The 72,089-nt window shown below is 27.8% G+C and overlaps 3 protein-coding genes and 1 pseudogene across 3 annotated transcripts in view; 1 reads left to right on the top strand and 3 right to left on the bottom strand.

Annotated features, from left to right (window-relative positions):
- LOC136085827 (solute carrier family 15 member 4-like) overlaps window positions 1-8,425 on the bottom strand; it is a 20,969-nt gene extending 12,544 nt beyond the window's left edge. Inside the window, exons 1-3 of the mRNA XM_065807395.1 lie at window positions 7,204-8,425; window positions 6,928-7,093; window positions 152-332 (exon numbers count right to left, since the gene is read on the bottom strand). Coding sequence (XP_065663467.1) covers window positions 152-332; window positions 6,928-7,093; window positions 7,204-8,081 — 1,225 coding nt within the window. The 5' untranslated portion in view covers window positions 8,082-8,425. The remainder of the gene's footprint in view (window positions 1-151; window positions 333-6,927; window positions 7,094-7,203) is intronic.
- A 21,028-nt stretch (window positions 8,426-29,453) lies between these two features.
- LOC136086185 (solute carrier family 15 member 4-like) lies at window positions 29,454-37,498 on the top strand. Its single transcript, XM_065808466.1, has 4 exons — window positions 29,454-30,455; window positions 30,564-30,729; window positions 37,180-37,360; window positions 37,458-37,498. The coding sequence occupies exons 1-4, from the start codon at window positions 29,578-29,580 to the stop codon at window positions 37,496-37,498; spliced, it is 1,266 nt and encodes a 421-aa protein (XP_065664538.1). The 5' UTR covers window positions 29,454-29,577.
- A 676-nt stretch (window positions 37,499-38,174) lies between these two features.
- Window positions 38,175-42,317, bottom strand: LOC136086184 (solute carrier family 15 member 4-like; annotated as a pseudogene).
- A 7,895-nt stretch (window positions 42,318-50,212) lies between these two features.
- Window positions 50,213-70,821, bottom strand: LOC105846087 (solute carrier family 15 member 4). The gene is made up of 5 exons (XM_065807394.1): window positions 69,802-70,821; window positions 69,526-69,691; window positions 62,812-62,992; window positions 52,413-52,604; window positions 50,213-50,376 (listed from the first exon to the last, which is right to left on the bottom strand). The coding sequence occupies exons 1-5, from the start codon at window positions 70,677-70,679 to the stop codon at window positions 50,228-50,230; spliced, it is 1,566 nt and encodes a 521-aa protein (XP_065663466.1). The 5' UTR covers window positions 70,680-70,821; the 3' UTR covers window positions 50,213-50,227.
- Between the last annotated feature and the right edge of the window lie 1,268 nt (window positions 70,822-72,089).

Here is a 72,089-nt window from a genome sequence, read left to right as displayed (position 1 = left end):
AACATACCCAGGATTAATTTAACAATGCATTAACATTAACAATGTAGAAATAAACTATGATTTAAGTATATAAAAAAATATTAATATAAATGAAAAAAATATAGCAATATAAATTATATAGTATAAAATAATTAAAAACAATAAAATTTACCTATAGATACCATCAAATAATACGATTTAGCATTCTTTATATATTTAGAAAATATAGGTACAAAAATAACTACTGTGAAGATGTTTATAATTCCTAACCAACATGCTGGGACAGTTATTTTGGAAGAAAGCTGCAAAGTAACTTTCATATGGATGCCTTGAAGAAGATAAAAAGTGGAAACCTATAAAATTATTTTTATCTATTTTTATTATTTATATTACTATTTTTTTTAACAAAAAATTCTTATCATTATTATTATTTATAACTGCATTTTTAGGTCTGCATGGTACCAATATATTTTGCACAACTTTTTAATTTGTAATAAAGGATGTATCAATAGTTAGAACTGCAGGACGACAATTCAGTATTAGCAAAACATTGCAAGGACAATATCATACTGAGATTGAAAAAAGTATACAGTTTTTATTTTATTTGTTGTTGTGTCAAAGTTTATCCATAAATTGTTTGTTCATTGCTTTTATTTTTTTGAAATGACGGAGAATTTTTTATTTTTCTGAAAAGATGAAGAAATTAGATTAATTTATTTAAGTTATTAAATGCTAATGAATTTTTATGAATGAAATGAATCTTTTAAAATGAAATGATAACTAGATATGTTAACATTTCTTTTTAAGTCCAAATAAAAAACGTAGTATTAATTGCTTCGATATAATTTGCTTCGAGATCATTAAACATGAAAACGGTGCAACAGTTTTGCTTTAGGTGTTAAAAATGATTAAATGGAAAGTATAAAATAAATTATAATCATAAAATAGAGGTAAACAAAATACAAGAGATAACTATTTCATTTAATACGAAATTAGTATCTGAATCACCGCAAAGAAAAAGATAATACTTTTTACTTTTCTCTAAGAAGGATTATTGTTATTTTATATTATTTTGAATCTTCCAAACAATTGATTGTTTTTTAACAAAATTGATATTTTTATCTATAAGCTCTTTTTAATTGTAATTTTCTTTCGTAAAATCAGTATCTACAGTGGTCAGCCATTACATTGGGACCAGCTGTAATTTTTTGTAAATATTGTGTAAAAATTAATTTTTAGGCAAAAAGAAAAATAATGGTGCAATTTAAATCTTGTTCTTTTATTGATAAAGTTATACTTGATAAAAAATGAACAAATGAGATTAAACATTTTGATTATTTATTGGTCATAACAGTAAATTTTATAAAATATATATAAATTATTATTATTTTGTAAAACCGCCTTTATTTGCAATTACTGCTTTGATGCGTCGTGGCATGCTTGCAATCGATTTTTTTATAGTTTTTGTCAACTCTGGGTTATTTTGCCATATTTATACTGGTCGTCCCTCATTGTCCCAACCACTTTGTAGAGACGCCCTGCTCCTTGCCCACAAATGACAGACCAGATCATTACTGAAGCTGGATGCATGACTGTTTTCAGAATGCAGTTAGGATGAAACTTTTCGTTTGTTCTATGACAAACAAAAGATGTATTGCCCATCAAAGGACAATACATCTTTTGTTTGTCAAAAACTCATTTGAGAAGTAAATCTAAAATAATACTTATTTTAAGTTAAAATACTTATAAAATCCTCCTTGGACTCCTTGGACCAAACTCTTCCCCTGTATCAATTTTTTTCTCATTCGCATTTTGGTGAGAATCTTTACAATTTGTGCAAATTTTCGCTAAGAATATATTGTATTTTGCAAAAGACATCTGATTTGGCTAATTTTTGTTGGTGTCGTATCACATTTTTCCCCATAGCTGAAAATTTAAATAAAGAACCTTAAAAAATGACTAGACTTTAGTGTATTTACATAAACAGAAAAAAAAACTTGACTTAATGATTATTATTAAGTTTAAAAAAATAATTAAATAAAGCACAGATGCTTTAAATTAAAATAAATCACATTAAAACTTCAATCAAACTAACAAATAAAAATAACCTTAAATTGTCCAATATGCAACAATTTGACTATTACAGGTGATTGCTGACAGCCAGAATTGGCAATTGATAAAATTTTTATTAAATATTACTAAGAATAGAAATAACTTGACATGTAACCAGGGATGCAGAGTTCCAAAAAAGACTCTGGATTTCAAAGTCACAAAAAGATTACTTTATCCTAGTTTTTGGTATCCAGGAGCTCTAAAAATACAAATAAGTTTATAGACTACTAATAGGAAAAAAAGTAAGACTTTTAGGTTAAAAGAACAATCATTTTTTGAACCCGGGTATAATGGCGGCAAGGACTCTGTGACTCCAGGACTCCGGGGTCAAAAACAATAAGTTTCAAGTCATTAAATCTCATGAACTTTTTTCTTATAGCAGATCATAAGTCAACAATTATGTTTAGAGCTTCTGGACATTACGGACTTGAAAAAAGTAGATATATAAATCCGGAGTCCTTTTGGGACTCTGCATCCCTGCATGTAACAAAAAATAATATCATATTTATTTTATCATATGTGGGTTTAAGCAATCTATAATAAATAAATTGTAAAAAAAACATGTGGTCCTAATGTGATGGCCGATCACTGTATATCACGAGCTGTGAAAAAAAAAAAAAATCTTACTTTTTTCTTAGTGGGTGTTTTAGCTAAAAATCAAAATTTTATTTTTTTCTAAGTGAGTTGTTAAAAAACTATTGCTTGTTTTGGGCGATTCAAAAACTGCTGAACGGAGAAGTGAAAAGATTTATAGAGATAAATTGAAAAGCATTAAAATTTATATTGTATTTCATTAAAAGATTAGGCAAAAAAATATATATTTAAATTAACTTTTTAAATCAGAATATTTTTGTGGATTATAATAATTTCTCTTTTCAATCGCTTAGAACAGGCAGCCAATTTTAAATCTAGCTGGTCTTATTAATGATGCTCTTTCTCTTCTAGACAAGGTCCAAAAACGTATTGTAATTGTAGTTGGACCTGCCTTATCTGCCAAACTTTAACCTCTCTCATTTTCGTAAACCTGCATTTCTTTATTTTTTTTTACAAATGCTATCATGGTCACTGCTCAAAAGAGCAATCATCTTTAGTTCCATTAACTAAAACTCATTCTTGCTTGATTGACACACTTGACTTGTATGATATTTTTCATTACATCGTCAAACTCATTCTCGCTTGATTTATCATTTAGCAAAGATGCATTCTTTTACTGTACTAGTCCTTTTGTACTCAAAAAACTTTTATTAGTCAAGTTTTTTTTCCCGAACTTCAATGCTTTGAAACTTATGTCTTTTTTTTCCTGACTCATAACTTCAACTTTCCAAGCCTTCTTTCAACTGTTTTCTTATTCTTTAACACAATTTTTTATTTTATAGTCATTTCTAACTTAATAGTGGTTGTCAGTAGCCTTGTTAGGGTTAGTTAAAAAACCTTGAGTTAAAAAAAAAACAAACACTCAGGCCAAGAATGTGAGTATTGGCAAATCATATGATAATAACAATAAATATTGAGATTCAAAGATAAAACAGACAAATCTAAATTAGTTTTACAAAAAGCATGCATGTCTGGTAAACTTTACAAGAGGGGTTTTACAAAAAAAAAAAATGTTGACACCCTTATGTCTCAGAATTTGCTCATTTTTACCTCACTCTCTAATTATTGATCAAAATTTGCGTTTAAAAATTGTGTCTTTTTAGAAAAGTTTAAATTTAGTAACGAAAGCAATTTAACTGTTTTTTAAAACATTTATTTGAATAAAACATCAAATAGTGTTATCTATTGACTAGTTTAGGACATTTATAGTCATGGGTTAAGGGAGGGCCAGGGGGTCTCAGACCAACTCTGCCCCCCTTTATCTCCCTGGATTTTTTATTTTATTTATTTTTTATACTTAAAATGAATTAAAAACATAATTTTTTTTTAGTTTAAGTTTGAGATACAATTTATTTTCATTATTTCAAATTGATAATTACATGTCTCTTATTTCAAAGTAAGCACTTAAAACTGAGATCTTTTCATGATTTAAAAAATCATAAATTTTAAAACCAAAGATATTGAAATGTTTTTTGAAACATTTTAACAATCAATATCTTTATGGTAGTTTAAGATTAATATAGTCATTGACATTATAAGGTGGACAGTGTGATTTTTAGTTAAACCCCCCTTCCATCCAAGGATTTGAAAAAAATAAAAAAAGAAAGACAAATTCTAAATGCAAAATAGATTAAAAAAATTACAACAAAATTATTTTAAATGTATTTAATAATGCTTATTATTTGTTTCCTGTCATAAAAATAAAATAAAATTCTCAATCATTCCTTATGAAAATACAAACAAGTAAAGAACAACCTTTAAAACATCTGACTGGCGATGGTCAGAGGCCCCCTGGCCCTCCCTTAGCCCATGACTATAAATGTCCTAAACTAGCTAAAAAATAACACTTGTTTTATTCAAACAAATGTTTTAAAAAAGATTTCAATTGCTTTTGTTACAAAATTTTAACTTTTCTAAAAATACACTTTTTAGAAAAGTTTAAATTTTGTAACTAAATTTAAACTTTTCTAAACGCAATTTTTAAACTTTTTAAACTTTTCTAAACGCAACTTTTAAACGCAAATTTTGATCAAGAATTAGAGAGACAATTGATGAATCTAATTTTTTTCATTAGACTTAAGATAAGATAATGATATACAATTAAACTTTTTACTGGGGATTTTGGGCCACATCTTGATTTTACCTTCAAAACTCATGAACTTACAAGTCAATAATTTTGAACAAAATTGAATAAACAAGTCAATTCCTGAGACAATCAAGTCTTGAGAGTGCTATTTTGGATTGCTCAAGTAGAAATCTATTGGGGTACCAAATTTTAGGAAATTTCCCCAACACATTATAACGATATTAAATGTCAAAGTTGCTTTGTAGTCGCTTCAGATAATCACTAAAATGATGAGTCAGCATTATTTCAATTGACGAAATCTCTGGAAACCATGTGTTCTTTAACTAAAATTTTTGCAGTTATTATTTTAATATGGACTGCAAGTGAGGTAAAAATGAGCAAATTCTGAGACGTAAGGGTGTCATGGTTTGGATGATTTCATATGGAATGACCCAGAGCTAAGATTCTAAAAATGAAAAGTTAGTTTAAAGGACAATAAATATTGGTAAAAGATAGATAGAAACAATTTGGTGATACTGATAGTTTTTATTCCTAACATTTTTTATTAGTACTTTAGCCGTGACTTATTTAAAATTTAATTGAGAGAACTTGACTCGAAACATAAATAGTGAATGGCACCCTAAGCAGCTTATTGTTTAGACAGTTGCCTCTAACCTAAAGTTGTAACTCACAAATGCAATTAATTAATAAACTCACAAACGGAGTCAATAAGCTTGATCTTTTTGACTCTACTTGAGAGTTTGTTTTTTTTATTTGAAAAAAAAAAACAATACAGATTTATATCTACAGAAGCTCTGCTAAGAAATTCTGCTACCTTCTAATTTTTCTATAACCAATAACCAGCAGTTTTTATCTCCTCAGTATGAAAATTTCCAAGGGGTAACATGTTACTAGTAGGAGGGTAATCACAATGATCCTAATCCTGACCTAATTTAAAAAAATTAGGGTTGGTCAATATTAAATGTTTTCTAAAATTTGCTTAAGCAAAACAAGAATTAATTTTGTTTATGATTAAGTGGTATTTAATCACCACTAATATAATAAATAAGGCCAGGTACTAGAAATAAATATATATGCAGGGGTTTAAGTACATCAATCTACTAAGGGTTTGAGATTGGGAAGGAATGTATGCATGTGTGTGAGAAATACTTTCAAGTAGAATAATAATTTTAATTAAAATAATTTTTTTTAAATAAGTTTTTTTAATATTAATGCAACCCTGACCTTATTTTATCTAACAAAGTTTCATTTAACTATAACCTTTGGTTACTATTATTTAATTTTCCTTTAGGAGTCTTTCTATAAGTAAGTTTCTTTCTATAAGTAAGTTTCTTTCAATAAGTAAGTTTCTTTCAATAAGTAAGTTTCTTTCAATAAGTAAGTTTTTTTCAATAAGTAAGTTTCTTTCAATAAGTAAGTTTCTTTCAATAAGTAAGTTTCTTTCAATAAGTAAGTTTCTTTCAATATGTAAGTTTCTTTCAATAAGTAAGTTTCTTTCAATAAGTAAGTTTCTTTCAATAAGTAAGTTTCTTTCAATAAGTAAGTTTCTTTCAATAAGTAAGTTTCTTTCAATAAGTAAGTTTCTTTCAATAAGTAAGTTTCTTTCAATAAGTAAGTTTCTTTCAATAAGTAAGTTTCTTTCAATAAGTAAGTTTCTTTCAATAAGTAAGTTTCTTTCAATAAGTAAGTTTCTTTCAATAAGTAAGTTTCTTTCAATAAGTAAGTTTCTTTCAATAAGTAAGTTTCTTTCAATAAGTAAGTTTCTTTTTATAAGTAAGTTTCTTTCTATAAATATGTTTCTTTCTATAAGTTTTGATGATTACTTTTCAAAATTATCTTTATTCTCTAATTATAAACTTTTGAAATAATTTTTTTTTTTACAAACTGTTTTTTTTTTTGTTATATATATTTTGTCTTTTTAACTACATAAGGAACTTAATTTTACAATTTTATAATTGAACCTTTGAACTTCAAAATTAAATAAATAACAAAAATTTAAACTTAATAAACATAAAAAAAAATTATTGCACCAATTTTTTGTGCTTGTGATACAAATTATCACTTTGAATATACACAAAAGAAATGCAAATTATGAGACAGGATAAGTTTAAGAATAAATTTAATACACATTTAATTTTCAGTTCAAACAAAAATACCTGATTATATGCAGCAAAATATAATATGTAGAAAAAAAACATGGGAAGCACAGAAAACAACTTTTTTACATCTTCAACATCAGCCTCTGAGTATTTGCCACCATAAACATCTTTAGCTCTATCTAGCCAGTGTTGAATTGGAACATAGCTCTCATAATTTGAATACCTGAATAATTTTACAGTTGCTAATAAAGTCATAGCAAAAAAAAAACTCCTCAATAAACTAAATTTTATATTAAAAGATAAAATTATTAAAAAAAAAATAAATATGCATACTTATTATCAGCTTTTCTTGTTGAATTACAACATATTTTAAATATTTTCACCAAAAATTTTTTACGTGCTGGCAAGACTACATTATAATTCTTCACTTGAGGAATGCAAAAAACTATTAGTGCAATTATCAACAAAGCAACAGAAATAGGGTAGCCTGTTATAAAACCATATTCTTGTTGAATTAAAGTTAATGCAGAATAACCTATGAATGCACCAATATTTAATGCCCAATAGTAGTATTGAAAATATTTTTTTAATTCAACATCATCAGTATCATTAATTTGATCAGCTCCAAATGGTGACATATTTGATTTAAAACAACCTTCACCAATAGATACAAGAAACAGCGAAAAAAAGACCCATACATGATATTCAGCTTTGCTGTTTGATGTACTATTATAGTTGGCTGTTAATTGATCTTTTGTGACTTGTGTTGATTGATTGGTATTAGGTATATTATTTGGATTTACAACAAAATTAATAGCAGGTAACATCCCAAAACCGATAATATAAACAAAAAATCCAAATATAATAGTACGAAACCTTCCAAGTATAAAATCTCCAAGAACACCACCAACAATGCATGATATCCATGTTGTGTATATAAAAAACTGGGTTGTAACTATACTTAATGTACTAGAATAATTAAGATATTCTAATAAAAAAAAAGTCAAATTCGCAGACAAACTATAATAAGCTGTTCTTTCTAATACAACAACAAATACAAAGCATACTTTAACAAAAATTGAATTTCTTTCATTTCGTGGGTTTAAATACACTCTACGATTATAATAGAATCTTGAGTCGTCAGAATCGCTTTCATTGCTAACTTCATCTTGGTCGGAACTGGTTGTAATGCTCTCATTCGGACATTGCATTTTAACATTTATTCTAATATTTAAAATATTACAAAAAATACGTATGTTTAGAGTCAAATAATTATAATATATATCGATAAACAGTCATTAAAAACGGAAAATATACCACCGATTAAAATGCTGATAATTTTTTACTATTTTAAAGTAGTTAAACCTAATCATTTAATGCATATAAGTTACACGCGCTCCAAGTTCTTCATTTAAATAATATTATTAAATTACTGTTAATAAAAGAAAATACCTAAGAAGTAAAAAAATACATTTCAAATACCACTTCATTGTTGTTACTTCATTATGAAGTAACAATAATGAAGTGGTTTAAGTAAAGGTGACTGCTGTAATACGCGAACATTAGTTTATAATAAGGTCTATATTATTTTACTAATCATTTTGTGCTTACACAAGTTACACGCGCAGCAACTCTATATTTATACAATGAAGTTTATTGTGTAAATATTAGTTAAAAACATTAGATTTTGGATTAGTTTCGCTTTAATTCCTTGAAATTTATTAAGTAAAATAATTAATATAAAAGATTTAGGCCTTTATCGAGACGATGCGTAAATGAATAAAAATTCTGGTCCACAGCTCGATAAAATTAGAAAAGATATAAAAATTTTTAAAAATATTGGCTTTCAAATCGAAATAAACATAAATTTAAAAATTGTGAACTTTCTTGATGTCACGTTTAACCTCTCTGAAAATTCATATAAGCCTTGTAATAGGTTAGATACAAAAATTAAAATGCTTTTAATTTTTGTATCTAACCTATTACAGTTAAGGGTTGAAAAGAAAATTATGGAAAAACAAAATAAGAATAATAAGACCAAGGAAAAGAAAGTTTAATGGCAATCAGCATAATAATTCCAATAACACCTATAAGCATTTTGATACAAACACAGGAACTACAAGTAGTAAAAAGCTGAAAAATAATCTTGAAAAAACATTATTTGATAATGATGAATTTGTATTTTTTATGCATTTTAAATAAATGAAAAGTTGTTTTGAAAAGTATGCTACTTGTAATATATGTGGTACAAAGCTTTCCATGTTGCATGATCATTCAAGACGTTTGGGGTTTTCTTTGTTTTTTCAAATTTCTTGTAGTGGTTGTGCATTTAAAGATACATTTCTTACTTTTCCTGTTATCAAAAACAATAAACCTGGTATAAATACTTGTGAAATTAATATACGCAGCGGTATGGCATTCAGGGAGATCGGCGGAGGGAGAGATACAATGTTAACTTTTACCTCAATAATGAACATGCAACCACCTCTATCAAAGCCTAGTTTTGACTGTATTAGTAGCAAGCTTTATGATGCTTATAAGTCAGTTGCTGGGCAAAGTATGAAAAATTCTGCTATGGAAGTTAAGAGAATACTGAAACCTGACTCTAATATGAATGATGTTATTGATTGTGATGTTTCTATCGATGGTACCTGGCAGCGGAGAGGATGTTCTTGTTAGAAGTGTGTTGTGGTTGTTAGACGTTGCCCCCACTCCACCGTTCCACGAACGGTGTTGTGGTGGCAACGTCTCACAATAACAACAAGGTATTGGATACTGTTATATTATCTAAGTTTTGTAAAAGTTGTCAAATTTGGGAAGGAAAAAAGAGACACTTAAATATGAGCAGTGGAAAGTTAATCATTCATGCCAAGTAAGTCACACTAAATCAGCTGGTGCTATGGAGTCAACTGATGCAACAGAAATATTTTGCTCTTCAGTAAATAAATATAACATTCACTATTCTAAATATCTTGGGGACGGAGACACTACCTCATTTAGCACAGTTATTGCACAAAAACCTTATGGTGATGACCTTGTTTCAATAAAACTAGAATGTATTGGGTATTACCAGAAGCATATGGTATATCTGGTAAAGGTCGGCTCACGGATAATGTAATCAACATCATGCAAAATTATGTTGGAATGGCTATTTGGCAAAATTCAAATAGTATTTGTACCACGCTCTTTGCTAATTGTTTATGACAAGGTATCCAATACTGGGATCTTAAAGCATTAATTGTTTTAATCACACCATTGTGCTTGACAAGCTTTGAAAATGTAAAATTTATAAATGTAGGAAATTTTGTGTTGTATTCTAAATCAGTATTTTCAACTGCGCCACGACATCGAGATATTCTGTTGTCAACAAATAAACGTAGATCTTTTCGTAATTGTTTGAAATTGTTTTCATCGATCAGATTTATCTGTGAAATTTAATCTACAATCGCTTTGAGTTATCTATTTCTTCGGCTGTAATTGGACCGGTCTTAAAGGTGTTTTTCTTTTTATCTTTTGCATTATCGATAAATCGAAGAATGCACGACGTGAATTTTCAATTTACCGATAATGCAAAATCACTAAATTTAGCAATATTAATTAATTCAAGATTAACATTAAACTTAACATGTGCCACATTACATAAAACTTCAAGTGTTTCATTTGAATGATTAACATGTTCATAATATGGCCATTTAATATTAACATCGTTTAAAAGATTGGGTCCACAAAACCAAAGTTCATTATCTTATACCTTCTTAAGAGATGATCCTCGAGATATCATATCTGCAGGATTTCTATATGATTCAGTATAGTTCCAATTACAAATTAAAGACAGTTCTCTTATTTTAGTTAATCGATTTTGTACAAACTGTTTATAGGTATTAAAAATCGAAGGCGAGCAAATTGTTGAATCAATATACTATATCTGAAATGTTATAAGTAGGAATCAATTGTTCGTAAATAGATGCTAATAATTTTACTATAAGTAAAGTTGCAGAAAGTTCTAATCGAGGCATTATGCTCTTGCTTAATGGGGCAATCCTAGATTTTGAGGCAATTAAATAGGCACGACTAAAATAGCATTAAAAAATCTGACATAAACATAACATCTAAATGACTTTACACTTGCATCAGAAAAACCATGTAATTCAAATTTTACATCATTCATAGTACCCAGCCCAGGGCTCATATACCATTGAGGTACTGCTATTTGGAAAACAGATTTGAAATCACTTAAAATAAGGTAACAAGCAGACAATAAATCACCAAAAAAATTTTAGTCCAACCTAATTTAGTAATACAAATCCTTTGAAATAAACTCTTACATATTAAAATAATAAGACCTGTTAGATTATAAATGCTATAATATAAGACCTGTTAGATCATAAATGCTAGCAATGAAACTTATCACTCTTTTTGTAGGAATTATTGAGGCTACATTTAACTATCCTCAAATGAATAAATTATATAATCCTTTGTCTTATTCCATTCTATTTTCTTTCAGCATCGTCACCATTAATCTTCTTTTTTAAATAATGAAGAGTTAGACTCGAATTTTCTTAAGTTGAAACCTCCTTCTTTTATTATGTCCTTACATTTATTTAAAAAAATAAAACATCTTCAATGGTACCACAGCTAGAATTCAAATCGTCTGTATGCAAAAAATGTAAAAATTTTGAGAAAAAATTACCATTAGAGAAGTAATGTCTCAACGTAGCATTAAAGAGAAATGGAGACAAAGTAACACCAAAAGGAACTCGACATAAACGATAAGTAGCAGATGAAAAGAAATTACTATTATTAACATTATAGATATCATCAAACCATACTAGACGTAAATAATTTCAGTCATTTTTATCAAGGGCAATCTGCAAGACGGTCTTCTCATTCTATTGCTGATTTGTTAATGGTAAATCGTTCATTAGACATATGTGGAGAGGTTAAGGTTATCGCTCTCAACATTTCTAAAGCCTTTGATAAAGTTTGACATGCTGATTTTCTCTATAAGCTTTCTTCTTTCGATGTATCAGTTAACATCTTAAAGATTATTGAATCCTTCTTTACCAATCATAGTATAAAAGTTGTTCTTGATGGACAGCACTCTTCTTCATATCCTGTAACTTCAGGAGTTCCACAAGACTATACTTTTTTTAATTTACATTAGCGATCTCCCAGAAGTTCTCAAATCTTACTCCAGATTCTATTCTTTATCTTGCTCTTTGTTTTGCCATATCTGGGGCTGATCAATAATTCCCTTTCTCTTTTAGACAAGGTGCAAAAGCGCATTGTAAACATAGTTGGATCTGCTCTTGCAGTCAACCTCCAACCATTATCACATTGTTGTAATGTTGCTTCTCTTTTTCTTTTCTATAAATACTATAATGGGCACTGCCCATTATAGTATTTATAGAAAAAAAAAAGAGACACAACACATTCTTGTGTTACTCGTCACTCAATTAAGTCTCATCTTTATAATCTGACTAATCCTTAGTGTTTCAAAATTCTTATTTGTCTAGTTTTTTTCCTCAAACATCAGTTCTTTGGAGTTCGCTCCCTTTACCTTATTTCCTGGTTCATATATTTTGTAATCTTTTAAGTTGTCTGTTAATTGTTATCTTGCGTTTTAAGTTTCATCTTTCTTTTCCAATGACTTTCTACTCTAACAGTGGTTGCTTGTAGCCTTGATGGAAGTGAAGGTGTTTAAAAAAAAAAAAGTTATATATATAAATTTTTTTTTTAGAAAAAATTTGTGATAAAAAAAAATTATGATAAAGTTTTTTTTTGCGCATGATAAAATTATAATAAAATTTTTGATAAAAATTATAATAAAATTTTTTTTGTGCAAAATAATCTTAAAATGCATTTTTTTTATTTTTAGTTAAAAAGTGTCTTTCTAGGCAGTGAAATCTAAATTAATAATTTTTTTATAAAATTATTATTTTTTAAAATTTTTTACAAAATTTCACTTCTTTCAAGACCCAACATGATATACATTTAAAGAACTTGTTTTTTGATAATATTAGTGACCAGTCTGATGTATTATGGTCTTTAGCTACCTCTGATTTGACTTATGATTTTTATGAACTTTTAAAAATTTCTATTTTTCTATTTAAACAATAGCAGCAGTTTTTATGTCATACTCTGAAGGAAATGATCAGTTTTATATATGTAAAAATTGCAAAACCACTTTATGTTTACAAAACTCTGGCACAAAATAATCTCTATAATCAACTGGAAAGAAAACACAAGGCACAAACTGAAGCTAAAGAAACAAAAAAACGTTAATTGTCAAAACCAGATCGTAAAGCAATTGTTCTAAAAAACTGAAACAAAGCATCATGGCAAATTTTCTTGACCTTTTTTAATTGAGTTAAAGAAAAAATTATACTAAGCTGTATTGGAATTTATCATTGCTGATGGATGTTCTTTTGAGACTTCGGGCTAGTAAGGGTTTTATAAAATTTTGCTCAACTTTTACTAATAAAAATTATCTTCTTTATCCATCTACGCTTTCATCTAAGATAAATTAAAAACAGTGTTAGAATATAAATTTAAAACAGTGGTACTTGTGGAAATATCAAGATATAAATGTTCGTTATATAACTCTAATAGAATAGAAACTAAAAACAGATTGTTTATCTGGGGTTTTGATCTGATTGTTTATCTATCTTAAATATATCAATGTGGATCATACATCTCAGTATAATCCACATCAATAGATACAATAGACACAACAGACACAATGCATTCACTTTCTACTAGCAATGCTGATAAAATGATTTGAGCACAAAAAAATAAAGATATCTTATTCTAACTTTTTTTTTTAATTCTGTCAAGTTACAATGTTTTAATTTGTTAGTACTTTTTACTAAAAGTTTTTTTAGTGGTATACAATGTAAATAGAGATTGAGTGTCTTAAAATAGCTGGTCCAAGTTAATTGTCAAGGAGAAAGAGAAAATTAAAGATTAAATGCAATGTGAAGTCTGCAAACCATTAACATAACATAAATTTTATGTGATTATATGTTATAAAAAACTTTAAGAATTTTTATCATCATCTTATAAAAGCATGCAACATTTACTGTAATATTAATTGTATTAAACTAAATGCCAAAAAAACTGAGTTCCTAATTTCAGGTAAAGCACAAATACAAACCGATACGATAGCAATTTCTGGTAATAACATAAATCTTCAGAATAAACTTGGGCATTTGGGATTCACATGGGATACTGAACATTCAATTTTTGCTTCACTCAGTCATACAAATGTTGATGAAAAAATCTCAATCTTTAGAGCTGTTATTCAAACTCTTATTCAATCTGGAATTCGGTTTGCCCACCCAAATTCTATTTCCTATATATATAAATCATTGGAAGTCCCTACTTTAACTTATGGTATGGAGCTATGTGGAAATAATTCTACTTTGATAAATAGCTAGACATAATTGAAAGGAGTGCGCTAAAGTCGTTTTTGAATATTTCAAAACACAGTTGGAACTATGCAAGTTCTCTATTTGGAATCCAGGAATATTCGGAAAATATTAGACAAAATAAATTAAAATTGTTCCTTCTTCTAAATAATAGATCAACTGCAGACATTATCTGTTCACAGCTGGAACGCCCTTTGTTTCAACATTCGTTTGTTGATGATGTCCAGGAGCAATGTCGTTTTCAGTTGTTAGATTTAAAAAGTTTGTTTCAAAATAAAAAGAAGGTAAAAATTGCACCTTCCAAAAGTGAAATTCCCTCCAATGTTGAACAAACATTAAAATATGCGATAGAGTGCTGCAATGCATGCTGGAATGCAAAAGAGCAAAAAGGAATTTTCAAAGATATTCTTGAAGAAAAAATTCTGAAGTATAAATCACGGGAAATAACTTTCTTATTTTTCTTTTTACCTTGTAAATTACATTGGGTGTTAAATAAAATTAAATAATAATAATAAAAAATCAACATCAAAATCAACAGAGTGATTACTTGATATATAGTTATATATAAAATCATCATTATGGTAATTAGTGTCCTTGTTTCCACGCTTACATTACGGTTGAACATTGCTCATAATGTTAATTTCTCCAATATACATTAGCTTTTTTTCTTAACTGAAGCTTCTTTATGTCATCTGTACTTACTCTAAGTTTTTCTACTTCTACATTTACCTTTTTCTCCTGAAACTGCTAACTCTTTACATTTTGATACCAAATTATCTGGATCTTTATGCTCTAACTGCCTGAACTACCTTAATCTTCCTTGACCACCCTATTAGATACGCTAAATTTTCATGTCTAAGAATGTTGATCATGGATGATATCATGGACAGGCAGGGTTGGGGTCATTAAATTAAAAAAAATACTCAACTGAAAAACTAAAGTACTAACTCTAAAAAAAAAAAGTGAAAAAAAAAAGTCCTAAACCAAAATGTTAAAATAAAAATATACAGAATGCTAAAAGTATTTTTTAGTTACAAGTTAAAAGTATTTTTGCATGTCATAAAAGTGAATAGGTCCAACATTAACATACAAGCAATGTTCTCTTGGATCAAGACTGTTCAATCTATTAATGTAAATGTTTATTTAAATTTTATTTTATTACAACAGTTTTACTTTGATGCACAATAGCAGTTGCTGTTCAAAATGTTCTCCTGTCATTCTTGTGTGGTTTGCATTTGCCAACAAATGCAACTTTGGCCTATTGTTGAATTATTGGGCATAAATATATGTTTTTCACCAAGTTGGAAAACCCTGTAATACTAGACTCTTTTGGAACTTGTTTAGATTCATTGAGAGATGATAGTAAAGAATCCAGTTTAGGTTGTCAAAGAATAGTTCTTAGTTTGTTCCATACTCTGGAAACAACGTTTCAGTACAGTGTTTAGTTCAAAAAATATATTCTTAGACAGTAAAAAGCCATGAAGGTCATCAAGTGATGAGTTGGTGCTGATATATGTGCTGTATGTTGAAATGATTTTATCAGCACAGTACTAGTGTCATGTGACAATCTAAATTAAAAAGAATTAACTTCATTTCAACACGGCTGCTTCATTTGCTGAATTTGCACTTGCACTGTCACTGCTCTTAGCCAGCTGCTGTTGGCCTTTAAATTTGTTCTCTAGGAATTCCAGTCCAGTTCTTTTGTGTTTGTTGTCTTTGATCCAACTTGTTCTAATTTTTGAATTGACTATTGCTGCTGTTGATTCTTTATTTGTAATGTGCTATTTGAATCTGCTATTTATGGTAGCGTCACCATTACTTGTAGCACTGGATTGAGATGTTGTGAAGAAGGAACTAAACTTTTTCTTTCAAAGTCATTATATTTAGTAGCATTCTGGGTAATCTAATGCTTGAGTGAGAGAAATACTCTGCAAATCAAACTTGTCATAAACTCCATTTATCACATTGATTTCTTTATTCAGGACAGCCATCGGTCCTTGAAAACCTGGAGAATTTCCTGAGAAAGTTCTGGAATTTGATAGGTCCTGGAAAAGTCCTGGAAAAACACCCATTTTAGCAATAATTCCAAGAAATCCTAGAATATTTTTCTAAAATAGTTCCATATTTCGTTATCATGTTTTTATCTTATATATAGAGTTATTATTAATTTTGCATAGGTTTATACTGAATTTGATAATTATGTATTTTCTGTTATGAAATTGTTTTATGTTACTGTCAGTATTATTAACATTTGATAATTATTTAATTATTTTTCATTTTCATATTTTTTTTTAAATCAACATATTTTGATTTTTTCTGGTTAAGAAAAGATCAATATATCCTTGAAAAACCTAAAAACTTTCCTTGAAAAGTCTTGCAAATAACCTGGAATTTTGAAGTAGCTATTGGCTGGCTACCCAGTTATTACTTATTGGTCTGTTCATATATTCTACACATAAATTGAATTCCACCTCATATAATTAGGAACAACAAACTGCCTTAAAAATTATTCATACATCTGCAAATATATTACTACATGACTGCTTGTTTGTTGACTAATCTTTCGAGCTGCATCATAGTAAGCAGTTACAACATGAGTTGTTATTATATTCATGACATTGCTGATTTTTTTCCTTTTTCTTGTAAGTTCTACAAATGTCAATAAACAATAAACATTAAAAACTTACCAATGAATTTACTTGATGCTGTGTTTAATCTAGTTAAGGAAAAAGAATCTGAAAGACTATCCTAACAAAAATTTTTTCTGTCCTTTTGCAGGCAGCTCAATATGTATGAAAATTATTTGAGAGCTAAGGCATCAAGATATCATCTGTCAAAACATTTACTTTGTTCAATATTTCATTATTTTTTGCAGTACTTCTCCGTGTAATGAGTTACATCTACAATAAAGACTATTTTTTTATATTTAAAGATGCCAGCTTTAAGGAGGTTGTATAAAAATCTTTAGATCTGCTGCAACACCTTGCTACAAAATTGTAAATTTAATAGGGATTGGCTGGTTGAGCAGTTTTACAAGGATTGAGGTGGTTGTTTTTGGTAACCTTAACAAAAGAAGAAATATATATATTCTTTTATTTATATTCATTTTGAAAAATTAAAATTTTTTTTTTTTTAATTTTTCTGCAAAAAATTTCCACAAAATTGAAATCTCATGAAAAGTTACAAATTTCTGAAATTTTTGGTTGGGTATAGCAAGGTAAAAAAATATTCTGAAATCTCATAATTACACATCTTTTAAGCTTGCATATATATTCCGAAAAAAAAAGTAAAAAAAAATGTAAAGCACACATAACATATATATATATATATATATATATATATATATATATATATATATATATATATATATATATATATATATATATATATATATATATATATATATATATATATATATATATATATATATAGTAGAAAGTAGCAAAGAGAGCGATGGAAATATGGCCCAAGATTATTGTGATTATTAACTTTTGTAAAAATTTACCAAAAAGCAAGCAGCCTGGTCAATGTAAGCCTGGGCAAAATACTCATTATGAATGCCTTTCTTCATGCTATAAAGATGTGTTAGTCCCAATAAAGTTACAATTTTTTAAGGAAACTGCAAAATTGTTAAATTCTTTTATTCTTAGTTTTCCAAACCAACAATCCTATGACACCTTTTCTTGTGGAAACACTTAAGAATTTACTGAGGCTAATTTTATCAAAATTTATCAAAAAAGTAGTTTTGTCTGAAGCATCTACAACTTTTAAATTATTAAAAGTTGATATCAGTGATGTCAAAAATCAAGTGTTGGTTGCAAATATTGATCTTTTTTTCTAGATTATTGTTGCTGCAAAAAAGTTACTGATGCACAAATATTATAATTTTAAAACAGAAGTTCAACAGTTTTTAGTTACAATGTGCAAACATGGTTTGAAAAAGTGTGCTAAACTTATGTTTCGCCAGATACTTATTATGTTTATCACCTTTGTACATGGTGGAATGTGTGAACTTTATTTTGACAAGTTGACTAAAATTTTTATCCTTTTTTTTTTCAAATTTCCTGATAAATCTCCTTAAAAACCTTTAAAAATCTCCTAAATTATCCTAATTTTTTCAGACAAAAAAAAGTGTGGCCACCCTGTGTATATATATATATATATATATATATATATATATATATATATATATATATATATATATATATATATATATATATATATATATAATAGTGTTAAAGCAGTTATTTTATATATCCACACACCTATATATACACATACACATAAATTTATAACTGATATATAATGTAGGGTTCGTCCATTAATTCGGTCAACAGTTTTTGGCGATTTTTATCTTCCCCCTCCTTCCCTCCGGTCAACAACATTCGGTACCCTCCTCCTCCAACCCACCCCCCCACCACCCTCTCTCAAATAAATCTAAAATTGTGTTAATTGTAACTTTTAAATAATATTATTTTTAAAAATAACATCCCCTTCCCCTTGATTTTGACAATTGTCAAAAAATTTGTTTTCCCCTCCCCCTACTATAGACATAATTAATGGACAGCCCAAAAGTACAATATTATCTCAGCAATTTAGTTAATTTTAAAATGTACAACTTTTTCAATTGTTAATAAATCATTAAAATCATTATAAATCCAAGTTGTTTTATAGCCAATTGTTTTATTGTTTAAAGGTATGGTGTTTTCAATTTTATCATTGTACTGCGGTGGGGTTGTTGAACACTTTCGTATAATTAAAGGTAACAGTCTTGTTACAAATAATTTTGGCAATATTATGACTGTGAGTGCATCAAATATGTCAATATTCTACCAAGTACCCCAGTATATGTTTATAGGGTTGTCTGAAATATTTATTGTAATTCCAGGTATTTATTTTTTTACATTTATTTTTAATTTCTAAGTGAATTGTAATTTTGTAAGTTAACAATACTAGTATAAATAATTATATTCCTGATGCACATGAATGTGTTAATCAATATTAATCAAATTCGCTTCTTCCCAAAATAAAATAACTTGAAACCCTAGATTTTTTTTTTTTTAATGTAACGATCACCTCAAACTCATCATTCAAAAAAAATTTTTTTTCAATGTCAAAAAAACAACAAAACATTTAATTTAGATTATTTTTGTGAAAAACAAACTTTAAAACATTAAAGTATAAGTGTTATTAAAACATTAAAGTATAAGTGTTATTAAAACATTAAAGTATAAGTGTTATCAAAACATTAAAGTATAAGTGTTATTAAAACATTAAAGTATAAGTGTTATTAAAACATTAAAGTATAAGTGTTATTAAAACATTAAAGTATAAGTGTTATTAAAACATTAAAGTATAAGTGTTTTCAAAACATTAAAGTATAAGTGTTATTAAAACATTAAAGTATAAGTGTTATTAAAACATTAAAGTATAAGTGTTATTAAAACATTAAAGTATAAGTGTTATTAAAACATTAAAGTATAAGTGTTATTAAAACATTAAAGTATAAGTGTTATTAAAACATTAAAGTATAAGTGTTATTAAAACATTAAAGTATAAGTGTTATTAAAACATTAAAGTATAAGTGTTATTAAAACATTAAAGTATAAGTGTTATTAAAACATTAAAGTATAAGTGTTATTAAAACATTAAAGTATAAGTGTTATTAAAACATTAAAGTATAAGTGTTATCAAAACATTAAAGTATAAGTGTTATTAAAACATTAAAGTATAAGTGTTATTAAAACATTAAAGTATAAGTGTTATTAAAACATTAAAGTATAAGTGTTATTAAAACATTGAAGTATAAGTGTTATTAAAACATTAAAGTATAAGTGTTATTAAAACATTGAAGTATAAGTGTTATCAAAACATTAAAGTATAAGTGTTATTAAAACATTAAAGTATAAGTGTTATTAAAACATTAAAGTATAAGTGTTATTAAAACATTAAAGTATAAGTGTTATTAAAACATTAAAGTATAAGTGTTATTAAAACATTAAAGTATAAGTGTTATTAAAACATTAAAGTATAAGTGTTATTAAAACATTAAAGTATAAGTGTTATTAAAACATTAAAGTATAAGTGTTATTAAAACATTAAAGTATAAGTGTTATTAAAACATTAAAGTATAAGTGTTATTAAAACATTAAAGTATAAGTGTTATTAAAACATTAAAGTATAAGTGTTATTAAAACATTAAAGTATAAGTGTTATTAAAACATTAAAGTATAAGTGTTATCAAAACATTAAAGTATAAGTGTTATTAAAACATTAAAGTATAAGTGTTATTAAAACATTAAAGTATAAGTGTTATTAAAACATTAAAGTATAAGTGTTAATAAAACATTGAAGTATAAGTGTTATCAAAACATTAAAGTATAAGTGTTATTAAAACATTAAAGTATAAGTGTTATTAAAACATTAAAGTATAAGTGTTATTAAAACATTAAAGTATAAGTGTTATTAAAACATTAAAGTATAAGTGTTATTACCCGTTTTAAATGTTATTTGAAGTGTTATTAAAATAATAAAAAAAAAGTGTTTAGATTATTAAATCTTAACATAAATTGTTTTGTTTTTGTTGTTTATTGTTTTATTTGATCTACATAACAATGAAAGGAAATACTCATGTGACCAAATTAAATTAAAAATATAAGTTTTGCACTAAAAGTTTTAGACTTCAATGTGTGTAAGTTTTAGACTTTAATGTGTGTAAATTTTAGACTTCAGTGTGTGTAAATTTTAGACTTCAAAAATCACACTTAAAATTTGATTGAAAGGACTCATAAAAACATCACTTAAAATTTGATTTGTTCTTAAGAAATGCCGGCAACAAAAAAGTCAATAACGTGATTTAAACACTTTTCTGAAAAAAAAAGCAACCTTTTTCTAGTAAATTTATAGTTTTTACTCTTTTATGAAAAATTTAATACTTTTTTTAAGGCTTGAAGTATGCTTACTGTGAGTCACCAAAATCGATGCAAAGTTTAGTTACCAGTATCCTCTACCTTGTAAATGGTCTTGGAGCGTTTTTAAGCTCAATGTTGATTTTCATTGTAGAGTTGTATCCAAATTTTTTAATTACTCGTCATAAAGCCAATCCAACGTCGAATACAATTTTAAATGGGAATTTGGATTTTTATTTTTACATATTGGCTTTTTTGAATTTATTAAATTGGTTTGTATTTATGGCTTATTTTTGGATAAAAAATAGGCGTCAAGAACGACTTCGACAAAGAAAAAATATTCTCTCTGCTATCCCTACAGAATCAATCAGTTAATGTTGATATCATTTCATTTTACCCTCATCTATTAAATAGTTTAATTTATATTGTACGCTACTTTCAAAATAATTAATTTTAGTATTTAATTTTTTTATGTTTTATGTCCTTTTTTTCTATGATGAATTAAATTTTGTTATTTTAATTTTTCTATAAAGTTTAAATTTTTTTTTTTTTTTTTTTTGAATAAAAAGTAACATGTATCTATTTGTTTTTTTTTATTTTATACCTTTTTTATTACTATTATTGTTATTATTATTATTGTGGTTATTGATATATTGTTATTACGCAGGTCAACAAAAGAAAAACGTTTTTTCTGTTGACGTGTCAACAATACGTTTTTTATATAGAATTTCTCGTTTTTGCTTTCAAATATGCAACCCTTTTTCTTTTATCGCGTTAAATTTTAATAATATCTAGGTTTAAATTTTTAGCATTTGAGGTGAGTTCCTAATATTGTCAAAAATAATATTATTCAAAAGTATGTTAACCTCTTAAAAGAAGCATTTTTTTAACTAAGATTTTAGAAAACTTTACTTAAATTTAACTTTAAGACTTCAAGTTAAAATAGCAAACCTATTAAAAACTCAAACCTTATTTCTTAACTTATAATTCTACAATATAATAGTGGCAGTTGGTGTTTAGTATTTATTCAAGATAAATTAGGTATCAACGATGTTTGTGATAATATTTGCAAGAGTTCCTAGTTAGTGTGTAGTATTTGTTGGAGATTTGTAGTCGATGCTAAAATATCACAATTGTCACTAAAATTATTCTAATCGATGTACATTTTTATCTACTTATAATAAATTTTTCTATATGTTATTTTTCTATATATTATTTTTCTAAATATATTTATATATATATATATATATATATATATATATATATATATATATATATATATATATATATATATATATACACGCACACTGGCGTAGGAACTATGGGTAGAGCGGAGGGGTGATAGCTCCCCAACTGCAACACTGGGGGGGGGGGGGTTTCTCCATTTAACTTTTTATTTCCCCTCCCCCTCCCCCCCCTCAAACACCCCTCCCCTTTATTTCCTAACTGTCATAAAAAAACTTTTATGACAGCAACAGCGGAATTATGAATTTCCAGTCTGCAATAACTCAATCACAATTAAACATCACCATGAAAAAGTATATCTATAAAACTGTTTAAGATACTATCGCATCCTAACTATTTTTTAAATGAATGTGTGCTGGCAAAAGATGACTAATCACGTTGCGTGTGATAAATAATTGAATAAATAAATCATTTTTATCTATTTTGCTATATATATATATATAAATATATATATATATTTTTTTTGTGTGGTTATTAAGGTGCTCCCAGAAGTCATTACTGTTTTATCACAGAGCACCGTAAAAGAACGTTTAACAAGGAAGTTCACGCTTCCTTCCTTTCTAATATCGCTATATTGGGCTAGAACCGGCTTCGAACCTTGGTTCTCTAGGTTCTAAAGATAGGTGCGGATCCATAAAACTTTCTTTATTCTTGCGGTGTTTACGGAAACTGTACGTTCATCTATTTTTAAATTATTTGATATTCACAAACATTTCGGAGCATTTGCTTAAAGTTAAGGCTGCGAAAAGTTACACGAAACTTACATAACTATTATAAAACAGCTGTTAGAAAATGGCCATTTGACCGCAAGCCGCGCTAGATTTAAATGGTTTTATGCGTGTTTTGTAAAAAATATTAGTTTAGATTTATAAACTGGAATTTTTTATAAAAAATACTTATATTGTAACATAAAATAAAACCCCCCTCCCCCTCCTTTTTATTAAATCTGGACTAAAATCCCCCCCCCTCCCCTTAGGTTATCTCATAGCTTATTTTATATCAATTTGGGTGATGGTCTTGAGTGGTGTTCCACAAGGTTCCGTGGTCATTATCATTTAATGAGATCATCTCAAGTTAATTTTATACTGATGAGATTTGAATGAGATCATCTCAAATTAATTTTATGCTGATGATTTAAAGATCTGAAGTAAATAATTTGACACAATGTTTATCATTACAAGGCGGTATTAATAATATTTTAAAGTGGTGTAAAGACTGGTTAATCAACTTAAACGTCAACAAATAAAAAGTTATGCACTTAACATTTGTTAACGTTTAAGTTGATTAACCGCTTTTTATATTTATAAAAAAGTTTTTATTAATATAAATATTTTATATTTATAAATTATAATTTATACTATAATTGTACATTAAATTATGTTTACCATTGGCAAACAGAATTTAATGTATAATTATAGTATAAATTAAGTAGATGGTACACAACTAGTCTTAGAATCATCGAATGAAGAAAGAGATTTAGGAATCACAATAAGATCAGATTTGAAATGGAAAACGCAAGTGTTAAACGTATGTAATAAAGCAAATACCATAATTGGTCTAATAATAGAACATTGAGCATAATAAACGTACGAATGATAGAAATTTTGTATAAATCATGTATACGTCCACATTTAGAGTATGCGTGTGTAATAAAGTGTCCCTATCTGTCAGGGGATATAGAAAGGCTGGAAATAATTCAACGCAAAGTAAAAAAAATTCCCTTCAGAATTGAAAAATTTATCGTACAAAAAACGCCTTAAAAATTTGAATTTAATCAGTTTGGATTTAAGACAACAGCGTGGAGACTTATTCCAAATGTATAAAGTTGTTCGTGGGTATGAGAAAATTAAATGGTCAAATTTTACGTTTCCAGTTCTTGATAAACCTGGGATTCATACACGTTGGCAAGGCCATAAATTTAATATTAAACTAATAACAAATTGTCCATCAAAGTTTAATTTTTTTACAAACAGAGTTGCGAAATTGTGGAAAACCTTAAAAACTGAAGATACTAATGCGATATCATTAAACTCATTGTCCAGATATGATTACTAACATCTACAATCACAATGTCCAACACTTATTGTCCAGATATGATTACTATCATCTACATTCACAATGGCGTTGTTGCCAGCAACGTTCACAAATAAATGCTTGTTTGGTGTTTTGTGGTTGTCCTCCTCAAGCAACGGCTTAGCTTATATGGTTATGTTTATAGTAATGGCTGCATTAACCTAGTGATAGTTTCTGCAGGGATACATTATCTCTGTTTCAGCAGTGTTATAATATTTTTATTATACTATTGTAACTTGTTTTTTTAAGCCCATAGTGGTCAATATATAGAGGAGGCTGTTGATTTCTTTAAAAATTTAAAACGAATCACTTTAGCTGATAGCAATGTCGATTGTAAGTCCTTGGTAGTTAATGTACTTATTGAAGCGGATTATTATTGGAAATTTTTTTCATGGCAAGGTAATTTGTTCCAATGTTCCTGTTGCTTTGCAATCATCAGTTGATTTTACATTTAGTGAAAATGTTAATGTATCATTTGGAAAAAGATTGTTGTGTCTTTTTTACACATACTTGATAAAGTGAAGCGGAATTCATTGATGAAACTCCCCAGTCTAATAAAAATATCAAAAAGTTTTGGGAAATAGTGAATTCAGGAGTTAAAGATAATATTGTTGAACATTTTAAGAATAAATACACATTTTAATAAACAAAGATAGCAAGTATACAGTTAAATTGCCGTTCAAAGAGAGCCATTCAATAGTGAGTGATAACTATAGTTTATGTATAAAACAATTTAACGCAGTTCTTTAAAAATTAAAGAGTGATTCTGAGCTCTTAAATGAATATAATGAGATAACCATAGAGCAATTAAATTCTTTTGAAGCTTATCTATTATAAAAGTAAACTTATTTGTTTACGCTTGTTTTGATTGGATACCATTTTTTAATTTTCTTAATATAAGAGAAAATTCCTCCAATAGCAGTTTTAACTGTAGTATAGAGCAGGGTTAGATTTTGGCGTTAACAGCCTTCCGATAACTAAATTTACTCATGCCGTTGACCAAACAGAAACATAAGAATACGAGTTTATTTTATCTTTTGGCGTTAAAAATTGCGGTTTTACTTTCAACCAGCCGATAGCTTATCAAAGGGTTTTTATTAACGGAGAGATGTGAATACGACTGCTAGTGTAATAAAGATGGTAAATTGTTACGGTTCAAGCACTGAGGAGTTGCATTATATGCCACATTTCCCAGTGTGTCGTAAAGTTAAATCTACAACAAAAGTAAGATTGTTTTTGACACAAGTTCCACCTTATCAGGTCCATTATTAAATGATTGTGTAAATGCTAGACCAAGTTTAGCAAACCCTTTATTTTTTATATTACTACGATTTCAGGCAAATAAATATGTCTTTACTTCAGGTATAGAAAAATCATTCTTGCAGATTGCCCTTGATAAAAATGACTGAAATTATTTACGTCTAGTATGGTTTGATGATATCTATAATGTTAATAATAGTAATTTCTTTTCATCTGCTACTTATCGTTTATGTCGAGTTCCTTTTGGTGTTACTTTGTCTCCATTTCTCTTTAATGCTACGTTGAGACATTACTTCTCTAATGGTAATTTTTTCTCAAAATTTTTACATTTTTTGCATACAGACGATTTGAATTCTAGCTGTGGTACCATTGAAGATGTTTTATTTTTTTAAATAAATGTAAGGACATAATAAAAGAAGGAGGTTTCAACTTAAGAAAATTCGAGTCTAACTCTTCATTATTTAAAAAAGAAGATTAATGGTGACGATGCTGAAAGAAAATAGAATGGAATAAGACAAAGGATTATATAATTTATTCATTTGAGGATAGTTAAATGTAGCCTCAATAATTCCTACAAAAAGAGTGATAAGTTTCATTGCTAGCATTTATGATCTAACAGGTCTTATATTATAGCATTTATAATCTAACAGGTCTTATTATTTTAATATGTAAGAGTTTATTTCAAAGGATTTGTATTACTAAATTAGGTTGGAATGAAAATTTTTTTGGTGATTTATTGTCTGCTTGTTACCTTATTTTAAGTGATTTCAAATCTGTTTTCCAAATAGCAGTACCTCAATGGTATATGAGCCCTGGGCTGGGTACTATGAATGATGTAAAATTTGAATTACATGGTTTTTCTGATGCAAGTGTAAAGTCATTTAGATGTTATGTTTATGTCAGATTTTTTAATGCTATTTTAGTCGTGCCTATTTAATTGCCTCAAAATCTAGGATTGCCCCATTAAGCAAGAGCATAATGCCTCGATTAGAACTTTCTGCAACTTTACTTATAGTAAAATTATTAGCATCTATTTACGAACAATTGATTCCTACTTATAACATTTCAGATATAGTATATTGATTCAACAATTTGCTCGCCTTCGATTTTTAATACCTATAAACAGTTTGTACAAAATCGATTAACTAAAATAAGAGAACTGTCTTTAATTTGTAATTGGAACTATACTGAATCATATAGAAATCCTGCAGATATGATATCTCGAGGATCATCTCTTAAGAAGGTATAAGATAATGAACTTTGGTTTTGTGGACCCAATCTTTTAAACGATGTTAATATTAAATGGCCATATTATGAACATGTTAATCATTCAAATGAAACACTTGAAGTTTTATGTAATGTGGCACATGTTAAGTTTAATGTTAATCTTGAATTAATTAATATTGCTAAATTTAGTGATTTTGCATTATCGGTAAATTGAAAATTCACGTCGTGCATTCTTCGATTTATCGATAATGCAAAAGATAAAAAGAAAAACACCTTTAAGACCGGTCCAATTACAGCCGAAGAAATAGATAACTCAAAGCGATTGTAGATTAAATTTCACAGATAAATCTGATCGATGAAAACAATTTCAAACAATTACGAAAAGATCTACGTTTATTTGTTGACAACAGAATATCTCGATGTCGTGGCGCAGTTGAAAATACTGATTTAGAATACAACACAAAATTTCCTACATTTATAAATTTTACATTTTCAAAGCTTGTCAAGCACAATGGTGTGATTAAAACAATTAATGCTTTAAGATCCCAGTATTGGATACCTTGTCATAAACAATTAGCAAAGAGCGTGGTACAAGTACTATTTGAATTTTGCCAAATAGCCATTCCAACATAATTTTGCATGATGTTGATTACATTATCCGTGAGCCGACCTTTACCAGATATACCTATATGCTTCTGGTAATACCCAATACATTCTAGTTTTATTGAAACAAGGTCATCACCATAAGGTTTTTGTGCAATAACTGTGCTAAATGAGGTAGTGTCTCCGTCCCCAAGATATTTAGAATAGTGAATGTTATATTTATTTACTGAAGAGCAAAATATTTCTGTTGCATCAGTTGACTCCATAGCACCAGCTGATTTAGTGTGACTTACTTGGCATGAATGATTAACTTTCCACTGCTCATATTTAAGTGTCTCTTTTTTTCCTTCCCAAATTTGACAACTTTTACAAAACTTAGATAATATAACAGTATCCAATACCTTGTTGTTATTGTGAGACGTTGCCACCACTACACCGTTCGTGGAACGGTGTAGTGGTGGCAACGTCTCACAACAACAACACCGTTCTAAGAAGAACATCCTCTCCGCTGCCAGGTACCATCGATAGAAACATCACAATCAATAACATCATTCATATTAGAGTCAGGTTTCAGTATTCTCTTAACTTCCATAGCAGAATTTTTCATACTTTGCCCAGCAACTGACTTATAAGCATCATAAAGCTTGCTACTAATACAGTCAAAACTAGGCTTTGATAGAGGTGGTTGCATGTTCATTATTGAGGTAAAAGTTAACATTGTATCTCTCCCTCCGCCGATCTCCCTGAATGCCATACCGCTGCGTATATTAATTTCACAAGTATTTATACCAGGTTTATTGTTTTTGATAACAGGAAAAGTAAGAAATGTATCTTTAAATGCACAACCACTACAAGAAATTTGAAAAAACAAAGAAAACCCCAAACGTCTTGAATGATCATGCAACATGGAAAGCTTTGTACCACATATATTACAAGTAGCATACTTTTCAAAACAACTTTTCATTTATTTAAAATGCATAAAAAATACAAATTCATCATTATCAAATAATGTTTTTTCAAGATTATTTTTCAGCTTTTTACTACTTGTAGTTCCTGTGTTTGTATCAAAATGCTTATAGGTGTTATTGGAATTATTATGCTGATTGCCATTAAACTTTCTTTTCCTTGGTCTTATTATTCTTATTTTGTTTTTCCATAATTTTCTTTTCAACCCTTAACTGTAATAGGTTAGATACAAAAATTAAAAGCATTTTAATTTTTGTATCTAACCTATTACAAGGCTTATATGAATTTTCAGAGAGGTTAAACGTGACATCAAGAAAGTTCACAATTTTTAAATTTATGTTTATTTCGATTTGAAAGCCAATATTTTTAAAAATTTTTATATCTTTTCTAATTTTATCGAGCTGTGGACCAGAATTTTTACGCATTACTATTAAACCATCGTCTCGATAAAGGCCTAAATCTTTTATATTAATTATTTTACTTAATAAATTTCAGCTAATTAAAAGCGAAACTAATCCAAAATCTAATGTTTTTGAACTAATATTTACACAATAAACTTCATTGTATAAATATAGAGTTGCTGCGCGTGTAACTTGTGTAAGCACAAAATGATTAGTAAAATGATATAGACCTTATTATAAACTAATGTTCGCGTATTACAGCAGTCACCTTTACTTAAACCACTTCATTATTGTTACTTCATAATGAAGTAACAACAATGAAGTGGTATTTGAAATGTATTTTTTTACTTCTTAGTATTTTCTTTTATTAACAGTAATTTAATAATATTATTTAAATGAAGAACTTGGAGCGCGTGTAACTTATATGCATTAAATGATTAGGTTTAACTACTTAAAATAGTAAAAAATTATCAGCATTTTAATCGGTGGTATATTTTCCGTTTTTAATGACTGTTTATCGATATATATTATAATTATTTGACTCTAAACATACGTATTTCTTGTAATATTTTAAATATTAGAATAACTGTTAAAATGCAATGTCCGAATAAGAGCATTACAACGAGTTCCGACCAAGATGACGTTAGCAATGATAGCGATTCTGACGACTCAAGATTCTATTATAATCGTAGAGTGTATTTAAACCCACGAAATGAAAGAAATTCAATTTTTGTTAAAGTATGCTTTGTATTTGTTGTTGTATTAGAAAGAACAGCTTATTATAGTTTGTCTGCGAATTTGACTTTTTTTTTATTAGAATATCTTAATTATTCTAGTACATTAAGTATAGTTACAACCCAGTTTTTTATATACACAACATGGATATCATGCATTGTTGGTGGTGTTCTTGGAGATTTTATACTTGGAAGGTTTCATACTATTATATTTGGATTTTTTGTTTATATTATCGGTTTTGGGATGTTACCTGCTATTAATTTTGTTGTAAATCCAAATAATATACCTAATACCAATCAATCAACACAAGTCACAAAAGATCAATTAACAGCCAACTATAATAGTACATCAAACAGCAAAGCTGAATATCATGTATGGGTCTTTTTTTCGCTGTTTCTTGTATCTATTGGTGAAGGTTGTTTTAAATCAAATATGTCACCATTTGGAGCTGATCAAATTAATGATACTGATGATGTTGAATTAAAAAAATATTTTCAATACTACTATTGGGCATTAAATATTGGTGCATTCATAGGCTATTCTGCATTAACTTTAATTCAACAAGAATATGGTTTTATAACAGGCTACCCTATTTCTGTTGCTTTGTTGATAATTGCACTAATAGTTTTTTGCATTCCTCAAGTGAAGAATTATAATGCAGTAGTGCCAGCACGTAAAAAATTTTTGGTGAAAATACTTAAAATGTGTTGTAATTCAACAAGAAAAGCTGATAATAAGTATGCATATTTATTTTTTTAAATAATTTTATCTTTTAATATAAAATTTAGTTTATTGAGGAGTTTTTTTTTTGCTATGACTTTATTAGCAACTGTAAAATTATTCAGGTATTCAAATTATGAGAGCTATGTTCCAATTCAACACTGGCTAGATAGAGCTAAAGTTGTTTATGGTGGCAAATACTCAGAGACTGATGTTGAAGATGTAAAAAAGTTGTTTTCTGTGCTTCCCATGTTTTTTTTCTACATATTATATTTTGCTGCATATAATCAGGTATTTTTGTTTGAAAATTAAATGTGTATTAAATTTTTTCTTAAACTTATCCTGTCTCATAATTTGCATTTCTTTTGTGTATATTCAAAGTGATAATTTGTATCACAAGTACAACAAATTGGTGCAATAAATTTTTTTTATGTTTATTAAGTTTAAATTTTTGTTATTTATTAAATTTTGAAGTTCAAAGGTTCAATTATAAAATTGTAAAATTAAGTTCCTTATGTAGTTAAAAAGACAAAATATATATAACAAAAAAAAAAACAGTTTGTAAAAAAAAAAAATTATTTCAAAAGTTTATAATTAGAAAATAAAGATAATTTTGAAAAGTAATCTCAATCTCTTATCAAAATCATCAAAACTTATAGAAAGAAACATACTTATAGAAAGAAACTTACTTATAAAAAGAAACTTACTTATAGAAAGAAACTTACTTTTTGAAAGAAAGTTACTTATTGAAAGAAACTTACTTATTGAAAGAAACTTACTTATTAAAAGAAACTTACTTATTGAAAGAAACTTATTTATTGAAAAAAACTTACTTATTGAAAGAAATTTACTTATTGAAAGAAACTTACTTATTGAAAAAAACTTACTTATTGAAAGAAACTTACTTATTGAAAGAATCTTACTTATTGAAAGAAACTTACTTATTGAAAGAAACTTACTTATAGAAAGAAACTTACTTATAGAAAGACTCCTAAAGGAAAATTAAATAATAGTAACCAAAGGTTATAGTTATATGAAACTGTGTTAGATAAAATAAGGTTGTAAATACAGTCAGGGTTGCTTTAATATTAAAAAACTTATTTAAAAAAATATTATTTTAATTAAACTTATTATTCTACTTGAAAGTATTTCTCACACACATGCATACATTCCTTTCCAATCTCAAACCCTTAGTAGATTGATGTACTTAAACCCCTGCATATATATTTATTTCTAGTACCTGGCCTTATTTATTATATTAGTGGTGATTAAATACCACTTAATCATAAACAAAATTAATTCTTGTTTTGCTTAAGCAAATTTTAGAAAACATTTAATATTGACCAACCCTAATTTTTTTAAATTAGGTTAGGATTAGGATTATTGTGATTACCCTCCTACTAGTAACATGTTACCCCTTGGAAATTTTCATACTGAGGAGATAAAAACTGCTGGTTATTGGTTATAGAAAAATTAGAAGGTAGCAGAATTTCTTAGCAGAGCTTCTGCAGATATAAATCTGTATTGTTTTTTTTTTTTTTTTTTCAAATAAAAAAAACAAACTCTCAAGTAGAGTCAAAAAGATCAAGCTTATTGACTCCGTCTGTGAGTTTATTAATTAATTGCATTTGTGAGTTACAACTTTAGGTTAGAGGCAACTGTCTAAACAATAAGCTGCTTAGGGTGCCATTCACTATTTATGTTTCGAGTCAAGTTCTCTCAATTAAATTTTAAATAAGTCATGGCTAAAGTACTAATAAAAAATGTTAGGAATAAAAACTATCAGTATCACCAAATTGTTTCTATCTATCTTTTACCAATATTTATTGTCCTTTAAACTAACTTTTCATTTTTAGAATCTTAGCTCTGGGTCATTCCATATGAAATCATCCAGACCATGACACCCTTACATCTCAGAATTTGCTCATTTTTACCTCACTTGCAGTCCATATTAAAATAATAACTGCAAAAATTTTAGTTAAAGATACACATGGTTTCCAGAGATTTCGTCAATTGAAATAATGCTGACTCATCATTTTAGTGATTATCTGAAGCGACTACAAAGCAACTTTGACATTTAATATCGTTATAATGTGTTGGGGAAATTTCCTAAAATTTGGTACCCCAATAGATTTCTACTTGAGCAATCCAAAATAGCACTCTCAAGACTTGATTGTCTCAGGAATTGACTTGTTTATTCAATTTTGTTCAAAATTATTGACTTGTAAGTTCATGAGTTTTGAAGGTAAAATCAAGATGTGGCCCAAAATCCCCAGTAAAAAGTTTAATTGTATATCATTATCTTATCTTAAGTCTAATGAAAAAAATTAGATTCATCAATTGTCTCTCTAATTCTTGATCAAAATTTGCGTTTAAAAGTTGCGTTTAGAAAAGTTTAAAAAGTTTAAAAATTGCGTTTAGAAAAGTTTAAATTTAGTTACAAAATTTAAACTTTTCTAAAAAGTGTATTTTTAGAAAAGTTAAAATTTTGTAACAAAAGCAATTGAAATCTTTTTTAAAACATTTGTTTGAATAAAACAAGTGTTATTTTTTAGCTAGTTTAGGACATTTATAGTCATGGGCTAAGGGAGGGCCAGGGGGCCTCTGACCATCGCCAGTCAGATGTTTTAAAGGTTGTTCTTTACTTGTTTGTATTTTCATAAGGAATGATTGAGAATTTTATTTTATTTTTATGACAGGAAACAAATAATAAGCATTATTAAATACATTTAAAATAATTTTGTTGTAATTTTTTTAATCTATTTTGCATTTAGAATTTGTCTTTCTTTTTTTATTTTTTTCAAATCCTTGGATGGAAGGGGGGTTTAACTAAAAATCACACTGTCCACCTTATAATGTCAATGACTATATTAATCTTAAACTACCATAAAGATATTGATTGTTAAAATGTTTCAAAAAACATTTCAATATCTTTGGTTTTAAAATTTATGATTTTTTAAATCATGAAAAGATCTCAGTTTTAAGTGCTTACTTTGAAATAAGAGACATGTAATTATCAATTTGAAATAATGAAAATAAATTGTATCTCAAACTTAAACTAAAAAAAAATTATGTTTTTAATTCATTTTAAGTATAAAAAATAAATAAAATAAAAAATCCAGGGAGATAAAGGGGGGCAGAGTTGGTCTGAGACCCCCTGGCCCTCCCTTAACCCATGACTATAAATGTCCTAAACTAGTCAATAGATAACACTATTTGATGTTTTATTCAAATAAATGTTTTAAAAAACAGTTAAATTGCTTTCGTTACTAAATTTAAACTTTTCTAAAAAGACACAATTTTTAAACGCAAATTTTGATCAATAATTAGAGAGTGAGGTAAAAATGAGCAAATTCTGAGACATAAGGGTGTCAACATTTTTTTTTTTTGTAAAACCCCTCTTGTAAAGTTTACCAGACATGCATGCTTTTTGTAAAACTAATTTAGATTTGTCTGTTTTATCTTTGAATCTCAATATTTATTGTTATTATCATATGATTTGCCAATACTCACATTCTTGGCCTGAGTGTTTGTTTTTTTTTTAACTCAAGGTTTTTTAACTAACCCTAACAAGGCTACTGACAACCACTATTAAGTTAGAAATGACTATAAAATAAAAAATTGTGTTAAAGAATAAGAAAACAGTTGAAAGAAGGCTTGGAAAGTTGAAGTTATGAGTCAGGAAAAAAAAGACATAAGTTTCAAAGCATTGAAGTTCGGGAAAAAAAACTTGACTAATAAAAGTTTTTTGAGTACAAAAGGACTAGTACAGTAAAAGAATGCATCTTTGCTAAATGATAAATCAAGCGAGAATGAGTTTGACGATGTAATGAAAAATATCATACAAGTCAAGTGTGTCAATCAAGCAAGAATGAGTTTTAGTTAATGGAACTAAAGATGATTGCTCTTTTGAGCAGTGACCATGATAGCATTTGTAAAAAAAAATAAAGAAATGCAGGTTTACGAAAATGAGAGAGGTTAAAGTTTGGCAGATAAGGCAGGTCCAACTACAATTACAATACGTTTTTGGACCTTGTCTAGAAGAGAAAGAGCATCATTAATAAGACCAGCTAGATTTAAAATTGGCTGCCTGTTCTAAGCGATTGAAAAGAGAAATTATTATAATCCACAAAAATATTCTGATTTAAAAAGTTAATTTAAATATATATTTTTTTGCCTAATCTTTTAATGAAATACAATATAAATTTTAATGCTTTTCAATTTATCTCTATAAATCTTTTCACTTCTCCGTTCAGCAGTTTTTGAATCGCCCAAAACAAGCAATAGTTTTTTAACAACTCACTTAGAAAAAAATAAAATTTTGATTTTTAGCTAAAACACCCACTAAGAAAAAAGTAAGATTTTTTTTTTTTTTCACAGCTCGTGATATACAGTGATCGGCCATCACATTAGGACCACATGTTTTTTTTACAATTTATTTATTATAGATTGCTTAAACCCACATATGATAAAATAAATATGATATTATTTTTTGTTACATGCAGGGATGCAGAGTCCCAAAAGGACTCCGGATTTATATATCTACTTTTTTCAAGTCCGTAATGTCCAGAAGCTCTAAACATAATTGTTGACTTATGATCTGCTATAAGAAAAAAGTTCATGAGATTTAATGACTTGAAACTTATTGTTTTTGACCCCGGAGTCCTGGAGTCACAGAGTCCTTGCCGCCATTATACCCGGGTTCAAAAAATGATTGTTCTTTTAACCTAAAAGTCTTACTTTTTTTCCTATTAGTAGTCTATAAACTTATTTGTATTTTTAGAGCTCCTGGATACCAAAAACTAGGATAAAGTAATCTTTTTGTGACTTTGAAATCCAGAGTCTTTTTTGGAACTCTGCATCCCTGGTTACATGTCAAGTTATTTCTATTCTTAGTAATATTTAATAAAAATTTTATCAATTGCCAATTCTGGCTGTCAGCAATCACCTGTAATAGTCAAATTGTTGCATATTGGACAATTTAAGGTTATTTTTATTTGTTAGTTTGATTGAAGTTTTAATGTGATTTATTTTAATTTAAAGCATCTGTGCTTTATTTAATTATTTTTTTAAACTTAATAATAATCATTAAGTCAAGTTTTTTTTTCTGTTTATGTAAATACACTAAAGTCTAGTCATTTTTTAAGGTTCTTTATTTAAATTTTCAGCTATGGGGAAAAATGTGATACGACACCAACAAAAATTAGCCAAATCAGATGTCTTTTGCAAAATACAATATATTCTTAGCGAAAATTTGCACAAATTGTAAAGATTCTCACCAAAATGCGAATGAGAAAAAAATTGATACAGGGGAAGAGTTTGGTCCAAGGAGTCCAAGGAGGATTTTATAAGTATTTTAACTTAAAATAAGTATTATTTTAGATTTACTTCTCAAATGAGTTTTTGACAAACAAAAGATGTATTGTCCTTTGATGGGCAATACATCTTTTGTTTGTCATAGAACAAACGAAAAGTTTCATCCTAACTGCATTCTGAAAACAGTCATGCATCCAGCTTCAGTAATGATCTGGTCTGTCATTTGTGGGCAAGGAGCAGGGCGTCTCTACAAAGTGGTTGGGACAATGAGGGACGACCAGTATAAATATGGCAAAATAACCCAGAGTTGACAAAAACTATAAAAAAATCGATTGCAAGCATGCCACGACGCATCAAAGCAGTAATTGCAAATAAAGGCGGTTTTACAAAATAATAATAATTTATATATATTTTATAAAATTTACTGTTATGACCAATAAATAATCAAAATGTTTAATCTCATTTGTTCATTTTTTATCAAGTATAACTTTATCAATAAAAGAACAAGATTTAAATTGCACCATTATTTTTCTTTTTGCCTAAAAATTAATTTTTACACAATATTTACAAAAAATTACAGCTGGTCCCAATGTAATGGCTGACCACTGTAGATACTGATTTTACGAAAGAAAATTACAATTAAAAAGAGCTTATAGATAAAAATATCAATTTTGTTAAAAAACAATCAATTGTTTGGAAGATTCAAAATAATATAAAATAACAATAATCCTTCTTAGAGAAAAGTAAAAAGTATTATCTTTTTCTTTGCGGTGATTCAGATACTAATTTCGTATTAAATGAAATAGTTATCTCTTGTATTTTGTTTACCTCTATTTTATGATTATAATTTATTTTATACTTTCCATTTAATCATTTTTAACACCTAAAGCAAAACTGTTGCACCGTTTTCATGTTTAATGATCTCGAAGCAAATTATATCGAAGCAATTAATACTACGTTTTTTATTTGGACTTAAAAAGAAATGTTAACATATCTAGTTATCATTTCATTTTAAAAGATTCATTTCATTCATAAAAATTCATTAGCATTTAATAACTTAAATAAATTAATCTAATTTCTTCATCTTTTCAGAAAAATAAAAAATTCTCCGTCATTTCAAAAAAATAAAAGCAATGAACAAACAATTTATGGATAAACTTTGACACAACAACAAATAAAATAAAAACTGTATACTTTTTTCAATCTCAGTATGATATTGTCCTTGCAATGTTTTGCTAATACTGAATTGTCGTCCTGCAGTTCTAACTATTGATACATCCTTTATTACAAATTAAAAAGTTGTGCAAAATATATTGGTACCATGCAGACCTAAAAATGCAGTTATAAATAATAATAATGATAAGAATTTTTTGTTAAAAAAAATAGTAATATAAATAATAAAAATAGATAAAAATAATTTTATAGGTTTCCACTTTTTATCTTCTTCAAGGCATCCATATGAAAGTTACTTTGCAGCTTTCTTCCAAAATAACTGTCCCAGCATGTTGGTTAGGAATTATAAACATCTTCACAGTAGTTATTTTTGTACCTATATTTTCTAAATATATAAAGAATGCTAAATCGTATTATTTGATGGTATCTATAGGTAAATTTTATTGTTTTTAATTATTTTATACTATATAATTTATATTGCTATATTTTTTTCATTTATATTAATATTTTTTTATATACTTAAATCATAGTTTATTTCTACATTGTTAATGTTAATGCATTGTTAAATTAATCCTGGGTATGTTAATGCTTATACTGTTTATTTTGATTTTATATATATATATATATATATATATATATATATATATATATATATATATACATATATATATATATATATATATATATATATATATATATATATATATATATATATATATATATATATATATATATATATATGTATATATATATATATATATATATATATATATATATACACACCTATAGTATCACTAACAGGGACAGATTTTACAAAAAAAACGAATACTTATGGGGACATTAGCATTATTGGGGAAATTAAATTTTTTTTAGCAAGGTATAATTATAGTGTACACAAAAAATTTTCACAAAATTTATTTATTTTGGTGTTTTACAACAACATTTATTTCATATCAATAAATCAAAAAATCCTATTAAATTCAATAAAAAAATATTTTTGTTTAAAGATTTTGTTAGTTGATATAGACTGAACATAATAATGTCTCAATCTCTCTGCATTGTACAATAAATGAAAGTACAACTTGTAATAGATTATTTTTGTATGTTTCTTTGTGGAAATCACTCGGAAGTTTGTATCTGGAAAACTCACTGAATCTTGAGTGAATAGTTTCTTGTGCCTGTGTGCATAGACTTTCTAAAACCCTTTAACATTAAAAACCTTTACTTTAAAGTCTTTTGTTCGGCTGTCATGGAAATGGCCTGTGTTTGATGCCAATCCTGAAAGGGCTTAAGTTTAAGCTTTCCTTTAGTAGCAAGTTTAGCCCTTGCAGTCCTGCTACAGCCTCTTGGAAAACTTGCAAGCAAGAGCCCCTAATCTGTTCAAGATCTTTCAGCAGCTGTCTAATCAAACGCAGCTCATCATCAATGGTAATGGCTTCAGATTGTAAAAGACGACTAACATTGTTAACAGCTGTAAGGGTTTTGTACCAAGTCATAACTAGCAATACAAATTTAAAAGATGATAATCATTTTTTTTTAAGTTTCTTGCCTGGCTGAGCTGCTCACTGGTCAGATCCAGATTTTCCATAGCATGTTTAAGAGCTGCCAATGTTTCTCTTGGCCTCTTGGAAAGTGGTTTTATCAAGTCGGTATGAGAGCTCCATCTTGTCATAGTAAGTCTATGCAGTAAAATTCTTGTTGCTTCAGTGAGGATCTTCTAGCGGGCAAAACCAAGATTTCTCAATGAATACTTTGATCTCAATGACTGGTTCAACTGCATGTGCACCAGCCAAATCCAGACTGTGAGCTCTACAGGAAACAAACAGAGGTTCCAAATAATTTTTTCTTGTTAATGCTTGAGCTCCCTTGTAAGCGCTTGACATAATGGATCCATTATCCTATCCCTGACCATGAGAGTTTGGAGTATACTAGCTTTCAAATCATATCAGTGATAAGCTTAGCTATATTGACTCCTCTCTTCATCTTGAAAGCTTCAACACACAAGAATTGTTCTTTAATTTACCAGTGATTAGTTTATCTTTTCAAAGTTTCATAGAGAAAAAAAATAAATAAAGGTTATCTGCTCAGTGTAAGATATATTAGGGGTACCATCAACTATGAATGTGAAGTAGATACCATCCTGGATTTGTTCAACAGCTGCACTTCAGGGGACACCACCATATTCTCTGATGAACTCATTTTGAGACGATAGAAATAAGTAAGGGCATTCTTGTTTATGGCGTCTTACATTTTCCTAGTTAGATGCAATGACCAGGTTGTGGCAACCAATAAACTCCATACCAGCCAGAAAGTTTCCATTTTCTTTCTCATTCATGTGCATTATTTAACCTGCAAACATAGTTATTTAGTAATAATAATTAAATTATACAATAGTTATATGAATAATTAAAATTGATACTGAGAGAATGTTATGAGTTACCTAGAAAAGCTAAATTCCTAAAAGCCAAGAAAAGAGTCACATCCAAAATTCCACAAAGAATTTTCCTCCATTTAGCTGTCTCAGAATTTATTATATTCTGGAGCTCTGAATATAAACCAGTGGAGCTGGTAAAACGAATGTATGCCTCATTCCAATCCATGTAGAAGTGTGGTGAAATGGTTTGGATTGATGGTGCTTCACACAATCTATGAGTTTCCTCCATTAATTCCTCGCTACTCAATTCCAACAAAGAATGGACAATTACTTGCTTTTGAATACTGCTTTTGTACTTTTGGTGTGCATTATCTCAGCTACATTTGGAGCTCTTTGTTACTGCGTAGGGTTTGTTAATAGTAATGAGACGATTGCTTGGACTATTAAATAGTGTACTGAGTACTATCCGTGTATTGAGTCAAGTTTTTTAACAAATTTTAAAATGACTAAAGTACCAAAAACTATAAAACACGAAAAACCATTGTTATCATCAAGTTCTCTAAATCTATCATTCACTAATATTCATGGTCTTCAAAGTAACTTTTCTTCTCTTGAGTCTTATCTCTTGCAAAGTTCACCAGACCTAATTGCTCTTTGTGAGACTAATTTGAGTTTAGCTGTCTCATCTTGTGATCTTAGTGTTGTAGGTTATCTTCCTTTAATTTGTAAAGACTTCAATAGTCGTATGCTTGGTCTGGGCATTTATATTTGTAAGAATTCACATATTTGACGGGAAACTAGGTTTGAATCCACAGACTATTTTATGTGCTTTTGTTTAGCACCACTTCACTCTATCGCTTTTCTCTTTGTTTTATATTGCTCTCCTTCATCTCAAGACAGCACTCTTTTCAATGTTTTTTCTGATCAAATTGACCAAGCCCTCTTTCTCTATCCTTTAGCCAATATTGACAATTTTCCAGAAAACAGGCGTCTGTTTTTACTAGGTTTGTTAGGTTTTTGAGTCTTTAATTAACAAACACTTAAACTCTCATCTTGATTCTAATAACTTACTGATTTAGAAGAGTTTCTTTCAATAAGTAAGTTTTTTTCAATAAGTAAGTTTCTTTCAATAAGTAAATTTCTTTCAATAAGTAAGTTTTTTTCAATAAATAAGTTTCTTTCAATAAGTAAGTTTCTTTTAATAGTAAGTTTCTTTCAATAAGTAAGTTTCTTTCAATAAGTAACTTTCTTTCAAGAGTTAATTTCTCTATAAGTAAGTTTCTTTTTATAAGTAAGTTTCTTTCTATAGTATGTTTCTTTCTATAAGTTTTGATGATTTTGATAAGAGATTGAGATTACTTTTCAAAATTATCTTTATTTTCTAATTATAAACTTTTGAAATAATTTTTTTTTTTACAAACTGTTTTTTTTTTTTTGTTATATATATTTTGTCTTTTTAACTACATAAGGAACTTAATTTTACAATTTTATAATTGAACCTTTGAACTTCAAAATTTAATAAATAACAAAAATTTAAACTTAATAAACATAAAAAAAATTTATTGCACCAATTTGTTGTACTTGTGATACAAATTATCACTTTGAATATACACAAAAGAAATGCAAATTATGAGACAGGATAAGTTTAAGAAAAAATTTAATACACATTTAATTTTCAAACAAAAATCTTGATTATATGCAGCAAAATATAATATGTAGAAAAAAAACATGGGAAGCACAGAAAACAACTTTTTTACATCTTCAACATCAGTCTCTGAGTATTTGCCACCATAAACAACTTTAGCTCTATCTAGCCAGTGTTGAATTGGAACATAGCTCTCATAATTTGAATACCTGAATAATTTTACAGTTGCTAATAAAGTCATAGCAAAAAAAAAACTCCTCAATAAACTAAATTTTATATTAAAAGATAAAATTATTTAAAAAAATAAATATGCATACTTATTATCAGCTTTTCTTGTTGAATTACAACACATTTTAAGTATTTTCACCAAAAATTTTTTACGTGCTGGCACTACTGCATTTATAATTCTCACTTGAGGAATGCAAAAAACTATTAGTGCAATTATCAACAAAGCAACAGAAATAGGGTAGCCTGTTATAAAACCATATTCTTGTTGAATTAAAGTTCATGCAAATAGCCTATGAATGCACCAATATTTAATGCCCAATAGTAGTATTGAAAATATTTTTTTAATTCAACATCATCAGTATCATTAATTTGATCAGCTCCAAATGGTGACATATTTGATTTAAAACAACCTTCACCAATAGATACAAGAAACAGCGAAAAAAAGACCCATACATGATATTCAGCTTTGCTGTTTGATGTACTATTATAGTTGGCTGTTAATTGATCTTTTGTGACTTGTGTTGATTGATTGGTATTAGGTATATTATTTGGATTTACAACAAAATTAATAGCAGGTAACATCCCAAAACCGATAATATAAACAAAAAATCCAAATATAATAGTATGAAACCTTCCAAGTATAAAATCTCCAAGAACACCACCAACAATGCATGATATCCATGTTGTGTATATAAAAAACTGGGTTGTAACTATACTTAATGTACTAGAATAATTAAGATATTCTAATAAAAAAAAGGGCAAATTCGCAGACAAACTATAATAAGCTGTTCTTTCTAATACAACAACAAATACAAAGCATACTTTAACAAAAATTGAATTTCTTTCATTTCGTGGGTTTAAATACACTCTACGATTATAATAGAATCTTGAGTCGTCAGAATCGCTATCATTGCTAACGTCATCTTGGTCGGAACTCGTTGTAATGCTCTTATTCGGACATTGCATTTTAACAGTTATTCTAATATTTAAAATATTACAAGAAATACGTATGTTTAGAGTCAAATAATTATAATATATATCGATAAACAGTCATTAAAAACGGAAAATATACCACCGATTAAAATGCTGATAATTTTTTACTATTTTAAGTAGTTAAACCTAATCATTTAATGCATATAAGTTACACGCGCTCCAAGTTCTTCATTTAAATAATATTATTAAATTACTGTTAATAAAAGAAAATACTAAGAAGTAAAAAAATACATTTCAAATACCACTTCATTGTTGTTACTTCATTATGAAGTAACAATAATGAAGTGGTTTAAGTAAAGGTGACTGCTGTAATACGCGAACATTAGTTTATAATAAGGTCTATATCATTTTACTAATCATTTTGTGCTTACACAAGTTACACGCGCAGCAACTCTATATTTATACAATGAAGTTTATTGTGTAAATATTAGTTCAAAAACATTAATTTTGATTAGTTTCGCTTTTAATTAGCTGAAATTTATTAAGTAAAATAATTAATATAAAAGATTTAGGCCTTTATCGAGACGATGGTTTAATAGTAATGCGTAAAAATTCTGGTCCACAGCTCGATAAAATTAGAAAAGATATAAAAATTTTTATACTTGGCTTTCAAATCGAAATAAACATAAATTTAAAAATTGTGAACTTTCTTGATGTCACGTTTAACCTCTCTGAAAATTCATATAAGCCTTGTAATAGGTTAGATACAAAAATTAAAATGCTTTTAATTTTTGTATCTAACCTATTACAGTTAAGGGTTGAAAAGAAAATTATGGAAAAACAAAATAAGAATAATAAGACCAAGGAAAAGAAAGTTTAATGGCAATCAGCATAATAATTCCAATAACACCTATAAGCATTTTGATACAAACACAGGAACTACAAGTAGTAAAAAGCTAAAAATAATCTTGAAAAAACATTATTTGATAATGATGAATTTGTATTTTTTATGCATTTTAAATAAATGAAAAGTTGTTTTGAAAAGTATGCTACTTGTAATATATGTGGTACAAAGCTTTCCATGTTGCATGATCATTCAAGACGTTTGGGGTTTTCTTTGTTTTTTCAAATTTCTTGTAGTGGTTGTGTTGATTTAAAGATACATTTCTTACTTTTCCTGTTATCAAAAACAATAAACCTGGTATAAATACTTGTGAAATTAATATACGCAGCGGTATGGCATTCAGGAGAATAGGCGGAGGAGAGATACAATGTTAACTTTTACCTCAATAATGAACATGCAACCACCTCTATCAAAGCCTAGTTTTGACTGTATTAGTAGCAGTTCTTATAAGTCAGTTGCTGGGCAAAGTATGAAAAATTCTGCTATGGAAGTTAAGAGAATACTGAAACCTGACTCTAATATGAATGATGTTATTGATTGTGATGTTTCTATCGATGGTACCTGGCAGCGGAGAGGATGTTCTTCTTAGAACGGTGTTGTTGTTGTGAGACGTTGGCACCACTACACCGTTCCACGGTGTAGTGGTGGCAACGTCTCACAATAACAACAAGGTATTGGATACTGTTATATTATCTAAGTTTTGTAAAAGTTGTCAAATTTGGGAAGGAAAAAAAAGAGACACTTAAATATGAGCAGTGGAAAGTTAATCATTCATGCCAAGTAAGTCACACTAAATCAGCTGGTGCTATGGAGTCAACTGATGCAACAGAAATATTTTGCTCTTCAGTAAATAAATATAACATTCACTATTCTAAATATCTTGGGGACGGAGACACTACCTCATTTAGCACAGTTATTGCACAAAAACCTTATGGTGATGACCTTGTTTCAATAAAACTAGAATGTATTGGGTATTACCAGAAGCATATAGGTATATCTGGTAAAGGTCGGCTCACGGATAATGTAATCAACATCATGCAAAATTATGTTGGAATGGCTATTTGGCAAAATTCAAATAGTACTTGTACCACGCTCTTTGCTAATTGTTTATGACAAGGTATCCAATACTGGGATCTTAAAGCATTAATTGTTTTAATCACACCATTGTGCTTGACAAGCTTTGAAAATGTAAAATTTTATAAATGTAGGAAATTTTGTGTTGTATTCTAAATCAGTATTTTGAACCACGTCATGAGACATGTGTCAACAAATAAACGTAGATCTTTTCGTAATTGTTTGAAATTGTTTTCATCGATCAGATTTATCTGTGAAACTTAATCTACAATCGCTTTGAGTTATCTATTTCTTCGGCTGTAATTGGACCGGTCTTAAAGGTGTTTTTCTTTTTATCTTTTGCATTATCGATAAATCGAAGAATGCACGACGTGAATTTTCAATTTACCGATAATGCAAAATCACTAAATTTAGCAATATTAATTAATTCAAGATTAACATTAAACTTAACATGTGCCACATTACATAAAACTTCAAGTGTTTCATTTGAATGATTAACATGTTCATAATATGGCCATTTAATATTAACATCGTTTAAAAGATTGGGTCCACAAAACCAAAGTTCATTATCTTATACCTTCTAAGAGATGATCCTCGAGATATCATATCTGCAGGATTTCTATATGATTCAGTATAGTTCCAATTACAAATTAAAGACAGTTCTCTTATTTTAGTTAATCGATTTTGTACAAACTGTTTATAGGTATTAAAAATCGAAGGCGAGCAAATTGTTGAATCAATATACTATATCTGAAATGTTATAAGTAGGAATCAATTGTTCGTAAATAGATGCTAATAATTTTACTATAAGTAAAGTTGCAGAAAGTTCTAATCGAGGCATTATGCTCTTGCTTAATGGGGCAATCCTAGATTTTGAGGCAATTAAATAGGCACGACTAAAATAGCATTAAAAAATCTGACATAAACATAACATCTAAATGACTTTACACTTGCATCAGAAAAACCATGTAATTCAAATTTTACATCATTCTAGTACCCAGCCCAGGGCTCATATACCATTGAGGTACTGCTATTTGGAAAACAGATTTGAAATCACTTAAAATAAGGTAACAAGCAGACAATAAATCACCAAAAAAATTTTCATTCCAACCTAATTTAGTAATACAAATCCTTTGAAATAAACTCTTACATATTAAAATAATAAGACCTGTTAGATTATAAATGCTATAATATAAGACCTGTTAGATCATAAATGCTAGCAATGAAACTTATCACTCTTTTTGTAGGAATTATTGAGGCTACATTTAACTATCCTCAAATGAATAAATTATATAATCCTTTGTCTTATTCCATTCTATTTTCTTTCAGCATCGTCACCATTAATCTTCTTTTTTAAATAATGAAGAGTTAGACTCGAATTTTCTTAAGTTGAAACCTCCTTCTTTTATTATGTCCTTACATTTATTTAAAAAAATAAAACATCTTCAATGGTACCACAGCTTAAGAGAATTCAAATCGTCTGTATGCAAAAAATGTAAAAATTTTGAGAAAAAATTACCATTAGAGAAGTAATGTCTCAACGTAGCATTAAAGAGAAATGGAGACAAAGTAACACCGAAAGGAACTCGACATAAACGATAAGTAGCAGATGAAAAGAAATTACTATTATTAACATTATAGATATCATCAAACCATACTAGACGTAAATAATTTCAGTCATTTTTATCAAGGGCAATCTGCAAGAATGATTTTTATTCTTGAAGTAAAGACATATTTATTTGCCTGAAATCGTAGTAATATAAAAAATAAAGGGTTTGCTAAACTTGGTCTAGCATTTACACAATCATTTAATAATGGACCTGATAAGGTGGAACTTGTGTCAAAAACAATCTTACTTTTGTTGTAGATTTAACTTTACGACACACTGGGAAATGTGGCATATAATGCAACTCCTCAGTGCTTGAACCGTAACAATTTACCATCTTTATTACACTAGCAGTCGTATTCACATCTCTCCGTTAATAAAAACCCTTTGATAAGCTATCGGCTGGTTGAAAGTAAAACCGCAATTTTTAACGCCAAAAGATAAAATAAACTCGTATTCTTATGTTTCTGTTTGGTCAACGGCATGAGTAAATTTAGTTATCGGAAGGCTGTTAACGCCAAAATCTAACCCTGCTCTATACTACAGTTAAAACTGCTATTGGAGGAATTTTCTCTTATATTAAGAAAATTAAAAAATGGTATCCAATCAAAACAAGCGTAAACAAATAAGTTTACTTTTATAATAGATAAGCTTCAAAAGAATTTAATTGCTCTATGGTTATCTCATTATATTCATTTAAGAGCTCAGAATCACTCTTTAATTTTTAAAGAACTGCGTTTATACATAAACTATAGTTATCACTCACTATTGAATGGCTCTCTTTGAACGGCAATTTAACTGTATACTTGCTATCTTTGTTTATTAAAATGTGTATTTATTCTTAAAATGTTCAACAATATTATCTTTAACTCCTCAATTCACTATTTCCCAAAACTTTTTGATATTTTTATTAGACTGAGAAGTACATCAATGAATTCCGCTTCACTTTATCAAGTATGTGTAAAAAAGACACAACAATCTTTTTCCAAATGATACATTAACATTTTCACTAAATGTAAAATCAACTGATGATTGCCCAAAGCAACAGGAACATTGGAACAAATTACCTTGCCATGAAAAAAATTTCCAATAATAATCCGCTTCAATAAGTACATTAACTACCAAGGACTTACAATCGACATTGCTATCAGCTAAAGTGATTCGTTTTAAATTTTTAAAGAAATCAACAGCCTACTCTGTATATATTGACCACTATGGGCTGAACAAGTAATAGTATAATAAAAATATTATAACACTGCTGAAACAGAGATAATGTATCCCTGCAGAAACTATCGCTTAGGTTAATGCAGCCATTACTATAAACATGACCCATATAAGCTAAGCCGTTGCTTGAGGAGGACAACCACAAAACACCAAACAAGCATTTATTTGTGAACGTTGCTGGCAACAACGCCATTGTGAATGTAGATGATAGTAATCATATCTGGACAATAAGTGTTGGACATTGTGATTGTAGATGTTAGTAATCATATCTGGACAATGAGTTTAATGATATCGCATTAGTATCTTCAGTTTTTAAGGTTTTCCACAATTTCGCAACTCTGTTTGTAAAAAAATTAAACTTTGATGGATAATTTGTTATTAGTTTAATATTAAATTTATGGCCTTGCCAACGTGTATGAATCCCAGGTTTATCAAGAACTGGAAACGTAAAATTTGACCATTTAATTTTCTCATACCCACGAACAACTATACATTTGGAATAAGTCTCCACGCTGTTGTCTTAAATCCAAACTGATTAAATTAAATTTTTAAGGCGTTTTTTTGTACGATAAATTTTTCAATTCTGAAGGGAATTTTTTTTACTTTGCGTTGAATTATTTCCAGCCTTTATATCCCCCTAAATTCAGGAACATTTATTACACACGCATACTCTAAATGTGGACGTATACATGATTTATACAAAATTTCTATCATTCGTACGTTTATTATGCTCAATGTTCTATTATTAGACCAATTATGATAGCTGTTCATTACGTTTAACACTTGCGTTTCCATTTCAAATCTGATCTTATTGTGATTCCTAAATCTCTTTCTTCATTCGATGATTCTAAGACTAGTTGTGTACCATCTACTTAATTTATACTATAATTATACATTAAATTCTGTTTGCCAATGGTAAACATAATTTAAAATATACAATTATAGTATAAATTATAATTTATAAATATAAAATATTTATATTAATAAAAACTTTTTTATAAATATAAAAAGCGGTTAATCAACTTAAACGTTAACAAATGTTAAGTGCATAACTTTTTATTTGTTGACGTTTAAGTTGATTAACCAGTCTTTACACCACTTTAAAATATTATTAATACCGCCTTGTAATGATAAACATTGTGTCAAATTATTTCTTTCAGATCTTTAAATCATCAGCATAAAATTAATTTGAGATGATCTCATTCAAATCTCATCAGTATAAAATTAACTTGAGATGATCTCATTAAATGATAATGACCACGGAACCTGTGGAACACCACTCAAGACCATCACCCAAATTGATATAAAATAAGCTATGAGATAACCTAAGGGGAGGGAGGTTTGAGTCCAGATTTAAAAAGGAGGGGAGGGGGGTTTTTATTTTATGTTACAATATAAGTATTTTTTATAAAAAATTCCAGTTTATAAATCTAAATTAATATTTTTTACAAAACACGCATAAAACCATTTAAATCTAGCGCGGCTTGCGGTCAAATGGCCATTTTCTAACAGCTGTTTTATAATAGTTATGTAAGTTTCGTGTAACTTTTCGCAGCCTTAACTTTAAGCAAATGCTCCGAAATGTTTGTGAATATCAAATAATTTAAAAATAGATGAACGTACAGTTTCCGTAAACACCGCAAGAATAAGAGAAAGTTTTATCGATCCGCACCTATCTTTAGAACCTAGAGAACCAAGGTTCGAAGCCGGTTCTAGCCCAATATAGCGATCTAAAAAGGAACAAGGAAGCGTGAACTTCCTTGTTAAACGTTCTTTTACCGTGCTCTGTGATAAAACAGTAATGACTTCTCGAATTATAATAACCACACAACAAAAAAAATATATATATATATTTATATATATATATATAGCAAAATAGATAAAAATGATTTATTTATTCAATTATTTATCACACGCAACGTGATTAGTCATCTTTTGCCAGCACACATTCATTTAAAAAATAGTTAGGATGCGATGATCTCTTAAACAGTTTTATAGATATACTTTTTCATGGTGATGTTTAATTGTGATTGAGTTATTGCAGACTGGAAATTCATAATTCCGCTGTTGCTGTCATAAAAAAATAACAGTGGGGAGGGGTGTTTGGGGGGGGGGGGGAGGGGAAATAAAAAGTTAAATGGAGAAACCCCCCCCCAGTGTTGCAGTTGGGGAGCTATCACCCCTCCGCTCTACCCATAGTTCCTACGCCAGTGTGCGTGTATATATATATATATATATATATATATATATATATATATATATATATATATATATATATATATATATATATAAATATATTTAAAAATAATATATAGAAAAATAACATATAGAAAAATTTATTATAAGTAGATAAAAATGTACATCGATTAGAATAATTTTAGTGACAATTGTGATATTTTAGCATCGACTAAATCTCCAACAAATACTACACACTAACTAGGAACTCTTGCAAATATTATCACAAACATCGTTGATACCTAATTTATCTTGAATAAATACTAAACACCAACTGCCACTATTATATTGTTGAGAATTATAAGTTAAGAAATAAGGTTTGAGTTTTTAATAGGTTTGCTATTTTAACTTGAAGTCTTAAAGTTAAATTTAAGTAAAGTTTTCTAAAATCTTAGTTAAAAAAATGCTTCTTTTAAGAGGTTAACATACTTTTGAATAATATTATTTAGTAGGAACTCACCTCAAATGCTAAAAATTTAAACCTAGATATTATTAAAATTTAACGCGATAAAAGAAAAAGGGTTGCATATTTGAAAGCAAAAACGAGAAATTCTATATAAAAAACGTATTGTTGACACGTCAACAGAAAAAACGTTTTTCTTTTGTTGACCTGCGTAATAACAATATATCAATAACCACAATAATAATAATAACAATAATAGTAATAAAAAAGGTATAAAATAAAAAAAAACAAATAGATACATGTTACTTTTTTAAAAAAAAAAAAAAAAATTTAAACTTTATAGAAAAATTAAAATAACAAAATTTAATTCATCATAGAAAAAAAGGACATAAAACATAAAAAAATTAAATACTAAAATTAATTATTTTGAAAGTAGCGTACAATATAAATTAAACTATTTAATAGATGAAGTCAAATGATATATCAACATTAACTGATTGATTCTGTAGGGATAGCAGAGAGAATATTTTTTCTTTGTCGAAGTCGTTCTTGACGCCTATTTTTTATCCAAAAATAAGCCATAAATACAAACCAATTTAATAAATTCAGAAAGGAATATGTAAAAATAAAAATCCAAATTCCCATTTAAAATTGTATTCGACGTTGGATTGGCTTTATGACGAGTAATTAAAAACTGGATACAACTCTACAATGAAAATCAACATTGAGCTTAAAAACGCTCCAAGACCATTTACAAGGTAGAGGATACTGGTAACTAAACTTTGCATCGATTTTGGTGACTCACAGTAAGCATACTTCAGACTTAAAAAAAGTATTAAATTTTTCATAAAAGAGTAAAAACTATAAATTTACTAAAAAGGTTGCTTTTTTTTCAGAAAAGTGTTTAAATCACGTTATTGACTTTTTTGTTGCCGGCATTTCTTAAGAACAAATCAAATTTTAAGTGATGTTTTTATGAGTCCTTTCAATCAAATTTTAAGTGTGATTTTTGAAGTCTAAAATTTACACACACTGAAGTCTAAAATTTACACACATTAAAGTCTAAAACTTACACACATTGAAGTCTAAAACTTTTAGTGCAAAACTTATATTTTTAATTTAATTTGGTCACATGAGTATTTCCTTTCATTGTTATGTAGATCAAATAAAACAATAAACAACAAAAACAAAACAATTTATGTTAAGATTTAATAATCTAAACACTTTTTTTATTATTTTAATAACACTTCAAATAACATTTAAAACGGGTAATAACATTTAATGTTTTAATAACACTTATACTTTAATGTTTTAATAACACTTATACTTTAATGTTTTGATAGTTATACTTTAATGTTTTAATAACACTTATACTTTAATGTTTTGATAACACTTATACTTCAATGTTTTATTAACACTTATACTTTAATGTTTTAATAACACTTATATTTTAATGTTTTAATAACACTTATACTTTAATGTTTTAATAACACTTATACTTTTAATGTTTTGATAACACTTATACTTTAATGTTTTAATAACACTTATACTTTAATGTTTTAATAACACTTATACTTTTAATAACACTTATACTTTAATGTTTTAATAACACTTATACTTTAATGTTTTAATAACACTTATACTTTAATGTTTTAATAACACTTATACTTTAATGTTTTAATAACACTTATACTTTAATGTTTTAATAACACTTATACTTTAATGTTTTAATAACACTTATACTTTAATGTTTTAATAACACTTATACTTTAATGTTTTAATAACACTTATACTTTAATGTTTTAATAACACTTATACTTTAATGTTTTAATAACACTTATACTTTAATGTTTTAATAACACTTATACTTTAATGTTTTGATAACACTTATACTTCAATGTTTTAATAACACTTATACTTTAATGTTTTAATAACACTTATACTTCAATGTTTTAATAACACTTATACTTTAATGTTTTAATAACACTTATACTTTAATGTTTTAATAACACTTATACTTTAATGTTTTAATAACACTTATACTTTAATGTTTTGATAACACTTATACTTTTAATGTTTTAATAACACTTATACTTTAATGTTTTAATAACACTTATACTTTAATGTTTTAATAACACTTATACTTTAATGTTTTAATAACACTTATACTTTAATGTTTTAATAACACTTATACTTTAATGTTTTAATAACACTTATACTTTAATGTTTTAATAACACTTATACTTTAATGTTTTAATAACACTTATACTTTAATGTTTTAATAACACTTATACTTTAATGTTTTAATAACACTTATACTTTAATGTTTTAATAACACTTATACTTTTAATGTTTTAATAACACTTATACTTTAATGTTTTGAAAACACTTATACTTTAATGTTTTAATAACACTTATACTTTAATGTTTTAATAACACTTATACTTTAATGTTTTAATAACACTTATACTTTTAATGTTTTAATAACACTTATACTTTAATGTTTTGATAACACTTATACTTTAATGTTTTAATAACACTTATACTTTAATGTTTTAATAACACTTATACTTTAATGTTTTAAAGTTTGTTTTTCACAAAAATAATCTAAATTAAATGTTTTGTTGTTTTTGACATTGAAAAAAAATTTTTTTTGAATGATGAGTTTGAGGTGATCGTTACATTAAAAAAAAAAAAATCTAGGGTTTCAAGTTATTTTATTTTGGGAAGAAGCGAATTTGATTAATATTGATTAACACATTCATGTGCATCAGGAATATAATTATTTATACTAGTATTGTTAACTTACAAAATTACAATTCACTTAGAAATTAAAAATAAATGTAAAAAAATAAATACCTGGAATTACAATAAATATTTCAGACAACCCTATAAACATATACTGGGGTACTTGGTAGAATATTGACATATTTGATGCACTCACAGTCATAATATTGCCAAAATTATTTGTAACAAGACTGTTACCTTTAATTATACGAAAGTGTTCAACAACCCCACCGCAGTACAATGATAAAATTGAAAACACCATACCTTTAAACAATAAAACAATTGGCTATAAAACAACTTGGATTTATAATGATTTTAATGATTTATTAACAATTGAAAAAGTTGTACATTTTAAAATTAACTAAATTGCTGAGATAATATTGTACTTTTGGGCTGTCCATTAATTATGTCTATAGTAGGGGGAGGGGAAAACAAATTTTTTGACAATTGTCAAAATCAAGGGGAAGGGGATGTTATTTTTAAAAATAATATTATTTAAAAGTTACAATTAACACAATTTTAGATTTATTTGAGAGAGGGTGGTGGGGGGTGGGGAGGAGGAGGAGGGTACCGAATGTTGTTGACCGGAGGGAAGGAGGGGGAAGATAAAAATCGCCAAAAACTGTTGACCGAATTAATGGACGAACCCTACATTATATATCAGTTATAAATTTATGTGTATGTGTATATATAGGTGTGTGGATATATAAAATAACTGCTTTAACACTATTATATATATATATATATATATATATATATATATATATATATATATATATATATATATATATATATATATATATATATATATATATATACACAGGGTGGCCACACTTTTTTTTGTCTGAAAAAATTAGGATAATTTAGGAGATTTTTAAAGGTTTTTAAGGAGATTTATCAGGAAATTTGAAAAAAAAAAGGATAAAAAGTTAGTCAACTTGTCAAAATAAAGTTCACACATTCCACCATGTACAAAGGTGATAAACATAATAAGTATCTGGCGAAACATAAGTTTAGCACACTTTTCAAACCATGTTTGCACATTGTAACTAAAAACTGTTGAACTTCTGTTTTAAAATTATAATATTTGTGCATCAGTAACTTTTTTGCAGCAACAATAATCTAGAAAAAAAGATCAATATTTGCAACCAACACTTGATTTTTGACATCACTGATATCAACTTTTAATAATTTAAAAGTTGTAGATGTATCTTAGACAAAACTACTTTTTGATAAATTTTGATAAAATTAGCCTCAGTAAATTCTTAAGTGTTTCCACAAGAAAAGGTGTCATAGGATTGTTGGTTTGGAAAACTAAGAATAAAAGAATTTAACAATTTTGCAGTTTCCTTAAAAAATTGTAAGCTTATTGGGACTAACACATCTTTATAGCATGAAGAAAGGCATTCATAATGAGTATTTTGCCCAGGCTTACATTGACCAGGCTGCTTGCTTTTTGGTAAATTTTTACAAAAGTTAATAATCACAATAATCTTGGGCCATATTTCCATCGCTCTCTTTGCTACTTTCTACTATATATATATATATATATATATATATATATATATATATATATATATATATATATATATATATATATATATATATATATATATATATATATATATATATATATATGTGTATGTGTGCTTTACATTTTTTTTTACTTTTTTTTTCGGAATATATATGCAAGCTTAAAAGATGTGTAATTATGAGATTTCAGAATATTTTTTTACCTTGCTATACCCAACCAAAAATTTCAGAAATTTGTAACTTTTCATGAGATTTCAATTTTGTGGAAATTTTTTGCAGAAAAATTAAAAAAAAAAAAATTTTAACTTTTCAAAATGAATATAAATAAAAGAATATATATATTTCTTCTTTTGTTAAGGTTACCAAAAACAACCACCTCAATCCTTGTAAAACTGCTCAACCAGCCAATCCCTATTAAATTTACAATTTTGTAGCAAGGTGTTGCAGCAGATCTAAAGATTTTTATACAACCTCCTTAAAGCTGGCATCTTTAAATATAAAAAAATAGTCTTTATTGTAGATGTAACTCATTACACGGAGAAGTACTGCAAAAAATAATGAAATATTGAACAAAGTAAATGTTTTGACAGATGATATCTTGATGCCTTAGCTCTCAAATAATTTTCATACATATTGAGCTGCCTGCAAAAGGACAGAAAAAATTTTTGTTAGGATAGTCTTTCAGATTCTTTTTCCTTAACTAGATTAAACACAGCATCAAGTAAATTCATTGGTAAGTTTTTAATGTTTATTGTTTATTGACATTTGTAGAACTTACAAGAAAAAGGAAAAAAATCAGCAATGTCATGAATATAATAACAACTCATGTTGTAACTGCTTACTATGATGCAGCTCGAAAGATTAGTCAACAAACAAGCAGTCATGTAGTAATATATTTGCAGATGTATGAATAATTTTTAAGGCAGTTTGTTGCCTAATTATATGAGGTGGAATTCAATTTATGTGTAGAATATATGAACAGACCAATAAGTAATAACTGGGTAGCCAGCCAATAGCTACTTCAAAATTCCAGGTTATTTGCAAGACTTTTCAAGGAAAGTTTTTAGGTTTTTCAAGGATATATTGATCTTTTCTTAACCAGAAAAAATCAAAATATTTTGATTTAAAAAAAAATATGAAAATGAAAAATAATTAAATAATTATCAAATGTTAATAATACTGACAGTAACATAAAACAATTTCATAACAGAAAATACATAATTATCAAATTCAGTATAAACCTATGCAAAATTAATAATAACTCTATATATAAGATAAAAACATGATAACGAAATATGGAACTATTTTAGAAAAATATTCTAGGATTTTCTGGAATTATTGTTAAAATCGGATTAGGACTTTTCCAGGACCTATCAAATTCCAATTTTCTCAGGAAATTCTCCAGGTTTTCAAGGACCGATGGCTGTCCTGAATAAAGAAATCAATGTGATAAATGGAGTTTATGACAAGTTTGATTTGCAGAGTATTTCTCTCACTCAAGCATTAGATTACCCAGAATGCTACTAAATATAATGACTTTGAAAGAAAAAGTTTAGTTCCTTCTTCACAACATCTCAATCCAGTGCTACAAGTAATGGTGACGCTACCATAAATAGCAGATTCAAATAGCACATTACAAATAAAGAATCAACAGCAGCAATAGTCAATTCAAAAATTAGAACAAGTTGGATCAAAGACAACAAACACAAAAGAACTGGACTGGAATTCCTAGAGAACAAATTTAAAGGTTGAACAGCAGCTGGCTAAGAGCAGTGACAGTGCAAGTGCAAATTCAGCAAATGAAGCAGCCGTGTTGAAATGAAGTTAATTCTTTTTAATTTAGATTGTCACATGACACTAATTATGCTGATAAAATCATTTCAACATACAGCACATATATCAGCACCAACTCATCACTTGATGACCTTCATGGCTTTTTACTGTCTAAGAATATATTTTTTGAACTAAACACTGTATAAACGTTGTTTCCAGAGTATGGAACAAACTAAGAACTATTCTTTGACAACCTAAACTGGATTCTTTACTATCATCTCTCAATGAATCTAAACAAGTTCCAAAAGAGTCTAGTATTACAGGGTTTTCCAACTTGGTGAAAAACATATATTTATGCCCAATAATTCAACAATAGGCCAAAGTTGCATTTGTTGGCAAATGCAAACCACACAAGAATGACAGGAGAACATTTTGAACAGCAACTGCTATTGTGCATCAAAGTAAAACTGTTGTAATAAAATAAAATTTAAATAAACATTTACATTAATAGATTGAACAGTCTTGATCCAAGAGAACATTGCTTGTATGTTAATGTTGGACCTATTCACTTTTATGACATGCAAAAATACTTTTAACTTGTAACTAAAAAATACTTTTTTAGTTTAAAGTCTTTATATTTTTATTTTAACATTTTGGTTTAGGACTTTTTCACTTTTTTTTTTTTAGAGTTAGTACTTTAGTTTTTCAGTTGAGTATTTTTTTTAATTTAATGACCCCAACCCTGCCTGTCCATGATATCATCCCAGATAGACATTCTTAGACATGAAAATTTAGCGTATCTAATAGGGTGGTCAAGGAAGATTAAGGTAGTTCAGGCAGTTAGAGCATAAAGATCCAGATAATTTGGTATCAAAATGTAAAGAGTTAGCAGTTTCAGGAGAAAAAGGTAAATGTAGAAGTAGAAAAACTTAGAGTAAGTACAGATGACATAAAGAAGCTTCAGTTAAGAAAAAAAGCTAATGTATATTGGAGAAATTAACATTATGAGCAATGTTCAACCGTAATGTAAGCGTGGAAACAAGGACACTAATTACCATAATGATGATTTTATATATAACTATATATCAAGTAATCACTCTGTTGATTTTGATGTTGATTTTTTATTATTATTATTTAATTTTATTTAACACCCAATGTAATTTACAAGGTAAAAAGAAAAATAAGAAAGTTATTTCCCGTGATTTATACTTCAGAATTTTTTCTTCAAGAATATCTTTGAAAATTCCTTTTTGCTCTTTTGCATTCCAGCATGCATTGCAGCACTCTATCGCATATTTTAATGTTTGTTCAACATTGGAGGGAATTTCTAGACTTTGGAAGGTGCAATTTTTACCTTCTTTTTATTTTGAAACAAACTTTTTAAATCTAACAACTGAAAACGACATTGCTCCTGGACATCATCAACAAACGAATGTTGAAACAAAGGGCGTTCCAGCTGTGCGACAATGTCTGCAGTTGATCTATTGCTTAGAAGAAGGAACAATTTTAATTTATTTTGTCTAATATTTTCCGAATATTCCTGGATTCCAAATAGAGAACTTGCATAGTTCCAACTGTGTTTTGAAATATTCAAAAACGACTTTAGCGCACTCCTTTCAATTATGTCTAGCTATTTATCAAAGTAGAATTATTTTACATAGCTCCATACCATAAGTTAAAGTAGGGACTTGAATGATTTATATATATAGGAAATAGAATTTGGGTGGGCAAACCGAATTCCAGATTGAATAAGAGTTTGAATAACAGCTCTAAAGATTGAGATTTTTTCATCAACATTTGTATGACTGAGTGAAGCAAAAATTGAATGTTCAGTATCCCATGTGAATCCCAAATGCCCAAGTTTATTCTGAAGATTTATGTTATTACCAGAAATTGCTATCGTATCGGTTTGTATTTGTGCTTTACCTGATATTAAGAACTCAGTTTTTTCAGCATTTAGTTTAATACAATTAATATTACAGTAAATGCTGCATGCTTTTATAAGATGATGATAAAAATTCTTAAAGTTTTTTATAACATATAATCACATAAAATTTATGTTTTGTTAATGGTTTGCAGTTTTCACATTGCATTTAATCTTTAATTTTCTCTTTCTCCTTGACAATTTACTTGGACCAGCTATTTAAAGACACTCAATCTCTATTTACATTGTATACCACTAAAAAAACTTTTAGTAAAAAGTACTAACAAATTAAAACATTGTAACTTGACAGAATTAAAAAAAAAAAATAAGATATCTTTATTTTTTTGTGCTCAAATCATTTTATCAGCATTGCTAGTAGAAAGTGAATGCATTGTGTCTGTTGTGTCTATTGTATCTATTGATGTGGATTATACTGAGATGTATGATCCACATTGATTGTTAAGATAGATAAACAATCAGATCAAAACCCCAGATAAACAATCTGTTTTTTAGTTTCTATTCTATTAGAGTTATATAACGAACATTTATATCTTGATATTTCCACAAGTACCACTGTTTTAAATTTATATTCTAACACTGTTTTTAATTTATCTTAGATGAAAGCGTAGATGGATAAAGAAGATAATTTTTATTAGTAAAAGTTGAGCAAAATTTTATAAAACCCTTACTAGCCCGAAGTCTCAAAAGAACATCCATCAGCAATGATAAATTCCAATACAGCTTAGTATAATTTTTTCTTTAACTCAATTAAAAAAGGTCAAGAAAATTTGCCATGATGCTTCAGTTTTTTAGAACAATTGCTTTACGATCTGGTTTTGACAATTAACGTTTTTTTGTTTCTTTAGCTTCAGTTTGTGCCTTGTGTTTTCTTTCCAGTTGATTATAGAGATTATTTTGTGCCAGAGTTTTGTAAACATAAAGTGGTTTTGCAATTTTTACATATATAAAACTGATCATTTCCTTCAGAGTATGACATAAAAACTGCTGCTATTGTTTAAATAGAAAAATAGAAATTTTTAAAAGTTCATAAAAATCATAAGTCAAATCAGAGGTAGCTAAAGACCATAACACATCAGACTGGTCACTAATATTATCAAAAAACAAGTTCTTTAAATGTATATCATGTTGGGTCTTGAAAGAAGTGAAATTTTGTAAAAAATTTTAAAAAATAATAATTTTATAAAAAAATTATTAATTTAGATTTCACTGCCTAGAAAGACACTTTTTAACTAAAAATAAAAAAAATGCATTTAAGATTATTTTGCACAAAAAAAATTTTATTATAATTTTTATCAAAAATTTTATTATAATTTTATCATGCGCAAAAAAAAACTTTATCATAATTTTTTTTTATCACAAATTTTTTCTAAAAAAAAATTTATATATATAACTTTTTAAACACCTTCACTTCCATCAAGGCTACAAGCAACCACTGTTAGAGTAGAAAGTCATTGGAAAAGAAAGATGAAACTTAAAACGCAAGATAACAATTAACAGACAACTTAAAAGATTACAAAATATATGAACCAGGAAATAAGGTAAAGGGAGCGAACTCCAAAGAACTGATGCTTGAGGAAAAAAACTAGACAAATAAGAATTTTGAAACACTAAGGATTAGTCAGATTATAAAGATGAGACTTAATTGAGTGACGAGTAACACAAGAATGTGTTGTGTCTCTTTTTTTCTATAAATACTATAATGGGCAGTGCCCATTATAGTATTTATGAAAAGAAAAAGAGAAGCAACATTACAACAATGTGATAATGGTTGGAGGTTGACTGCAAGAGCAGATCCAACTATGTTTACAATGCGCTTTTGCACCTTGTCTAAAAGAGAAAGGGAATTATTGATCAGCCCCAGATATGGCAAAACAAAGAGCAAGATAAAGAATAGAATCTGGAGTAAGATTTGAGAACTTCTGGGATATCGCTAATGTAAATTAAAAAAAGTATAGTCTTGTGGAACTCCTGAAGTTACAGGATATGAAGAAGAGTGCTGTCCATCAAGAACAACTTTTATACTATGATTGGTAAAGAAGGATTCAATAATCTTTAAGATGTTAACTGATACATCGAAAGAAGAAAGCTTATAGAGAAAATCAGCATGTCAAACTTTATCAAAGGCTTTAGAAATGTTGAGAGTGATAACCTTAACCTCTCCACATATGTTTAATGAACGATTTACCATTAACAAATCAGCAATAAGATCAAAGACCGTCTTCTAAATCAGTAAGTTATTAGAATCAAGATGAGAGTTTAAGTGTTTGTTAATTAAAGACTCAAAAACCTAACAAACCTAGTAAAAACAGACGCCTGTTTTCTGGAAAATTGTCAATATTGGCTAAAGGATAGAGAAAGAGGGCTTGGTCAATTTGATCAGAAAAAACATTGAAAAGAGTGCTGTCTTGAGATGAAGGAGAGCAATATAAAACAAAGAGAAAAGCGATAGAGTGAAGTGGTGCTAAACAAAAGCACATAAAATAGTCTGTGGATTCAAACCTAGTTTCCCGTCAAATATGTGAATTCTTACAAATATAAATGCCCAGCAAGCATACGACTATTGAAGTCTTTACAAATTAAAGGAAGATAACCTACAACTCTAAGATCACAAGATGAGACAGCTAAACTCAAATTAGTCTCACAAAGAGCAATTAGGTCTGGTGAACTTTGCAAGAGATAAGACTCAAGAGAAGAAAAGTTACTTTGAAGACCATGAATATTAGTGAATGATAGATTTAGAGAACTTGATGATAACAATGGTTTTTCGTGTTTTAAGTTTTTGGTACTTTAGTCATTTTAAAATTTGTTAAAAAACTAATACACGGATAGTACTCAGTACACTATTTAATAGTCCAAGCAATCGTCTCATTACTATTAACAAACCCTACGCAGTAACAAAGAGCTCCAAATGTAGCTGAGATAATGCACACCAAAAGTACAAAAGCAGTATTCAAAAGCAAGTAATTGTCCATTCTTTGTTGGAATTGAGTAGCGAGGAATTAATGGAGGAAACTCATAGATTGTGTGAAGCACCATCAATCCAAACCATTTCACCACACTTCTACATGGATTGGAATGAGGCATACATTCGTTTTACCAGCTCCACTGGTTTATATTCAGAGCTCCAGAATATAATAAATTCTGAGACAGCTAAATGGAGGAAAATTCTTTGTGGAATTCTGGATGTGACTCTTTTCTTGGCTTTTAGGAATTTAGCTTTTCTAGGTAACTCATAACATTCTCTCAGTATCAATTTTAATTATTCATATAACTATTGTATAATTTAATTATTATTACTAAATAACTATGTTTGCAGGTTAAATAATGCACATGAATGAGAAAGAAAATGGAAACTTTCTGGCTGGTATGGAGTTTATTGGTTGCCACAACCTGGTCATTGCATCTAACTAGGAAAATGTAAGACGCCATAAACAAGAATGTCCTTACTCTGATTCTTCAAAATGAGTTCTGATCAGAGAATATGGTGGTGTCCCCTGAAGTGCAGCTGTTGAACAAATCCAGGATGTGTATCTACTTCACATTCATAGTTGATGGTACCCCTAATATATCTTTACACTGAGCAGATAACCTTTATTTATTTTTTTTCTCTATGAAACTTTGAAAAGATAAACTAATCACTGGTATACAAAGAACAATTCTTGTGTGTTGAAGCTTTCAAGATGAAGAGAGGAGTCAATATAGCTAAGCTTATCACTGATATGATTTGAAAGCTAGTATACTCCAAACTCTCATGGTCAGGGATAGGATAATGGATCCATTATGTCAAGCGCTTACAAGGGAGCTCAAGCATTAACAAGAAAAAATTATTTGGAACCTCTGTTTGTTTCCTGTAGAGCTCACAGTCTGGGTTGGCTGGTGCACATGCAGTTGAACCAGTCATTGAGATCAAAGTATTCATTGAGAAATCTTGGTTTTGCCCGCTAGAAGATCCTCACTGAAGCAACAAGAATTTTACTGCATAGACTTACTATGACAAGATGGAGCTCTCATACCGACTTGATAAAACCACTTTCCAAGAGGCCAAGAGAAACATTGGCAGCTCTTAAACATGCTATGGAAAATCTGGATCTGACCAGTGAGCAGCTCAGCCAGGCAAGAAACTTAAAAAAAAATGATTATCATCTTTTAAATTTGTATCGCTAGTTACGACTTGGTACAAAACCCTTACAGCTGTTAACAATGTTAGTCGTCTTTTACAATCTGAAGCCATTACCATTGATGATGAGCTGCGTTTGATTAGACAGCTGCTGAAAGATCTTGAACAGATTAGGGGCTCTTGCTTGCAAGTTTTCCAAGAGGCTGTAGCAGGACTGCAAGGACTAAACTTGCTACTAAACGAAAGCTTAAACTTAAGCGCTTTTAGGATTAGGCATCAAACACAGGCCATTTCCATGACAGCCGAACAAAAGACTTTAAAGTAAAGATTTTTAATGTTAAAGGGTTTAAGAAAGTCTATGCACACAGGCACAAGAAACTATTCACTCAAGATTCAGTGAGTTTTCCAGATACAAACTTCCGAGTGATTTCCACAAAGAAACATACAAAAATAATCTATTACAAGTTGTACTTTCATTTATTGTACAATGCAGAGAGATTGAGACATTATTATGTTCAGTCTATATCAACTAACAAAATCTTCAAACAAAAATATTTTTTTATTGAATTTAATAGGATTTTTTGACTAATTGATATGAAATAAATGTTGTTGTAAAACACCAAAATAAATAAATTTTGTGAAAATTTTTTGTGTACACTATAATTATACCTTGCTAACAAAAATTTAATTTCCCCAAAAATGCTAATGTCCCCCTAAGTATTCGATTTTTTTGTAAAATCTCTCCCTGTTTGTGATACTCTAGGTGTGTATATATATATATATATATATATATATATATATATATATATATACATATATATATATATATATATATATATATATATATATATATATATATATATATATATATATATATATATATATATATATATATATATATATATATATATATATATATATATATAAAATCAAAATAAACAGAATAAGCATTAACATAACCAGGATAAATATAACAATCCATAAACATTAACAATCTAGAAATAAACTAAGATGTAAGTATATAAAAAAATATTAATATAAATGAAAAAAATATAGCAATATAAATTATATAGTATAAAATAATTAAAAACAATAAAATTTACCTATAGATACCATCAAATAATACGATTTAGCATTCTTTATATATTTAGAAAATATAGGTACAAAAATAACTACTGTGAAGATGTTTATAATTCCTAACCAACATGCTGGGACAGTTATTTTGGAAGAAAGCTGCAAAGTAACTTTCATATGGATGCCTTGAAGAAGATAAAAAGTGGAAACCTATAAAATTATTTTTATCTATTTTTATTATTTATATTACTATTTTTTTTAACAAAAAATTCTTATCATTATTATTATTTATAACTGCATTTTTAGGTCTGCATGGTACCAATATATTTTGCACAACTTTTTAATTTGTAATAAAGGATGTATCAATAGTTAGAACTGCAGGACGACAATTCAGTATTAGCAAAACATTGCAAGGACAATACTGAGATTGAAAAAAGTATACAGTTTTTATTTTATTTGTTGTTGTGTCAAAGTTTATCCATAAATTGTTTGTTCATTGCTTTTATTTTTTTGAAATGACGGAGAATTTTTTATTTTTCTGAAAAGATGAAGAAATTAGATTAATTTATTTAAGTTATTAAATGCTAATGAATTTTTATGAATGAAATGAATCTTTTAAAATGAAATGATAACTAGATATGTTAACATTTCTTTTTAAGTCCAAATAAAAAACGTAGTATTAATTGCTTCGATATAATTTGCTTCGAGATCATTAAACATGAAAACGGTGCAACAGTTTTGCTTTAGGTGTTAAAAATGATTAAATGGAAAGTATAAAATAAATTATAATCATAAAATAGAGGTAAACAAAATACAAGAGATAACTATTTCATTTAATACGAAATTAGTATCTGAATCACCGCAAAGAAAAAGATAATACTTTTTACTTTTCTCTAAGAAGGATTATTGTTATTTTATATTATTTTGAATCTTCCAAACAATTGATTGTTTTTTAACAAAATTGATATTTTTATCTATAAGCTCTTTTTAATTGTAATTTTCTTTCGTAAAATCAGTATCTACAGTGGTCAGCCATTACATTGGGACCAGCTGTAATTTTTTGTAAATATTGTGTAAAAATTAATTTTTAGGCAAAAAGAAAAATAATGGTGCAATTTAAATCTTGTTCTTTTATTGATAAAGTTATACTTGATAAAAAATGAACAAATGAGATTAAACATTTTGATTATTTATTGGTCATAACAGTAAATTTTATAAAATATATATAAATTATTATTATTTTGTAAAACCGCCTTTATTTGCAATTACTGCTTTGATGCGTCGTGGCATGCTTGCAATCGATTTTTTTATAGTTTTTGTCAACTCTGGGTTATTTTGCCATATTTATACTGGTCGTCCCTCATTGTCCCAACCACTTTGTAGAGACGCCCTGCTCCTTGCCCACAAATGACAGACCAGATCATTACTGAAGCTGGATGCATGACTGTTTTCAGAATGCAGTTAGGATGAAACTTTTCGTTTGTTCTATGACAAACAAAAGATGTATTGCCCATCAAAGGACAATACATCTTTTGTTTGTCAAAATCCATTTGAGAAGTAAATCTAAAATAATACTTATTTTAAGTTAAAATACTTATAAAATCCTCCTTGGACTCCTTGGACCAAACTCTTCCCCTGTATCAATTTTTTTCTCATTCGCATTTGGTGAGAATCTTTACAATTTGTGCAAATTTTCGCTAAGAATATATTGTATTTTGCAAAAGACATCTGATTTGGCTAATTTTTGTTGGTGTCGTATCACATTTTTCCCCATAGCTGAAAATTTAAATAAAGAACCTTAAAAAATGACTAGACTTTAGTGTATTTACATAAACAGAAAAAAAAACTTGACTTAATGATTATTATTAAGTTTAAAAAAATAATTAAATAAAGCACAGATGCTCTAAATTAAAATAAATCACATTAAAACTTCAATCAAACTAACAAATAAAAATAACCTTAAATTGTCCAATATGCAACAATTTGACTATTACAGGTGATTGCTGACAGCCAGAATTGGCAATTGATAAAATTTTTATTAAATATTACTAAGAATAGAAATAACTTGACATGTAACCAGGGATGCAGAGTTCCAAAAAAGACTCTGGATTTCAAAGTCACAAAAAGATTACTTTATCCTAGTTTTTGGTATCCAGGAGCTCTAAAAATACAAATAAGTTTATAGACTACTAATAGGAAAAAAAGTAAGACTTTTAGGTTAAAAGAACAATCATTTTTTGAACCCGGGTATTTGGCGGCAAGGACTCTGTGACTCCAGGACTCCGGGGTCAAAAACAATAAGTTTCAAGTCATTAAATCTCATGAACTTTTTTCTTATAGCAGATCATAAGTCAACAATTATGTTTAGAGCTTCTGGACATTACGGACTTGAAAAAAGTAGATATTAAATCCGGAGTCCTTTTGGGACTCTGCATCCCTGCATGTAACAAAAAATAATATCATATTTATTTTATCATATGTGGGTTTAAGCAATCTATAATAAATAAATTGTAAAAAAAACATGTGGTCCTAATGTGATGGCCGATCACTGTATATCACGAGCTGTGAAAAAAAAAAATCTTACTTTTTTCTTAGTGGGTGTTTTAGCTAAAAATCAAAATTTTATTTTTTTCTAAGTGAGTTGTTAAAAAACTATTGCTTGTTTTGGGCGATTCAAAAACTGCTGAACGGAGAAGTGAAAAGATTTATAGAGATAAATTGAAAAGCATTAAAATTTATATTGTATTTCATTAAAAGATTAGGCAAAAAAATATATATTTAAATTAACTTTTTAAATCAGAATATTTTTGTGGATTATAATAATTTCTCTTTTCAATCGCTTAGAACAGGCAGCCAATTTTAAATCTAGGTCGTTATTAATGATGCTCTTTCTCTTCTAGACAAGGTCCAAAAACGTATTGTAATTGTAGTTGGACCTGCCTTATCTGCCAAACTTTAACCTCTCTCATTTTCGTAAACCTGCATTTCTTTATTTTTTTTTACAAATGCTATCAGGGTCACTGCTCAAAAGAGCAATCATCTTTAGTTCCATTAACTAAAACTCATTCTTGCTTGATTGACACACTTGACTTGTATGATATTTTTCATTACATCGTCAAACTCATTCTCGCTTGATTTATCATTTAGCAAAGATGCATTCTTTTACTGTACTAGTCCTTTTGTACTCAAAAAACTTTGTACATTGCTTTTTCCAAAACTCAATGCTTTGAAACTTATGTCTTTTTTTCCTGACTCATAACTTCAACTTTCCAAGCCTTCTTTCAACTGTTTTTCTCTTTTAACACAATTTTTTATTTTATAGTCATTTCTAACTTAATAGTGGTTGTCAGTAGCCTTGTTAGGCATTAAAAAACCTTGAGTTAAAAAAAAAACAAACACTCAGGCCAAGAATGTGAGTATTGGCAAATCATATGATAATAACAATAAATATTGAGATTCAAAGATAAAACAGACAAATCTAAATTAGTTTTACAAAAAGCATGCATGTCTGGTAAACTTTACAAGAGGGGTTTTACAAAAAAAAAAATGTTGACACCCTTATGTCTCAGAATTTGCTCATTTTTACCTCACTCTCTAATTATTGATCAAAATTTGCGTTTAAAAATTGTGTCTTTTTAGAAAAGTTTAAATTTAGTAACGAAAGCAATTTAACTGTTTTTTAAAACATTTATTTGAATAAAACATGGATGGTTATCTATTGACTAGTTTAGGACATTTATAGTCATGGGTTAAGGGAGGGCCAGGGGGTCTCAGACCAACTCTGCCCCCTTTATCTCCCTGGATTTTTTATTTTATTTATTTTTTATACTTAAAATGAATTAAAAACATAATTTTTTTTTATTTTAAGTTTGAGATACAATTTATTTTCATTATTTCAAATTGATAATTACATGTCTCTTATTTCAAAGTAAGCACTTAAAACTGAGATCTTTTCATGATTTAAAAAATCATAAATTTTAAAACCAAAGATATTGAAATGTTTTGAAACATTTTCATCAATATCTTTATGGTAGTTTAAGATTAATATAGTCATTATAAGGTGGACAGTGTGATTTTTAGTTAAACCCCCCTTCCATCCAAGGATTTGAAAAAAATAAAAAAAGAAAGACAAATTCTAAATGCAAAATAGATTAAAAAAATTACAACAAAATTATTTTAAATGTATTTAATAATGCTTATTATTTGTTTCCTGTCATAAAAATAAAATAAAATTCTCAATCATTCCTTATGAAAATACAAACAAGTAAAGAACAACCTTTAAAACATCTGACTGGCGATGGTCAGAGGCCCCCTGTGGCCCTCCCTTAGCCCATGACTATAAATGTCCTAAACTAGCTAAAAAATAACACTTGTTTTATTCAAACAAATGTTTTAAAAAAGATTTCAATTGCTTTTGTTACAAAATTTTAACTTTTCTCGCACTTTTTAGAAAAGTTTTAATTTTATAACTCTTTAAACTTTTCTAAACGCAATTTTTAAACTTTTTAAACTTTTCTAAACGCAACTTTTAAACGCAAATTTTGATCAAGAATTAGAGAGACAATTGATGAATCTAATTTTTTTCATTAGACTTAAGATAAGATAATGATATACAATTAAACTTTTTACTGGGGATTTTGGGCCACATCTTGATTTTACCTTCAAAACTCATGAACTTACAAGTCAATAATTTTGAACAAAATTGAATAAACAAGTCAATTCCTGAGACAATCAAGTCTTGAGAGTGCTATTTTGGATTGCTCAAGTAGAAATCTATTGGGGTACCAAATTTTCAGAAATTTCCCAACACATTATAACGATATTAAATGTCAAAGTTGCTTTGTAGTCGCTTCAGATAATCACTAAAATGATGAGTCAGCATTATTTCAATTGACGAAATCTCTGGAAACCATGTGTTCTTTGACCAAAATTTTTGCAGTTCTATTATTTTAATATGGACTGCAAGTGAGGTAAAAATGAGCAAATTCTGAGACGTAAGGGTGTCATGGTTTGGATGATTTCATACCCAGAGCTAAGATTCTAAAAATGAAAAGTTAGTTTAAAGGACAATAAATATTGGTAAAAGATAGATAGAAACAATTTGGTGATACTGATAGTTTTTATTCCTAACATTTTTTATTAGTACTTTAGCCGTGACTTATTTAAAATTTAATTGAGAGAACTTGACTCGAAACATAAATAGTGAATGGCACCCTAAGCAGCTTATTGTTTAGACAGTTGCCTCTAACCTAAAGTTGTAACTCACAAATGCAATTAATTAATAAACTCACAAACGGAGTCAATAAGCTTGATCTTTTTGACTCTACTTGAGAGTTTGTTTTTTTATTTGAAAAAAAAAAAACAATACAGATTTATATATTAGAAGCTCTGCTAAGAAATTCTGCTACCTTCTAATTTTTCTATAACCAATAACCAGCAGTTTTTATCTCCTCAGTATGAAAATTTCCAAGGGGTAACATGTTACTAGTAGGAGGGTAATCACAATGATCCTAATCCTGACCTAATTTAAAAAAATTAGGGTTGGTCAATATTAAATGTTTTCTAAAATTTGCTTAAGCAAAACAAGAATTAATTTTGTTTATGATTAAGTGGTATTTAATCACCACTAATAAATAAGGCCAGGTACTAGAAATAAATATATATGCAGGGGTTTAAGTACATCAATCTACTAAGGGTTTGAGATTGGGAAGGAATGTATGCATGTGTGTGAGAAATACTTTCAAGTAGAAAATAATTTTAATTAAAATAATTTTTTTTAAATAAGTTTTTTTAATATTAATGCAACCCTGACCTTATTTTATCTAACAAAGTTTCATTTAACTATAACCTTTGGTTACTATTATTTAATTTTCCTTTAGGAGTCTTTCTATAAGTAAGTTTCTTTCTATAAGTAAGTTTCTTTCAATAAGTAAGTTTCTTTCAATAAGTAAGTTTCTTTCAATAAGTAAGTTTTTTTCAATAAGTAAGTTTCTTTCAATAAGTAAGTTTCTTTCAATAAGTAAGTTTCTTTCAATAAGTAAGTTTCTTTCAATATGTAAGTTTCTTTCAATAAGTAAGTTTCTTTCAATAAGTAAGTTTCTTTCAATAAGTAAGTTTCTTTCAATAAGTAAGTTTCTTTCAATAAGTAAGTTTCTTTCAATAAGTAAGTTTCTTTCAATAAGTAAGTTTCTTTCAATAAGTAAGTTTCTTTCAATAAGTAAGTTTCTTTCAATAAGTAAGTTTCTTTCAATAAGTAAGTTTCTTTCAATAAGTAAGTTTCTTTCAATAAGTAAGTTTCTTTCAATAAGTAAGTTTCTTTCAATAAGTAAGTTTCTTTCAATAAGTAAGTTTCTTTTTATAAGTAAGTTTCTTTCTATAAATATGTTTCTTTCTATAAGTTTTGATGATTACTTTTCAAAATTATCTTTATTCTCTAATTATAAACTTTTGAAATAATTTTTTTTTTTACAAACTGTTTTTTTTTTGTTATATATATTTTGTCTTTTTAACTACATAAGGAACTTAATTTTACAATTTTATAATTGAACCTTTGAACTTCAAAATTAAATAAATAACAAAAATTTAAACTTAATAAACATAAAAAAAAATTATTGCACCAATTTTTTGTGCTTGTGATACAAATTATCACTTTGAATATACACAAAAGAAATGCAAATTATGAGACAGGATAAGTTTAAGAATAAATTTAATACACATTTAATTTTCAGTTCAAACAAAAATACCTGATTATATGCAGCAAAATATAATATGTAGAAAAAAAACATGGGAAGCACAGAAAACAACTTTTTTACATCTTCAACATCAGCCTCTGAGTATTTGCCACCATAAACATCTTTAGCTCTATCTAGCCAGTGTTGAATTGGAACATAGCTCTCATAATTTGAATACCTGAATAATTTTACAGTTGCTAATAAAGTCATAGCAAAAAAAAAACTCCTCAATAAACTAAATTTTATATTAAAAGATAAAATTATTAAAAAAAAAATAAATATGCATACTTATTATCAGCTTTTCTTGTTGAATTACAACATATTTTAAATATTTTCACCAAAAATTTTTTACGTGCTGGCAAGACTACATTATAATTCTTCACTTGAGGAATGCAAAAAACTATTAGTGCAATTATCAACAAAGCAACAGAAATAGGGTAGCCTGTTATAAAACCATATTCTTGTTGAATTAAAGTTAATGCAGAATAACCTATGAATGCACCAATATTTAATGCCCAATAGTAGTATTGAAAATATTTTTTTAATTCAACATCATCAGTATCATTAATTTGATCAGCTCCAAATGGTGACATATTTGATTTAAAACAACCTTCACCAATAGATACAAGAAACAGCGAAAAAAAGACCCATACATGATATTCAGCTTTGCTGTTTGATGTACTATTATAGTTGGCTGTTAATTGATCTTTTGTGACTTGTGTTGATTGATTGGTATTAGGTATATTATTTGGATTTACAACAAAATTAATAGCAGGTAACATCCCAAAACCGATAATATAAACAAAAAATCCAAATATAATAGTACGAAACCTTCCAAGTATAAAATCTCCAAGAACACCACCAACAATGCATGATATCCATGTTGTGTATATAAAAAACTGGGTTGTAACTATACTTAATGTACTAGAATAATTAAGATATTCTAATAAAAAAAAAGTCAAATTCGCAGACAAACTATAATAAGCTGTTCTTTCTAATACAACAACAAATACAAAGCATACTTTAACAAAAATTGAATTTCTTTCATTTCGTGGGTTTAAATACACTCTACGATTATAATAGAATCTTGAGTCGTCAGAATCGCTTTCATTGCTAACTTCATCTTGGTCGGAACTGGTTGTAATGCTCTCATTCGGACATTGCATTTTAACATTTATTCTAATATTTAAAATATTACAAAAAATACGTATGTTTAGAGTCAAATAATTATAATATATATCGATAAACAGTCATTAAAAACGGAAAATATACCACCGATTAAAATGCTGATAATTTTTTACTATTTTAAGTAGTTAAACCTAATCATTTAATGCATATAAGTTACACGCGCTCCAAGTTCTTCATTTAAATAATATTATTAAATTACTGTTAATAAAAGAAAATACTAAGAAGTAAAAAAATACATTTCAAATACCACTTCATTGTTGTTACTTCATTATGAAGTAACAATAATGAAGTGGTTTAAGTAAAGGTGACTGCTGTAATACGCGAACATTAGTTTATAATAAGGTCTATATCATTTTACTAATCATTTTGTGCTTACACAAGTTACACGCGCAGCAACTCTATATTTATACAATGAAGTTTATTGTGTAAATATTAGTTCAAAAACATTAGATTTTGGATTAGTTTCGCTTTTAATTAGCTGAAATTTATTAAGTAAAATAATTAATATAAAAGATTTAGGCCTTTATCGAGACGATGGTTTAATAGTAATGCGTAAAAATTCTGGTCCACAGCTCGATAAAATTAGAAAAGATATAAAAATTTTTAAAAATATTGGCTTTCAAATCGAAATAAACATAAATTTAAAAATTGTGAACTTTCTTGATGTCACGTTTAACCTCTCTGAAAATTCATATAAGCCTTGTAATAGGTTAGATACAAAAATTAAAATGCTTTTAATTTGTGTATCTAACCTATTACAGTTAAGGGTTGAAAAGAAAATTATGGAAAAACAAAATAAGAATAATAAGCCCAAGGAAAAGAAAGTTTAATGGCAATCAGCATAATAATTCCAATAACACCTATAAGCATTTTGATACAAACACAGGAACTACAAGTAGTAAAAAGCTGAAAAATAATCTTGAAAAAACATTATTTGATAATGATGAATTTGTATTTTTTATGCATTTTAAATAAATGAAAAGTTGTTTTGAAAAGTATGCTACTTGTAATATATGTGGTACAAAGCTTTCCATGTTGCATGATCATTCAAGACGTTTGGGGTTTTCTTTGTTTTTTCAAATTTCTTGTAGTGGTTGTGCATTTAAAGATACATTTCTTTCTTTTCCTGTTATCAAAAACAATAAACCTGGTATAAATACTAGTGAAATTAATATACGCAGTGGTATGGCATTCAGGGAGATCGGCAGAGGGAGAGATACAATGTTAACTTTTACCTCCATAATGAACATGCAACCACCTCTATCAAAGCCTAGTTTTGACTGTATTAGTAGCAAGCTTTATGATGCTTATAAGTCAGTTGCTGGGCAAAGTATGAAAAATTCTGCTATGGAAGTTAAGAGAATACTGAAACCTGACTCTAATATGAA

This window comes from Hydra vulgaris, chromosome 10 (genome assembly GCF_038396675.1).
Source record: "Hydra vulgaris chromosome 10, alternate assembly HydraT2T_AEP".
Lineage (NCBI taxonomy): Eukaryota > Metazoa > Cnidaria > Hydrozoa > Anthoathecata > Hydridae > Hydra > Hydra vulgaris.
Note: the sequence above shows the minus strand (reverse complement) of the source record. Positions and strands in the feature narration are given on the sequence as shown.

Coding starts and splice junctions, on each gene's coding strand:
- LOC136086185 (XM_065808466.1), top strand. CDS start 29,578: ATGCAATGTCCGAATAAGAGCATTACAACGAGTTCCGACCAAGATGAC. Junction 30,456..30,563: donor ACAAGAAAAGCTGATAATAA/GTATGCATATTT, acceptor AAAATTATTCAG/GTATTCAAATTATGAGAGCT. Junction 37,361..37,457: donor TTATTTGATGGTATCTATAG/GTAAATTTTATT, acceptor CTTAAATCATAG/TTTATTTCTACATTGTTAAT.
- LOC105846087 (XM_065807394.1), bottom strand. CDS start 70,679: ATGCAATGTCCGAATGAGAGCATTACAACCAGTTCCGACCAAGATGAA. Junction 52,605..62,811: donor TTATTTGATGGTATCTATAG/GTAAATTTTATT, acceptor TATTGTTTAAAG/GTATGGTGTTTTCAATTTTA. Junction 50,377..52,412: donor AATATTTATTGTAATTCCAG/GTATTTATTTTT, acceptor TACTTTTTTTAA/GTCTGAAGTATGCTTACTGT.